General features: G+C 44.8%; 2 protein-coding genes across 4 annotated transcripts in view; one reads left to right on the forward strand and one right to left on the reverse strand.

Moving 5' to 3' along the window:
- The first annotated feature begins 3,533 nt into the window (after positions 1-3,533).
- Positions 3,534-36,237, forward strand: Gpt2 (glutamic--pyruvic transaminase 2). Of its 3 annotated transcripts, none has more exons than XM_027406303.2 (12): positions 3,534-3,665; positions 3,881-4,145; positions 13,373-13,462; positions 15,106-15,214; positions 18,963-19,093; positions 21,449-21,692; positions 25,804-25,883; positions 27,818-27,954; positions 29,051-29,225; positions 31,263-31,418; positions 32,131-32,243; positions 34,078-36,237. In XM_027406303.2, the coding sequence occupies exons 2-12, from the start codon at positions 3,903-3,905 to the stop codon at positions 34,166-34,168; spliced, it is 1,569 nt and encodes a 522-aa protein (XP_027262104.1). In that variant the 5' UTR covers positions 3,534-3,665; positions 3,881-3,902; the 3' UTR covers positions 34,169-36,237. The 3 variants fall into 3 exon arrangements, with proteins under 3 accessions (XP_027262104.1, XP_027262106.1, XP_027262103.2); XM_027406305.2 differs by lacking the exon at positions 3,534-3,665 and adding an exon at positions 3,721-3,737; XM_027406302.2 differs by lacking the exon at positions 3,534-3,665 and adding an exon at positions 3,729-3,750.
- Positions 36,238-50,208: 13,971 nt separating this feature from the next.
- Dnaja2 (DnaJ heat shock protein family (Hsp40) member A2) overlaps positions 50,209-71,054 on the reverse strand; it is a 22,054-nt gene continuing 1,208 nt past the window's right edge. The window contains exons 2-9 of the mRNA XM_035442571.1: positions 70,441-70,500; positions 69,528-69,751; positions 63,332-63,412; positions 63,008-63,141; positions 60,754-60,950; positions 52,219-52,363; positions 51,959-52,086; positions 50,209-51,370 (exon numbers count right to left, since the gene is read on the reverse strand). Of these exons, the coding sequence (XP_035298462.1) occupies positions 51,179-51,370; positions 51,959-52,086; positions 52,219-52,363; positions 60,754-60,950; positions 63,008-63,141; positions 63,332-63,412; positions 69,528-69,751; positions 70,441-70,500 (1,161 nt within the window). The 3' untranslated portion in view covers positions 50,209-51,178. The remainder of the gene's footprint in view (positions 51,371-51,958; positions 52,087-52,218; positions 52,364-60,753; positions 60,951-63,007; positions 63,142-63,331; positions 63,413-69,527; positions 69,752-70,440; positions 70,501-71,054) is intronic.

Genomic DNA, 71,054 nt, shown 5'->3' on the forward strand with positions numbered 1-71,054 from the left:
GATCTCTGAGTTTGAGGCAAGCCTGGACTACAAAGTGAGTTTGAGGACAACCAGGACTGTACACAGAGAAGCCCTGTCTCAAAAAAACAAAAAACAAAAACAAGAGGACAAAAAACAAAACAAAACAAAAACTAAAGAACCCCCACCAACGACCAACTATCAATACTGCTGTCCTTTGTCATTCTCAAAGCTCACAGGTCACTTAATCTGCTTAACTCTCACTCAGGCTTCTTTGCTCTCAGAGAATGCCATCCCTTTCTCTCCAGCAGTTACTACAGTTTGCAATCATATTTGGGTGTGGGATGAGCTGAATGGCATCTGCTTTTGTTAAGAAATGGTTCTCAACAGGGACAGTCTGCTTGAGTTATTCCTGTCTTGGAACCTAGCACAGTGATCTGATGGATCTTCAAAAAGACTTTGTTGAATTAAGGAATGAAGAAAAGTACCAGGGCTTCCAAACACATCACCAGCTGTGTGAGTAGAGACAGCATTCGCTGTATGTTTGGAACATTTATTTTGCTTTGGGGAAGGACATTTATGATCGTGTCAGCCAGGTTTTATTTTCAATATTTAGGCTCCTGTTCATACTGGTCCCCAGCTGGTAGAAAGAGCAAAATAAAAGCAAAGTTCATGGAATTGTCACCGCCTATGGCAAGTACCATGTAGAAACTTTTCAAAGCTTAGTGCATTGCAATCAACAGTTCAAAATTTCCAAATTCAGAGAGTTACACAAGACTGATCCTAGAGTCCCAGCAAATCAGAGGGGCAGGGGTGCATTGGTAATGGGGGGTGGGGGGTGACAGGGACTGGTTTTGAAGCATAGTGATATTCCATTTTCCTGGATGGCTGAACAAGTTGCTTCACCTGAGACTACAAAGTAGAAATAATACTGCTTGCCCTTTTGTGCTTTGTACACAGCTAAGGGTGGTTCACAAGAGAGGTAATTTGTTTTTTTGACAGTGCCCTCTCCTCCCTACCTCAGGACTGAACTCTTGACAGGCCATTTACCACTGAGTCACACCCCCAAGCCAGGGTGCTTTCTTATGCAATCTCAGAGACACAGTGGCACCGGACATGTGAGGGACATGAACTACTTGCGTTTTGCAATGATGATGTGGGAGCCAGTGTTCGGTGCACAACATGCTGGGTGTTGTTCTCTCAGCATACAAATGGCCTTGTGTTCACATCTGAGAGACCTCCTCCCAGATACCTTATGCCGACTGATTAGGGTAGAGATATCTGGGATGACAGAACAATGACTCAAAGGACAGTGCATAGGGCAAAGTTAAGTGTGCTTTGGAGATGGAGGGGTGTGTTTGTGTGACTCTTCAACTGGTCAGAGTGCATAATAGCAGGACATCGAAGGCAGTGAAGTACTCAGAGGTCTGATGCCACTGGGAGAATCTTCAGCCTGGAGACTGAATGCATGGGCACTGAGACAAAAGCCAGGAAGGAGACCTGCTGACAGAGGTGCTGGTCAATTAAAAGCCCAAACGTGGGACTGGAGAGACAGTCAGTGGTTAGGAGCACTGATTGCTATCCTGGAGGACTTGGGTTTGGTTCCCATCACTAACAGGGCCACTCACAATGGTCTGTAACTCCAATTTCAGGGGATCCAACACCCTCTTCTGATCTCCATGGGCACTGCACCCCCATGGTACACAGACACAGGTGGAGACAAAACACTTGCACACATACAATAAGATTTAAAAAAAAGAGAGTGAGCTCAAACAGCACCTCTTTCTTCTTGCCTTCTGGGAGTCAGGCCACAGATGGGCTGGCTCACCTCTGTGCTACTTTGCCTTAATAAACTATCTCTTTTCTTGTAAAAAAAAAAAAAAAAAAAAAGGAAGGAAGGAAGGAAGGAAGGAAGGAAGAAGACAATGATGCCGAAGCCGAAGGGGTAGAAGCAGCAGCAGCCTCCTGTGCCACCCGAACAACTCCTTTGCCAGGACTTGAGGGGTCAGGCCAGTCTGCTAAAGCGGGAGCACTCAGAGCTTTGGTTTCTGTGCTCCCAGACACATTCTTCTCTCATGAGTAATCAATTTGTTTGATCAAAGCATTTGGTATTCCCTTGAGGAGAGATCAACAAGAGTGGTGTACAACGTCAGGATTCACCAAGTTCCTTGGGAACTTTCTCCTCAGTTGCGCATGGAATGTGCCTGTTACCCCTATTTCACACATGGGGATGGTGATGTGCTTAGTCGGGGCACTCGGAAGTGATTGTAGGGGCTGGAGAGATGGCTAAGTGGTTAAGAGTACTGACTACTCTTCCAGAGGACCCTCGTTCGATTCCCAGCACCCACATAGCAGCTCACATCTGTCTATAGCTCCAGTTCCAAGGCATCTGGCACCTTTACACAGACGTACTTGTAGGAAAAACATCAATGCACACAATAAATAAAATAAAATAATAAAATAAAAAAGAAGTGGTTGTATGCAATTATTCTCAGCCCCTGATTTCCTGCTACTGTTTCCCCAGCCTTATGTGTTTGTTTGTTGGGGCTGTGCAAAGCCTAGGCTGTTCTGCCTGAAAACTTCCAGAATCACACAACTTCCAAGGCTACAAGGGAAAAGACAAGCCATTTAACCCAACTTATTTCGCAGATGGGGAGGGAGTCTGAGGCAGAGAGGAAGATGACTCAACCATGTCCTCTTTGTAGAAGTTTGTGGCTCAGCCTGCGTGACCCTACCTTTGCACCAATGGCACACCCAACCTAGTCTTGTCCCAAGCTCGCTCCGCACGTTCAAAGTGCACGTGCGGAGGTGCCTATTGACTGGATACTTTTGCCCAAAGTAATTGCTACCATGTCCTGTGCATTCATTGCGCAACGAGTATTTTACTAAGTGCCTATGTGCTAGAAATGTTGTGAAAACAGGCAAGAAAGACACTGTTCTTGCCCTATGCACGTGATAAGTATCTAAACGAGGTAATTTTAGATTCTGGGAAGAAGGGTAGAAAGAAAACAAAATGGAATTAATGTAGGTGAGGTGAGGCTTCAGATAAAGTGGTATTGAAAAACCTTACCACTCAAGGTGTGGTCCTTTCCGACGACCCTCCCGCCCCGCCCCGCTCTTTGCTGACAAATGAGAAGGAGCCAGGGTGGCATATCAAGTCGCAGTGTCCCTACTCCCTAACCAGCTGCCCCTGAGCGGCCAGTAGAACCATATGGCCAGGATGATGAAACTCAAGGCGAAGACTGCATCACCTCGCGGTCCATGTCCCCGTAGGTGTCGCGAGGTGAGGGTGGAGGGAGGCGGGGCGGGGTCTGTGTCTAGGGTGAAGCAGCCAAGCAGCAAATAACTAAATACCAAAAGCCTCTGGAAAGCACAGCTGCCTCCCTACAGTCGGGATTTTCTGTCCCCCAGAACCCGCCCAGACGATAGCTCCCCGCCCCCTGACCAGCCCGGTCCGGCCTGCGCCAGGCCCTAGAGGACTTGTAGTTTATCTGGCACAACACAGCAGCGTTGCTACGGCCCAGACAACTACAAGACCCAGAAGCCAGCGCGCAGGCCCGAGGCGGAGTCGGCGGCGGTGGGTGTGCGAATGAAGAGGGCCAGGAGGTGCGGGTGCCAGGCGCCAGGATGCGGTGGCCGGCCACTCAGTTTGGGAGCAGCCCAGGCGCTTATTGACTGGGGCGGTGCAGGCTGCCCTGCGGCGACAGGCACGTTGCATTCGCACATTAGGTGCAGCCCGGGCCACCAGAGGCACAGCGTCTCGGTGCTGCAGTGGCGCGGTGCGGGGTCCCGGTAACCAGAGGGTGGGAATCCTGCCCCGGAGCTTAGGCTGGTGCTGCTGGCCGAGAGCCTTGGGCTCTTGGGGGATTGGTGTCCACCTGGGGCTGTGCGCGATGACTTGCTCTTGTTCTTTCTGGGCCAGGGTTATCCTCGGCAGGTTCGCGATGCAGCGGGCGGCGGTGCTGGTGCGGCGGGGCTCCTGCCCCCGCGCCTCGGGCCCCTGGGGCCGTAGTCACAGCAGCGCTGCAGCCGAAGCCTCGGCGGCGCTCAAGGTGCGACCGGAGCGCAGCCCTCGAGACCGCATCCTCACTCTGGAGTCCATGAACCCTCAGGTGAAGGCGGTGGAGTACGCTGTGCGCGGACCCATAGTGCTCAAGGCCGGGGAGATCGAGATGGAGCTGCAGCGGGTGAGCGCGGGGCCTGCGGGGCGCGAGGCCAGGGGGCGCTCATGGCGGGAAGAACCTTGGCAAACCCCTCTGGGGTCCTCCAGCAGGACCTCCATCCCCAGCCTCCAGCTTTTTCATTGTGCCATTTTTGGCTGGAACGAGAGAACGCCCCCTCTTTCGCCCGTCACTCACCAGTGCCCGGCATCTGGCACAAAGTGAGGCCTTCCGGCGGTTCACTTGTTGAATTGTACCCAATTATTGAGTGGTCTATGCTGCCAGGCACTGCGTGTTCCCTTAGTGTCCTCGTGGAACCAAGATCCTTTGGAAGGAGAAAAACCAGTGAATATAGAAGTGAGATTTCAGATAGTGAATAAATACTTTGATTGAAGATGAAGGGGCCTGGGGGTGGTGAAAAGAAAACCCTGTCAGTTAGGAGCGGAGGGAGGAATGGGAGGTTGTGCTGCTAGTTTGTTCCTGAACCTTTTTTTTCGGGTTGAGGCCTGTTGGGCCTTTGCCAGCCACAGTTGCTTGACAAGAATGGGACTCTGCAGAAGAGAGGAGCAGAATTCCTTCTTTTGTACCTCGAGAACCGTGACTGCTATAGTCAGAGAGTTGGGGTCTTTTGGCATTAATAAGGCGACCCTGGAACTTCATCTTGGTGGTGCCAGGGATGTTGGCTTGAATTCATAGCTGTTGTAAAAATTGTGGGGTGATTTCCCTGCCCCAACCAGGGTGTATGTATGTGGCTTGGCTGTATGTATGTAGGACATGCCCTTGGATGAAAACAAGTTCTTTGTTCTGGGAACAAGGTCTGGCAGTGTAGCCCAGGTTGGCCTTGGACTCTATGTCCTCCTTCTCTACCTCTCATGTGTTGGGGACTTACAGGCACACACCACAGCGCCCTGCTTGGATACTGAGTGGAATTTGGAAGGCAGAGTCAAGAGTGAACATCAAAAGGAAAACACTCCTAAGATTAATAAGAAAAGTTAGAGGTGGGGGGGGTGGCACACACCTTTAGTCCTATCCCTCAGGAGGCAGAGGCAAGAGGATCTCTGTGAGTTCAAGGCCAGCCTGGTCTAAGAAAACAAAATAAAATGTTATCAGATAGTTCTGACCCAGAATGTGGACGGATAGGAAAGTTTCTTGATTCTGTTCCCAGAGTCACTAGATTCCAGTGTTTCTAGTATCTTTGAATAAGTGAGAGGAACTCTCCGTGGGAAGTTTGAAAAACTTCTGATACCTGATATCAGTGCCTGCTGATACCTCCTTAGGCACTCAGTTCTACTCAGAACAGTGAGTTAGGCAAAAGGGAGTTCAGTGTCTGTTGCTAACCCTTTGCAGGGTTAAGGTTTTTTTTTTAAAGATTTATTTTTATGGGTTGGAGAAATGGCTCAGTGCTTCCAGAGGACGGGGTTTAATTCCCAACACCCACATGGCAGCTCACACCTGTCTGTAACTCCAAGATCTGACACTATCACACAGACATATATTCAGGCAAAATACCAATGCAAATGAAATAAAAATAAATTTTAAAAAGATTTATTTTTATTATTTTTAAATATGTGTATATGTGCAGTTATGTGCATGTGAGTACAGGTGGCCATGGAGGCCAGAAGAGTTGGATCTGTGCTGGGTGGTGGTGGCCCTTTAATCCCAGCACTCAGGAGGCAGAAGCAGGCAGATATCTGAGTTCGAGGCCAGCTTGGTCTACAGAGCTAGTTCCAGGACAGCCAGGGCTACACAGAGAAATCCTGTCTCAAAAAACAAAGCAAAACAAGAGTTGGATCTTCTTGGAAGCTGAAGTGCTTGTGAGCTACCTGATGTGGGAACCGAACTAGAGTCTTCTGCAAGAGAAGAGTGTGCTATTAACCCCTGCACCATCTCTCCACCCCAGGTTGGCCCAGAGAAGGCTGGTTCCATTCTGAGCCTGCCTGACACACTGGAGAGCATAGAGCATGTGTTCTTGTTTTCCGAACTTTGGTTTCTGGAAGGCTGCAGCTGTCCCTCCTTGAGGCAACAGTCTCCTTGCTGAAACAAAGCTAGGATTAATGTGTTCCTTGTTTTATCGCGTCACAGCTGATTTCTCTGGTTCCAGAGATGGGAGAGGTTCCAGGAATTATCTCTACCTTTTACGAAATAGCAGCTTCCGTGTTGGCTCCATAAAGTAGAGGATGATGACCAAAAGGTCACTGAGCTTAGGTCCAGGCTGCCATATTGTTATTCCAGTCTTGTAGAGAGTATGTGAGAATGTTCCAAGAGCAGTCAGTGCTGTGATCAATGGCAGGGAAGTTGGGAAGTTCTAGGTTTGGGGGAGGGGTAGATGCACTAAGTAGAAGTCTGTGTGGCAGAGGGAGGCAGGGTGGATGAGATGGAGAAGATAGAAGCCATTTGGATGACTCGGGACTTTACCATGCAACTCCATGCGTCTCGGCTGGGCATGGGGAGCTAGGAAGGGTTTCCAGCAGTGGTATAGCTCAGGTAGATACTTGTCTTGGTTGTTGGGCCAGAAGCATCCTGACTTCCTAGACAGACATTCCACATACCCAAGTTTGTTCTCTTTCTATATTGACCAGGCTGTCCTGGAACTCACAGAGGTCTAAAGGTATGCACCACCACTCCCTCTTCTGGTCCTATCATTCAACTATGTCAACCATTGTCAGTCATTTCTTTTCTTTTTAGGACGATGTGGGTTGGTGCTAGGCACTTGAATTGAGGGCTTTACTAATGCTAGGCAAGCACTCTACCATTGACCTAGAGCTGTATTCTGAGTCCTGTTTATTTTTATTTATTTTTTGTTTGTGTTGGCTTTGCAAGATTTTTTTTCTGCCTCTGTTTTGAATTATAGCATCACAAATTGCTAAGGGGTTTTATCTGGTCAAGAGGTTTGTACCAAGACCTGGGGGCGCTGGGTGGTGGTGGTGCACGCCTTTGATCCCAGCACTCAGGAAGCACAGGCAGGCGAATCTCTGTGAATTCAAGACCAGCCTGTGGCCTCCAAAGCCACAGAGAAAGCCTGCTTCAAACACCCCCCCACCCCACCCTGGGGCAAATTCCATGTGTTCTCTGGGCATCAGTTTCCCTAGTCTATAAAGGACTCAAAGAACTTAGCTGGCCCACTTGCTCCTTTCTCTAAGCCTTGTCCTGGGGGACTTGAGGTGACCCCTGTGATAGGTCCTGGTGCCTTATGATGCTTATGGAACTGTTTCTATGAGTTCTTTACTGGTAGTGCAGGCTGGACACGTGGCTCTGGTGTTTGTCTTCAAGGTGGCTGGCAGGACTTTGATAAGATAGCCTGAAGGTAGAGGGGAAGAGGCTAAGGGTAATAGCCAGACCAGGGGGCTATTTCTCCCCAAGAGCTGCCCCAAGGGAGATCCCATCATACATTGGGAGCAGTGATTTAATAAACTGCAGTTAGGGGGTTGAGAGGATCTGACAGTTTCTTAAGCTTCTTTTTTTCTCTTGTTTGTTTAAGGGCAGGGATCAGGACTTGGCACAGCAGAATGAAGGAATGGCTTTACTTTTCCAATTGTAAACGTAAACACCAGCGGGTGGGGTGGTGGTGGTGCGGCTGTAAATCTAGCCACTTGGGAGTGTGAGACAGGGGGAACTTGAGTCAGGCATGGTGGCATGCACTTGTATCCCCAGTGCTGGGGAGGCACACAGGAGGATCCCTGGGGTTCCCTGGCCAGGAGGAACCTACTCAAGCCCACTAGAGACCCTGTCTCAAAACATGAGGTGGATGGCTCCTGAGGAACCACACCCAAGGTTGACCTTGCATGTGTGTTACATGCAAACATAGTATCCTAGCACCTGGCTGTCGTTAGCTGGATAAAATTCATAGCCTTGGGTGTGCTAAGCTCAAGTGGCTGAATCTCACTGGTCATTTTCAGAGTTTAGATTTTGCTTTAAAATGTGGAAAATTGCCAGGCGTGATGGCACACACCTTTGATGCCAGCACTGGGGAGGCCGAGGCAGGTAGATGTCATCTGAGGATTCCAGTCCAGCCTGGTCTACATAGTGAGTTCTAGGCCAGCCAAGCAGCCAAGGCTACAAAGTAAGACCCTGTCTCAAAAGAAAAGAAAAATTGAATAATAGAGAATAAAATTACAAGATTTTCTTGACAGGATGAATCAAGCACCCATCACCATGTCCTGGTCATGGACCAGCGTTCCAGGCTTTAAGGGCTGTGGCCCACAGGCAATTCATCCAGAGTGTGTTGGCCTCTATTCATTCTTCACAAAAGTGTTAGTGGCAACCCTTTAAACAGAAGCTAATTAAAATTGTTAAGAAGTCTTTGTTCTCAGGCCAGTGTGGTAAGACCTGCAGTCCCCACTACTCAGGTAACCGAGGCTGGAAGATCCCTTGAATTCAGGAGCTCCTGACCAATCGTGGGCAACACAGCAAGACCCTTCTTTGTTTTTAAACTGTTGTTTTTGTTTTGTTTTGGTTTTCTGAACAGGGTTTCTCTGTGTAGTTCTGGCTGTCCTGGAACTCACTCTGTAGACTAGGTTGACCTCGAACTGACAGAGATCTGCCTGCCTCTGCTCGAGAGTCCTGGGACTAAAGGTATATGCCACCACCACCCAGCTTTTTCTCAAACTATTACAAATTGCTTGAGTGTAAGAAGTATGGAAGATTGCTTCCTACCTCTGACTCTCTCGATGGAGAGCTTCCTGTGTCAGCTGTATAATTGGCTGTAATAATGATCCTGAATGGAAATCATTTAGCTTTTCATTCAAATTTTAGACTTACTTACTCTTAAAGTTTTATTATTTTATGTGTATGTGTGTGTTGTCTGTCCATATGTATGTACACCATGTGTGTGCCTGGTGCCTGTGAGGCCAGAAGAGGGTGTCAGATCCCCTGGAACTGGAGCTAGAGATAGTTGTGAGTGGCTATGTGGATGCTGCTCCCTGTAAATCTTGACTTCTCTGGTTGTCTGTGGAGTCAGGGCTTGTCTTGTGCTGGGTCTCAGTGTCTTCTGTGAAATGCTCCCGTTTCCAGACTTCTGCCTGCTCTAGTCTGATTAATTGTCCATTTGAATCTGGGAGCGAGGGGCCTTTCATACGAAGTGTCTGGGGTCTGGGAAGGCCTCTCTCCCACCCTGTTCCCAGCCCCTTTCCTGTACCTGCTTTTGGTAAAGATTTATTTTTGTGTGTGTGCTCATGTGTCGTGAGTAGACGTGCCCACAGAGGCCACAGGCGGGGAGCTGGAGATACAGGCAGTTGTAAGCTGCTGGCCATGCGTGCTGGGAACTGAGCTTAGGTCCTCTACCAGACAGTATAGCAAACGCTGACCTACGGAGCCGTCTTTGTAGCTCAGTGCACATCTTAGTCTTCACTTCCCATACTTGCTTTGGTTTTTCTCTCTGGTCCCGGCCAACCTTCTCTCACCCTTGTCCTCCTTATTTCCTCTATTGGGAATATTTCTTGAACAAAACAGAGACTTGTGCATAGGTCTCATGAAATGACTGGGCCATCCCTTGAAAAGGAAATTAACTTGCTCTTGTCCCTGCCTCCTCTCACCATTGGGGTGAGTGTAACTGGCAGTCATAAAGAGTGCATATGTATTTAAGATATTCAACACAGGGCTGGGGGTGGGGTGGGGCAGAGAGATAGCTCATTGGCTAAGAGCACTTGCTGTTCTTACGGGGTTCCAGATTTGATTACTTGAACCCATATTGGGAAGCTCACAGACACCTGTAACTTGAGCTCCAAGGGATCTGATGTCCTCTTCTAACCTCTGAGTATACCTGCACGTGCCTCCCAAGTCCTGGGATTAAAGGCATGTGCCACCATACCTGACTAGCTCTGTTTTTTCTTTTAAATGAAACAGCATTTTCCGTGTGTGTGTGTGTGTGTGTGTGTGTGTGTGTGTGTGTGTGTGTGTGTGTGTGTGTGCAGGTGCACACACATGTAGGGAACATGTAGAAGCCATAGGTCATTCTTGCATGCTGTACACCTTAGATTTTGAGACAGGGGCTCCCATTTGCCTGTAACTCATTGATTCATCTAGGCTGGTGAACCCTGGGAATTTACTTGTCTGTACTACCCAGCACTGAGATTATAAACATACACCATTGCATTTGAGGGGGTTTTGTTTTATGTGATTCTGGGGCTCTAACTCGGGTCATTGTACCTGCCTGAGCTATCTCCTCAGCCGTCCCTGTTTGTTGATTACTTCTTTTGTTTTTCCTTGTCCCGGTTTGACTTGGTGTCCTTCAGTGGTGCTGGACAGTGGGAAAGGTAATGGTAAATCTTTTTCCTTTTACCTCTGAAGAAATGTTTCGCCACTATTGTCCCCTGCATAAGTTCAAGTGGTAGGAAGCAAGCCTCCACCTCCCCTGGACCCGCTCGTAGTGGTGCATGGGATGCAGTTGTGTGCTGCATGGGATGCAGTAGTGTGTTGGACATGTGCCAGTGCATTAGACAGATGAACTCTAGAATGCTATGAGAGACATCCGAAACACAGCATGCTTGTTAGTTCTTCTGCCAAGTGCTGAGCTGGGGCAATGGCCCCTCTGAGTACTTTGAACTCCAAGGGCCTGGATAAGCACTTTGGGCCAGAATCTTTCTGGGGTACCTTCGTATTTCCAAACCCATGTGGGCCTTGTCTGCCCAGAACACCCTTCTGAGTGGTTGCTCTTGACTGTATAGAATGGTCTACTTGTCTATTCAAGGGAGCTGCTTTCCTGGCCCAAGCTCATCCATCATGCAAAGTGTCTATGGTCTGTAGGCACAAAGACCCAAAAAAGGGGGTGCTCAGTGTTCCCAGGCTTTGTGTCAGCAAGCCCTGAATTGGCTTAATAGTGCCAGGGGGAGGGCACAGGGAAGGGACAACCAGGGCTATATTCCAGACATTATTTTCTTTTATGTTGGGCTGGCCCAGGGCCCAGGCCTATAATTGTGTTGAGTGTTGGCCTTCTTGGCTGTGACAGATTTGTTTCTTACTGTTAGAATAGGCTCTGGCCATACCACAGAAGTTACCTATGTTCAGTAGCTGAAGACTTGAGAACTACAGTGATTTAAACGCTGATGGAGGGTTCCTCAGCAGGAATCCGGGCCGATGCTAGGGGTGTGGGCCTGCCTTTTGTCTGCTGTGACTCAGGTAGATGCCTCATAACCCCCTCAGCCTTCTAGGCTCCTACCTGTGGGGCGAGCCTTGCATCTACATTCCTATCTATCTCTCCTGCTCTCTCCCCTGACCCAGCCCGGTACAGCAAGTGCTGCCACCACCTGCCTTGGTCTGGAGATGTCTGAGTACCAGGGAAAAAGCTCCATAAATTGACCACCTCTGACTAGCTCAAAAGATGGGACACGAGGCACTTGAAGGGTCCCCTGTCTCCCAGACACACTTCTCAGAGACTTGGGCTCTGTTTGTGAAGCTCTGAGGCCCTTTCTATGCTTCTTTTCTGGCTTACTATGCCTTGTGACTTAGGGCTGTAAATAAGGCTCAGAAGAAAACTTAAGTGGCAGCTGCTTTTGCTTCTGGAGACTACTGCCTTTCTTCTTCTTCTTCTTCTTCTTCTTCTTCTTCTTCTTCTTCTTCTTCTTCTTCTTCTTCTTCTTCTTCTTCTGTTGAAGGGTACATTATTGATCATTTAAAAAAAAGAAAGAAAAGAAAAGGCATGGTGGGGAAGGGAAGATCCGTAAGAGTGCTCATTGTGTAAGCATGAGCCTGAGTTCAAATCCCCAGCTCCCAGGCAAAAAGCCAGACATGGTCCTACCTGTACCTGAAACCCCAGAGCTGGTGAGAGTGGAGACGGAAGGAGTGCCAAGGCTGGCTAACTGTTGGCCTGGCCAAAAAACAGCGAGCTCCAGGGGCAGTGAGACATCCTGTCTCAGAGCCACAAGATGGAGAGCAATGGAGAATAGCCAAAATTCTCTGGCCTGTACAGGCTTGCCCATGTGCAAGCACACACCTGAGCATGGTACGCACACATGCACACAGATGTGCAAACACACACATACACTTGTACATATACACACACACACTCAGAACAAACTTCACCAGTGTCAAAAACATAGAATTGTATCTTTATTGTATTTTGGAAAGCACAATTGGAAATGGGGCGGCAGCAAGGCCTTCCCACCCTTATCCCTTCTTCCTCCACAGTGATACTCAGGGCCTCCTTCCTGGACTAGCTGTGTAAGGTTATCTTCTCAGTCACCTGGGGAGGTCTTTAAACTTGTCTGGTCTATTCCTCCAGTAGCTAATTCTAGATTTATCAGGGAGCTGTGTAGACTCCTATGTTTCTACATCTTCATGATCCATTTTACCTTTGTGGCAGCTGAAGTGTCTTTCACTCACTCCCTAGTGACATCCAAATCTTCTCTCTCTCTCTCTCTCTCTCTCTCTCTCTCTCTCTCTCTCTGTCTCTCTCCAAGATAGGGTTTCTTTGTGTAGCCTTGGCTGTCCTGGAACCTGATTCTGTAGACCTGGGTGGCCTCAGACTCATAGAGACCCACCTGCCTCTGCCTCCCGAGAGCTGGGATTAAAGGGTGTGCCACCACCACCTGGCTCAGATCTCTGAGTTAATCCCTCTGTGATTCCTATTTAGTGCTCACTTCATTGTCTCTTACCCTTTCTGCTAAAAAAAGAAAGAAAAGGAAACCAGCCTTTCTGCAAAACCAAGGTTGCAAGAGAACAAGTTCAGGCCCTAACTGCCCAGGATGGATGTCCTCGGGAGGAGAACAGGAGCTTAGTGTCTCTAGCCCTTACTTATGGTTTCAAAGTGAAACTCTGCTTGGGCACAGGGAACAGGGACATGTAGGCTCTCCTTCCCTGACACTTGGCATATTTTGCCACTGGCATCACTGTTTCTCTACACCACTTTGGTCCCAGTGCTTTCTTTTATAAATCCTGGTGAAGTGACACCCTTTGGAGCTGCCTTAGGGTGCCCCAGCCACCTCACAGTTTGTCCAGTAAGTGGGGGGCAATAGAGCAGAGCATATTGCTAATGCTGTGTTTATCAATTGTGTGACACCGAGCAAGTCTGTTAGTCTTTTGGATCTCCAGTTTCCTCGTTTATGAAATGGGGTTGCTCCTGGTTCTTCCTCATGGAAATGGCTATGAAGATTAAATGGGCCCAGGCATGTAGCAGGTTTAGTTAGCACTACTTGACATTTGGTGAGGCTCAAAATAGGATTGCTTATTAATATCTTGTGGTAATTCTATTCTACAACTTGGCCTCAGAAATGTAGGGCTTAAGAGTCGTTAAATAACCACCTGCCACCTTCTCTCTGCAGGGCATCAAAAAACCATTCACAGAGGTAATCCGAGCCAACATTGGGGATGCCCATGCTATGGGCCAGCAGCCAATCACCTTCCTCCGTCAGGTGAGCCCGCCCTCTGAAGCAGGCCTCTCTAGCCCTAAACTAGAACCTGGGAGGGGCCAGTACAGCAATAGAATCCCTGAGGGATCTGCCACCAGTAGCAGCCCTTTTGGGCACGTGCCTGATGTCTCCTGTTTCTCTCAGCAATCCCCTTCCAAGGGTATCAAAAATGCCCTAACTCATCTGGGGTGGTCTGGGGTGGAAAGCTTCCAGGTAGACTCTTCTCTGTGTTAGGTCTGGGGTCCTCACAGAGAACTTCCGCTAGGGTATTCATGTATGTATGTGGGACAGAGAAGTGCAAGCCCAGCGGGGTGGGAGGAGGGATGCAGGGTGAAAATGCAGCCCAAAGGGAGCCCCTGGGTTTGAGTGCTGGCTGGCTTTGTGGAAATCATCAGGGTGCCTTGGAGGGCAGGAGGGAGGTCTTCTTCCAGCCCAGCAGAAAGTACAGGTTTTGGAGTACCTGTATGTGGTTAAGGTTCACAAGCAGGGTAATGAACTTTCAAAATGGCAGTCTCATTCCCTTTTCTCTACCCATGTTACCAACCTTCAGAAGTGGCACACAGTAGGGTTCTCTCACCTTGTCCTTTGGGTGCTAGAAGGCCCCAGCCACAGCCCCTGTGTTACAGACAAAGCATACAGCTGGTTCTGGTATGAGGAATACCCTGCAACCATTACTGTTGACCTTCAGAGGACCGTGGAGATGAGTGGATTGGGCCCAGATGCAGAAGTGGGGAAGCAAACAGTAGCTCTGTGAGAGGAGTAGAGGCAGGAGGAAGGCCCAGGTCCAGATATAGACCTAGTCTCAGGCTGTGTAGGTTACAGGCTGTCAAACTCATCCCCTAAGCCAACCCAGCCCTGGACCCCAGTTGTCCTAACTTGTCTTTCGTGGTATCGACCACTTGTAGCCTTCATCTGTCTCCTCTGGTCTTCATAATGCCCCTGGGCGAGGGGTCAGCTAGGTTATTGCTCTTTATCCAGAGAAAGAAAAGCCACAAAACTGGTCAGTCACCTGACTACTATCAGAGCTATGACCAGTGCCCCCCCCCCCCCAGTGAGCCTCAGCTGCCAGCTTTAGACAGGTGCACTGGGTTTTACTGGCATCTTGTCACCCATGGCCGTGGTTAATGCTCTCAGTTTGTGTGTTTAGGTGATTTTATGTTACAGGGAGGAAAAGCCTTTCCGGCTTTCAGATCTGAAGATTAGTCTAGAGGAAGGGCAGGGTGAGAAGGGCTTCAGGCTGTGTGTCTGCAGGGGTCTCACAGCCTTCTTGTCAGCACATTCTTGCTCCCCACTGAGGCCTGGCCCCTTACCCAGGAGACCCTCTAGCTCTTATGATCCTAAATGTTTGGGTCCAGTGTTCCTCACAGAGTGGAGTCCAGGGCTGAATAACACCCTCACACTCTGCCATAGCTGCTCCTTTGGCACCCCATTCTTGGGCCGAGCCTTGGGCATCAGAATCTCTCCTCCTGCAGAGAGCCAGCGTCTTCCTCTTTGCTACCCTGAGCTCCCACAGCCTCAGCTCTTGGGGAGAGGCATGCTGCATGCGGCATGGTGTTTGGAGTTGCCTTCTTCTCTCTGTACCTTGCCCAGTGTCCTCAGAGCTTGGGGTACCATCTTATAAGCTCAGCTGTACCCTCTTTCTTTAGGTGATGGCACTCTGCACCTACCCAAATCTGCTAAGCAGCCCCAGCTTCCCAGAAGATGCTAAGAAGCGAGCCCGGCGAATCCTGCAGGCTTGTGGTGGAAACAGCTTGGGTAAGGCCCAACTTGCAAAGTCCTCAGGGATGTGAAGTGAATGTGGTTCCAGGATGGAAAGGGCTATGAGGTGGCTGTGCTAAGTGTGTGGAAGGTGGCTGATGTGCGGGGTATGTGCAGATGCATACATACTCTTTCTCTCTCTAATTTACTAAGTCAGTGGTATACATGCCATCTTTCGGTGGGTCGCAAACTCAAGTACAGGTACCTCTGAGGATTCCTCTGGATTTGGGTGTGTTAGGCTCTCAAAGATTTGTTGGTTCAGTAAGCAGTTGGAGGCTGAATGAAAGGAGAGTTCCCAGCTTTGCTCAAACTTGTGTCTGTGGTATTGTCTGAGAAATGGCTGCTGCTTGCCGAGGACAGGAAGCATCCAGGTCCCCTCTGCCACGCTTTGTTTGGCTTACTTCAGTTGAATTGTCCCCATTACCTCCCCCCACCCCCCACTCCCCCATACTGTGTTTCATCCTTTCCATCCTCCCTCTGTTCCTTTTTGTGGAGAGTCCAGACCCAGCAGTCTGGCTCCTGATAGAGGCAGGCACCCTCTGGCTCCATGCAAGGAGGTCCTGAATTTGACCTCTGTAGATGTGAAAATGATATTCCTCCTCCCTCCCCTGCTTAGAATCCAACTCTTGGCCTCTAGCTCTTTGTTCTCATCTCATTTTCTTTCCTGTTTATTTCCCCTTTCCTTCCCCAGTGCCTGCACAGCGTATCTCAATCAAAAAGCCAGTTGTTCTCAAAGATTTCTTAGGATATGTGCCCTAATGTTCTGAGACCCAGAGCCAAGAGTTAGACAGATATTTCTCTGAATTGCTCAGTCAGGGAACAGTCTCTTTTCCCCTGCCTCCCTCCATGCTCCCCTCCCCCACTTTCTGCTCTGTCTCTTGTGGGCTCTGTGCTTACCTGGCCATGGTGACTCTGTCAACACTCTTAGGAACAGGCCAGTGCCTCTGCTTCTCTGCCTGCCAGCCTGAGGTCTAAATCTTGTGGTGGAGGTATTTCTTTTCATGTACCCTCTGCCCAGCACAGAGGACAAATGTATTTCTCAAAGCCCCATGGCCCTGAGAGCTTCAGAAGTTCTACTGGAGAGGCAGGAGAAGGGGGGGGGGGAGTTTGCTTTCTGTGTGTCTAATGTGGGGGGTGGGTTAGGGAGTGGACCTTTGTTCCACCCACTAAACCTCATCATTGATTTTTGTCCTTCTTTGTCAGCTTGAGCTGACAAAGGGGGTAGGTGAGAGGCTGTATCTATGGAAGGATTGTCTTGGGGTGTTACAGGAGGAGGCCAGTAGACCATAAGGGTTTTGTGGACTACACTAGGCTCTGTCCCAGGAACTCTCATGAATACAGATGAGGGAAATGCATTTTGAGCCTTCCTCTTATCTTTAAACTAGGAAGTGTCTTGTCTCCTCCTTCTGGACTTGTAAGAAAGGCTGGTGTATCTGCAAGGAACAGTTCGTGTGGTCCTTGTAATGAATGCCAATGTTGAGGTGCCACTGTCAGCTGAGCCCTCAGCAGCCTTAACTGTTTCCTGCGATGGAAGTAAAAGGAAGTGGAATGTGGCAGTGTTTTCTAGGACCATACTGACCAGAGTATGGTCAGAATATGTATATGAAAGTTTTTTTAAATTTTAAACATTTTTATTTTATGTATATGGGTGTTTTTGCCTGCATGTATATCTCTACACCGCTTGAGAGCCTTGTGTCTGTGGAGGCCAGGAAAGGGCATTGGATCTCCTGGAATTTGGAATTATAGATGGTTGTGAGCCACCATGTGGGTGCTGGGAGTTGAGCCCAGGTCCTCTGGAAGAGCAGTCAGTGTTCTTTAACTACTGAGCCATCTCTCCATTCACTTTTAAATGTTTTTTAAAATGGATGTACATGCTTATGCCTGCTTTTCTGTATGTGTGTCATGCCCATGGCCAGAAGACGTGTTGAATCCTCTGGAGCTGCAGCTCCAGGAGACAGTGAGCCATCACATGGGTGCTGAGGGTTGAATCTGGGTCCTCTGCAAGGACAGCCCATCCTCATCACTGCTGAGATGTCTTTCTAAGCCCCGTGTATGAAGTCTTAAAGTCCACACATGTTTTTCTCATGGCTCTTAAAATCACTTTTTAATTGGTAGGGCATGGTGACATGCCCTGAGGCACAGGCAAGCAGATCTTATGAATTTGAGTCTAGCCAGAGCTACATAGAGACTCAATCTTAAGGAAAAAAAAGTTTCTTACTAGTGCTTCCTTTTTTGTCCATCTGACTAGCAGTTTAGTCCTTAGGTTGTGTCCTGGATACTAAATGTCCAGGAGGAGTTGGGAGCTGTGAGCTTTGTCTGGCCTGACTCTGGGCACGTAGCGTGCACCAGGTGCTGTTCCCCATACTGAGGGACACAAGTGGTTGAGGTGAATAGTCTCTGCTTGTGGAGTGTACGACCACTTTTGAGAGGAGCAAACACTGACAGTACTCACAGTCAGTACTCAGGGGCTGGAGAGACGGCTTAGCCGTTAGGAGCATGTGCTGCTTTTTTTTTTTTTTTTTTTTTTTTTTTTGAGACAGGGTTTCTCTGTGTAGCTTTGGAACTCATTCCGTAAACCAGGCTGGCCTTGAACTCACAGAGATCTGCCTGCCTCTGCCTCCTGGGTACTGGGATTAAGGGTGAGCGCCACCAATGCCCAGTGCATGTGCTGCTTTTGCAGAGGACTGGAGTTCAGTTCCCAGCAACCATGTCAGGCCAGGCTGTTCACAACGGCTTTTAACTCTTGCTCTGGGTGTTGGGGGTGGGGTGTGGGGTGTGTCCAGTGCTTTTGGCTTCTGCAAGCATCTGCACTCATGTGCATATATATTTTATATATGTGTGTCATTCCCAGCTTTCATAACTAAGTGGATAAGGGGCAGAAATCTATAGGATTACATCAAGGGGTCCTAATATAGAGGGAAAGTTTAGGAAAACAGATTGGGGCTTGGCGTGACGATGTACACCTTTAATCTCAATGCTCAGAAGGCAGAGGCAGACAGATCTCTGTAAGTTTGAGGCCAGTGTGGTTTATGTAGAGACTGGATTGTATGTAGAGACCCTGTCTCAAAAAACAAGACAAAAGAACAGAAGAGGAGGCCGAGCAAAAGAGAGCTTGCAGATGCATTCCAAATCTGTAGTCTCAAGTAAAGACCTTGAGATTCAGGGTGGTGTGATCCGGTGAAAGGGACTAGGTTATCCAGGGTGGCGATGGGATTTGGCGATGGTGATGGGCCAGTTTGTAAACTGGGAATCAGATGTGCATTCACTCAGGAAGTGACTTCTAAGTAGAGGTGTAGTATGGTGGGGCAGGTGGTGGCTAGGTACTCCAGGGTCAGTCTCCAGGATCTGTGTTGGTGCCACTTAGAACCCTGAGCTATTTTGGAGTACTAGTGTCAACTCATTCTCTCAAGTTCTGTTGAACCACGAGTAAGCACCTACCTAAAGCATAGAAACCCCAGATCTAATGGGTACAGTTGTCATAAAACATGTCTGTATCTTGACACATTAGAAACCAGCCCTTAACATATCATAGGTGCTCAGTAAACACTGTGTGGCAAGATGGGTGGGTGGGCCCAAATGAGTAGGTAAGCAACTTGCCATAGTTCCAGAGCCCAGAGCAGTGGAAAGGAGGTCCACCTTAGTGTCAGCAGCCGTCTTTACCCCCAGTTAATTCTGTGGATGGCACACTCACTTTGTTGAACCAGACATCTTGCCTCTAATCATTATCTTGCTTGTTGTTTCGCAGGATCTTACAGTGCCAGCCAGGGTGTTAACTGTATCCGTGAGGATGTGGCAGCCTTTATCACCAGGAGAGATGGTGTGCCTGCAGACCCAGACAACATTTACCTGACCACTGGAGCTAGCGACGGTATTTCTGTATGTGCAAAGATGGCCCGTTCTTAGCCCAGTGTTCATTCTCGTGAAGAACAGCCTTGCAAGTTAGGGCTAGATGTTTGAACCAGCTGGCCAGGAGACAGGCTTGGTGAGCAGAGTGGGCCACCCAAGCTCTGATGCCATGCAACAGAGCTTGGATGGAGGGGTTTTTACTGGGGAAAAGTGAATGGGAAAGGGGGAGAGGGGAGACCTCTGGGGACAGGAGTAGCAGAAGAGAAGGGGGGGACAGAGAGACAGAGAGAGAGAGAGAGAGAGAGAGAGAGAGAGAGAGAGATGGAAGGTGGGCAGGGCCCTTTTAAAAGGAAATGTAGTGAATGTACACAGGGGGTGCTCTTAGTGGCTACAACTGAGGGCATACTCTGTCAGAACCCCAAGGGCAGGCCAGTACAGATGTCTGAATACTAACAGTACCTCTGTCCCAGTAGCTTCTAGTCCCTGGATACAACCGCAGCTTCAGTTTCCCTCCGGGAGGATCCACCGATCCACTGGCGGGGAGCTGTAGGATGCTTGAGGGTCCCCCTTGGCCTCTGTTGTCAGCACATACTGACGCTCCACCTTGGCCAGGCATCGTGCTTGGTGCTGGGGAGACCTTGGGGAACCAGGGCCATCACTTGGCCTCTGCCTATATGCCAATGTTATGACAGTCTAGCATTAACACCACAGACATAGAGGTCACCTCACGAGTTTTCAGTTTCTGTCCTGTAGTGAAGAAAAAGACCAAGTGCTGTAATGGTCGCAGCAGGAGCTGTACAAGGCTCCTCTGAAAAAAGACTAAAAGATGCAGGAATGGATGGGCAATGTGGGAGAGGGAGTGTTTTCTAAGTGGAAGATCGGAGTCTGAAAAGATCTTGATCTTAGTAACTTAGTGTTTTGGAAATGAATTCAAAGTGGGTGAGCTCACACAATGATGTGAGCTCAGAAATAGGACCAGGGAAGCAAGTCACGGCTAAGTTCTGTAGGGCCCTGGAAGCCATGCTGAGCATGCTAGAAGTCATCCTAAGAAGAATAGAGAGAGAGAACCATTGGCACTTCAGTAAAGGGAGAGAGGCCACATGTCAATCAGTATTCTGTTCAACATGGACCTGGCCAGAAAGAGCCAAGTAACATGAAGTCAAGGAGCACTTAGAAGTGAGGGCCAGGCGGGCTCAGGCTGGGCATCAGTATGCAATGGCATAGGTTATGTGGATTGGTCAGGGTTACCTGGCTGAAGTCTGAAATCCAGGTTTGGGGAAAGGGTTCGTGGCCTCCTGGATTTTGTTTGTTGGCTTGTTTTGTTTTTTCTTCAGTGCTGAGGATCAAACCTGGCCCTCAGTATGCTAGGCAAGTTCTGTGCCACTTCCTTAGCTGCACACACCCTGGCCCTCCGTTCACTTTGGGCATGTTTCTCTCTGGCTCTGGTTCTGTACTAAGTGCTGTTAAGTCATGCATTCTTCCTACTGGAGCAGCTATCGTTATCCTTTCCATCTTATTGAGGCTCTTTGTCTCCTGACCTTACACAGGCTCTTGTTTTGATGTTGAGTGTTTGTTTCCCAAGGCCTTTCATTCAAATAAATCCACTGATCTCCAACTTGAGCCCATGAGAAAGTAGGCCCAGAGTCGGTAAGTGGTCATCATGCAGTCTGGTGGGATTCCTGCAGCAAGGAATGGAGCCTGAGATAGACTCTATGTGTAAGGTGGAAGGTCTTCCTGCATCCTTGGCGTACTAATTCAGGGAACTGTTGTCACTTCCACCAGCACCTCAGCAGATTCCCATATTTTCTCAAGAAATCTATAAATGTGTACTCTGCTTAGCTTGCAAATAGGTGAAAGCACCACCTGGTAGCTGGTGATACCATTTCACTGGCCTACTATTTAGAAGTCCATCCGGTCATGTGTAGGCAACTGATGATTATTGATAAGTAAAGTTTGAGAGAGATTATCAGAGTAAGGGCAGGACCAACCCAGATACTGTTTAGAAAGTGATTGGTTGGTTGGTTGGTCTTTTGGAGACAGGATCTCACAGCATAGCCCAGGCTGGCCTCAAACTCGTGATGGTAGTGCCTCAGCCACCCAAGTGCTGAGATTACGCATGTGTTGCTCCACATCTGTGAAGTGTCCAGTCTTTACTATGTGTCATACATAGGTCAAGAACTTTAAGCCATTTAATGTTTTGTACTGCCTACAGCACCCCTTAGGTTCCAGCTAAGGAAACAGGGAAGTGAAGCAAACTTGATGGGGTTACACTAGAAGCAACAGCAGGGCCTCCCATGGAGAGCTGGGCCTGGGCCTCCTCAGGCTTGTCTGCTCATTGCTTCTTGAAGGCAGCAGGGACCCTGTAGATGTTACTTTTCGTTGCAGACGATCCTGAAGCTCCTGGTCTCCGGGGGTGGCAAGTCACGGACAGGGGTGATGATCCCCATCCCACAGTACCCTCTGTACTCCGCGGTCATCTCTGAGCTTGACGCTGTCCAGGTGAACTACTACCTAGATGAGGAGAACTGCTGGGCCTTGAATGTGGACGAGCTCCGGCGGGCAGTGCGGCAAGCCAAAGACCACTGTGACCCCAAAGTTCTCTGCATTATCAACCCTGGGAACCCCACAGGTCTGCAATTTACTCTCTTACCACTTTCCTAGGGGCTAGGAGGGGTATGAGGATGCTTGACTACTAAAGAATTAAATGACACAAGGTCCCCTCTGTCCCAGTTTCCCAATTCATTCCACATTTGCTAACAGCTGTGAAACTCGCCTCAGGCCACCTCAGGAGATGAGAAACAGGCAATTGTTTTTGAGTTATATTGCCAACAGGACCTGTTCTTTTTCATATTTTACCTCCATTTGCAAAGACTCAGGTTGTTCACACCCCTTGAGGTTATTCACACAAACTGTCACCATTCAGCGTGGGGTGCGTTACATTCACTTCCTCCTGTTTTTTTTCAGCTGGTTTCAGAATGCTGGTGTGTGGAGTTTGGCTGTTTCTTTGAGAAGAAAGTGCCATATTAAAAACAAACAAAAGAAAAAAAAGCCTGTTTCTAGAAGTTGAAAAGCATCCCAAATTTTGCATGTTTTTCTTAGAAAAAAAAGGATACAGTCCTGCCTGTTTTGACCCCACAGGCTGCTGGTTCAAGTGTCTCCAGGGCTATTTGGATGAGGGAACAGGAACTCCCTTCTCTTTTGTTGAGCTAAGTTGAATTGGGGCCAAAATATATCCGAGGTAATTGTGGAATCTGCTTCTCCGAAACATGAAATGATGCTTCAATCAGCTGAAAACCACTTTAATTCCTGAATGTCGCAGAGGAGCACCTGGTGCAAACACTAGTTTGCGTGCTCAGTGCCTTGTAGGAGGGATGAAGATGCTATTCTGCCCATGATGCAGTTAAGGGAAATGACAGAGAACTCTGCTCTCTCTTAGGCTGTAGATCAGTATCACAAAGGCAGCTTTAAAACCTCCCAGGCCCGTCCGGAGGTCAGTGTTCTTAGTGCTGAGAACTTCTTTAGGACACTGGTTCCTAAACTCTTAGCTTGTTAAAGTACAGGATGTGGACTCCGCCCACCAGTGTTTTAATGACTGGGTAGGGCTGAAGACCTGGCAGGCCTACCCAGTCCAAGATGACACTTCTGCTGATCCCAGGGCCACACTTGGAACAGCAAGTCCTGCAGCATTTGTATGCTGAGTCGGCTGTTGAGTCAGTTCTTTTTTGTCGGTGTCTTTGGAGACAGTGCATTCCTCTCTGGCCTAGTACTTGCTGTGCCATCCAGGCAGACCTCAGAGTCGTAGCTGTCCTCCTCCTTGAGCCTTTTAGTGCTGGGATTACAGGCATATGCCACTGGCCTGTCTTTTGAGTCAGGATTTTCTGCTTGGGTATTTATGTAAATCTTTTTATCTCCCTGTCTGGGAGAACATACCACTGCTAAAGATTTGCCTGTTGTAAGTAAGGGACCCTGTGAATGTGTATTATTATAAGTAACTCTCTCTCTTTTCTCTCTCTCTGTCTCTTTCTGTCTCTCTCTCTCTCTCCCTCCCCCCCTTCATTTGTTTGTTTGTTTGTTTGAGACAGGGTGTCACTATACAGCCATTCCTAGAGCTTGCTTTGTAGACCAGGCTGGCCTCAAACTCACAGAAATCAGCCTGCCTCTAGCTCCCAAATTCTGGGATTAACTGCGTGTGCCACCATACCCAGGAGGCACCATCCACCCTTGTTTTCTGGGGTCTTAATGTTTGGGAATCAGTCAGCTGTTAGAAGAGGGGTGGTAGGAGATGGAAACTTCCCAACCACGAACCATAACCAGTTGGCTAAAAGATGTTAAAGCAGTTTGGGAGGTTCAGCCAGGGTGCTTCAGTTTTCAAGAGCTTAACCCAGCTCAAAACAAAAGGCTGCATGGTGGAACTGAAGTCTGGGTCATAAAACAGTAACCTGAATCAATATTATTGTGGGAAGGACCTCAGTTCGAGTCTCAGCTCTGCTGTCTTCTGAGTTGGATTCCTTCTTAGAATCTGTCCTTGGAGGGCCTTCAGCACCTCCATCCCTTGCGTATCAGATGAAACCCAAGAGTGCATCTTTTCCTGTGATTTCACTGGGAGTTCTAGGGCATGTGCTTACCGACCCTTCTTGGAACAAGTCAGTTCACTAGGACTTTGATAGGCAGCTCTTTTATTTATTCACTCAGAAGTCCTTGACAGGCTGGCCTTGAACTCACAATCCTCCAGCTTCAGCATACCAACCAAGTGCTTGGATTAGTGGTGTGTGTGTGTGTCTAGGTCAGGGCCATTTCTCTTACCTCCTGCTGGGGTTCTTCACAAGGCAGCTGTGGTATGCTGCAGAAGCGAGGAGGTAAAATTACAGATGTTCCTCTCAGTTTGTAAGAAATTTCTTAGGCCCATCTTCTGGTGTGGTGCAATCAGGGACCAGCTTTTTGGACTTGTATCAAGGCTGCATCTTGTGTCTCCCCAAGCTGAGCATAGCCTGGCCTCTATAAAAAGTCATATAAGACTTTCTCTCACTCTCCACAACTCTGTCTCTTCAGTGTTTTCATGGCTGGGCCCTAAGTGACTGTTGAATCCCAGGCCCAGGGTACGTTTTCTTTCTTTCTTTTTTTTTTTTTTTTTGAGACAGGGTTTCTCTGTGTAGCTTTGGAGCCTATCCTGGTACTTGCTCTGGAGACCAGGCTGGCCTCGAACTCACAGAGATCTGCCTGCCTCTCTACCTCCCCAGTGCTGGGATTAAAGGCGTGTGCCACCAACTCCCAGCCAGGCCCAGGGTAAACATAAGCTTGTCTTTATATTCAGGTGTGCATCGTGTGTTATCAGTGAAATTTTTGCGTCCATTCGACCTCATTTCCTCCACCAGGCTGAAGCCTTTTCAAGGCCTTTCAGTCTTTCTTTGTGTTCCCCTCATCATTCAGTGAACATGTTTTTGTGTATTCTCTGCTTATATTCCAATTGTATGTAGTTAGGACATCACAAGACCCACAAAGAGTTTGCAGGCGGGCTCTACCCGCAAAGAGGCCAGCCTTTGTCTGTGAGAGCAATGCTGCTTCCATATAGAAACCAGGACCTGCCACTCTGCTGGAGTCCCAGAGCCCTGAACTTCCTTCTTATGAAGCCTGGCTGGCACTCGATGGCCAAAGAAAAGTCAGTCCCTTACTAAAGAGATTGGCTCATTGCTTAAGAAGTGGAAGGTAGAAATCCTGGCTGAATTCTGAATAAGATACATTTCTGTTTTTATAGATGTCTATAGACATTTGTTTTCTTTTTAGCCAAAAGGTAACACTCTACATGCTTTCCTGCATTAGGATGTCTATGCATGCAGAAATAATACATCAATATATGTTCATATTTGTGCATATATGTATAACACAACATAGATATGCTGTACAGTAAAGAAATCAGCACGCCTGATTGAGCACACCAGAAATCCCTGGTGTCACACTCAAAGCAGAGAAAGAATACTGGGGGAGCTCCACTTCCACCTCTCACCCTTTGCTCTCTGCTCCTGTGGTGTGCCTGTAGGCTGCTGACTTACCCGTTAGGCTGTTTGCACCCATTCTCTGACATGAGTGGTGGTTGTCTTCCCTGATGGCCTTGAGGCAGGTCCTGAAGGAAGCCAAGGAGAACTGCAGTGTGCTCTCTCAAAAACCCTAATGGTGCCAGTTCTCTCTGGAGTAGCAGCTGACAGGGGGCACCAGCCCAGCTCATTCATTTGGTATTCTGCAAGTATTGATTTGAACACTTGCCAGCTCTGAGGGTAGATGATGAGCTGGGATGAGCCTGTCGCTTCCTTGTGGGCGTGTGCACCTGCCTTTCTGGGAAGACACCCACAGTTGTTCTTCAGTAACTCCAGCTCAGTTACCATATCAACCAGGGCAATTTTCTGCATTGCTTGCTGCTGGTGCATAGTAGAGGATTGGCGGTAGTGGGGGGAGCTGATGAAATTAACTCCTTCAGTTTTATTTTCTGGCACACCCCGGTCATAGGAATAACAAAAAAGTTAGGTGTGGAATACTATTCCTTGCCCATGCCTGACTTCATTGACTTAGGCAGGAGTGGAGCCTGTAGGCATGACCCGGGTTTCACTGCTATGAGGAGCAACTAGGAGGGTGGTCTCCTGGGATCTTTAGGAACTTAGGACACCCAGGTGATTTGGATGGGAGTGTTACTTGGGGACAACTTCAGTAGCATTACAATCTACATTTTGGTTTTTTTGGGGATTTTGTAGGCCAGGTACAAAGCAGAAAGTGCATAGAAGATGTGATTCACTTTGCCTGGGAAGAGAAGCTTTTCCTCCTGGCTGATGAGGTAAGAGCAGTCCCAGAGATGGGTGGGCAAGCTCAGAGAGGGAGGGGGTAAGCCTTCTCTTATAGGGGAGGGATCCAGGGCTGATTATTCTATAGCCAGAGAGAACTTTCTAGGCATAGTGATTCTGGGCAAAGGTGAGGATGTTCATTCTTAACCTATGAATTTGGTACACAAATTATCTCTCTGTTGGCTTGGACTCTAGTTCTATTGCACACACACACACACACACACACACACACACACACACACACACACACACACACGAACGTGTGTTCGCGAGCATATGTTCCTACATTCTCCGTATCTATGGAGAAAGGGAGAGGGAGACTGAGAGGAGTTGTCTGTGGATCCCAGGCTACCCTAGAACTCATTGTATTAGCCCAGGCTGGCTTTAGACTTACAGCAACCCTCCTGCTTTTCTCCTGGTGTTGAGGCCACAGGTGTCAACTTTAAACTTGCTTTAAACTTGGAGATAATGATGATGTTGATGATGATGATAGGGTCAGAGGTATATGGTTGGACCCTGAACTCAAACTATGTCTTCTAAATACTCCTTTCATCTCTGAACGTCGGTCTCTAGAGGGCAGCTTTTCAGTCTTGTAGTTTCAGCAAGTTTACGCCTGATTGGTTCAACTTGAGCCATGGATTATTGAACCTATCACTGTAGCCTGTGGTTGTAATATGCAGATTGGCCAGGCCCAGGCAAGGTACAAAATGTCTTCCCTGCCCTTCCCTGATGGAATTCCACCTGGGAAGCTACAGAGGGCCATCCCTGAGGGAAATCCATGGCTACCAAGAATGAGGTGTAGCTGCCCTGTGGCAGAAATGGCGGATGTCACTCCTGTGCCTCTAGGTAGTTCTCATCTTCTATCTCATTTCCTCTCCAGCCGTCTGCGAGCCTGTGAGGGTCTCGGGTCTGTATCTAGCTTCTTGAATCCCAGTCACCAATCATGAGGCGTAGGTGTGCCCATTCTTTGTCTGCTTTGGAAGAAACCGAGCAGCACTCATCATGTTCCATTCACCTTCATTGCTGTGTGGTTTCCGGTTGGCCGTAGTTTCTAGAATACTACTTTCTTTTCTCCTTAAGCACTCTGCTCTATCACCACATTTAAATTGCCATAACTAATCATGGATATAAAAGCCTTCATTTCTAAAAGGAAAAAAAAGGCAGCAGAGAGACCTGGGGATTCCTTATGACAGTGTACTAACTACCCCACTGGTCTGGGAGGAGGGCAGGAGCTCCACCATTGCCGTTGAAGGTGGAGCTTGTCTGACTTTCCCACTGGTCCAGAAAGCCAATTTCCCTGATTGCAGAACAGGCAGGGTGGTACTTGTAGGCTGTGAGTGCTAGATCTAGAGATGGAAGAACAAAACATGCGTGGGTTCTGCTCTGGCAGAAAGAGCAGAGGCAAAGACAAATGATTCCAAATCTGGTAAGTGACATAAAGGACTCCTGACAGAGTTCACCCTTAAAACTGAGAAAGCAGAGGACAGGAGGCTGTTGACCCTGTTTCTGTCACTAGAAGAGTGAACAGTGCTTTAGGAGAAAATTTTGCTTGGGAAGATTGGAGTCTCTGGTGTCATTGCTGGCCCAATGTGTTAGACAGGCTGGCTAGAGATTGGGTGGGGAAGGGAAATGTAGATGTCGGGGAAGCTCCTAAACGGTCGTAAGCTGAAGCATCCAGTCTGAGGCTGTTCCCTTGCTTGCTCTGAAAGGTTCCCTCAGGTGCATTCTGGCTTATCTGTGGAAACAGCATTGGAATCTGGGCTGGCTGTTTTGTTCAAGGCTGGACTTTGTGACCTGCACCAGATGACAGGTTCACGCTGTACCTATGTACCTCTCTTGGGTGTGGACCCTTGGCTACTCTCAGCCACGGCCTGTGTTTGTTCAGCCTTCCAGGAGGACTCACTGCAACCGTGCTGTTCTCATGCAGGTCTATCAGGACAATGTGTACTCTCCTGACTGCAGATTCCACTCCTTTAAGAAAGTCCTTTACCAGATGGGGCCTGAGTACTCCAGCAATGTGGAGCTTGCATCCTTCCACTCTACCTCCAAGGGCTACATGGGCGAGTATGTTGACCTCTGCTCTTCTTCTGCTTCTGGCGGTCTGCTTTCCCAGCACTGCTCCCTCTCTTCTGCCTGCTCCTCTGCTTGGCCCTGTGGTCCACATGGTGGGAAAGTAAGCCCCCTCATCCTTTGCTGCTGCTGTGAGAACCAGGAGCCAGGCTGCATCTCCCTGGAAAATCTAAGTACCAGAACTCTCCTTGTGCAGGGGCTCAAGTGAAATGCAGCATGTTCAAAAGAAACCGGATAAGTGATGGAAATGAAAACAGGTTCCCATAGCAGCTCTAAGCCTGCTCTAAGCTTTAACATTGACTGAAGTCTGAGGGCCCATGAAGGAGAGGAGTTGAGTGGACAGGTACCAAGCTCTGTGGCCAAGGCTGCCTTAGCATGGAGGGATTATAAGGCCAAAGGGCTAGTCTGGAGCCCATCTTTGTTTATTTGACTAGTAGTTACTGAGTACCTGAGTTTTTAGCACTGAGGACCCTGTCACACATAGCCAATATGTTACCGAGAAGTGAAGAACTAGGCAAGGAGCAAAGTCACGTGGCAGGGAAGAACTGAGGTCACAGAGGAAATGCCGGAAGGTGGGACTGGAGTTGGACGAAGGGAGACATTTGGGAGAAGAGCATTCTAGGTGGAAGAAATGGCATACGAAGTTTGAAGAAATATGTTGCCTTGGTCAAGGGAGCTGTCTCCTTAGATTGTTCTTGGCTTCATTTGATGTAGACTAGTATATGAATTGGGTTTCAGGGTAAACAGCTACGACAAAATGGCCTAAAATATAGAGGCTCCAAAAGGGTGAAAATGTATCTATTTTTGGCATGCTGATTCAAAGACGCCAGGGAGAGGAGGCTGCTCCTTGAGGCCTGCCTTCTCTAGGATGAGGACTATCTCCACCTCCTCAGAAACAGGAAGGGAAAAGAAGGCAAGAACTAGCTTTTCCTTGTAGGAAAATGTCTTTGTCCTACCGTTTGTTTACCTGCCCCTGGCAAGAACTCAGCCACAGGTGCCTGCTTGGTACTCGGGTATATCTGGTGTCCAAACTGCATTTGTGAGACCTTCCTATAACTGATGGGTGTGCTCCCTCTGCTCAACTCTCCAGGTGTGGCTACAGAGGGGGCTACATGGAGGTGATTAATTTGCACCCTGAGATCAAAGGCCAGCTGGTAAAGCTACTCTCAGTTCGTCTCTGCCCGCCAGTGTCTGGACAAGCTGCTATGGATATTGTTGTGAATCCTCCTGTCCCAGGCGAGGAGTCTTTTGAGCAGTTTAGCAGGGTGAGTGAGTCTGCTTGACCTAGCCACCTCACTGCATTGCCAGGGTTACAGTAGACGAGAGGCACCACTCCAGTGTGTGTGTGTGTGTGTCTGTGTTCATCTGCATCCATCCTCAAGGGGTGCCCATGATGTCTCTTGGTGGCTGAACCACCCTCATGAGTTAAGTCCAAAGATTCAACAGGGAGTGTGTTTAGAAGTGGGAGGACCCTGTGTGATGAATGGACTCCTCTTTCTCATCTGTGGGCATCTTAAGTGGGTAGGATCCCAGAAGGAGAGCCCCATGTCTGGCAGACATTTTTGTTACTAACCTAAAAAGAAGGGGAGATAAGATAGGCATAGCAGCATCAGTTTAAAAACAGCAACAAAACCATTTTAGGTTGTAGAATCTAAAAGCCAGTCCTAGATGGTATAACTCTCTCTCTCTCTCTCTCTCTCTCTCTCTCTCTCTCTCTCTCTCTCTCTCCCAATCTTGCTCTTGCTCTTGTTCTCAGTCTCTCAGGAAATTGTAGGGGGAAGATTTGCTTGTTTGTTTTTTGGACACAGGGTTTAATAGCCCTAACTGTTTTTGAATTCAAGATCCTATTGCCTCAAGCTCCTAAAGGCTAGGATTAGAGGCATATATATACCGTCACACTCCCTATCCCTCTTCTCCTTCCCACTTCCTCCTTTCTTTTTTTTATAGTAAAATACAAATAACTAAACTTTTGCTCTTTTTTTTTTAAAGATTTATTTATTTATTTAATATGCATATAACATTCTGCTTCCATGTATATCTGCACACCAGAAGAGGGCACCAGATCTCATAACAGATGGTTGTGAGCACCATGTGGTTGCTGGGAAATGAACTCAGGACCTCTGGAAGAGCAGTCAGTGCTCTTAACCTCTGAGCCATCTCTCCAGCCCCGAACTTTTGTTCTTTTTTTTTTTTTTTTTTAAAGATTTTATTTTATTTATTATGCATATAACATTCTGCTTCCATGTATATCTGCACATCAGAAGAGGGCACCAGATCTCATAAAGAATGGTTGTGAGCCTTCATGTGGTTGCTGGGACTTGAACTTGGGACCTTTGGAAGAGCAGTCAGTGCTCTTAACCTCCAAGCCATCTCTCCAGCCCATTTTTTTTTCCCTTTTGTTCTTTTTAAATACAAGATTCTAGCCTGCTGTAGTGAATGCCTTTAATCCCATCACTTGGGAGACAGAAGCTGGAGGACCTCTGTGAGTCCAGGCTGGTTTACATAGTGAGTTCCAGGACAGCCAGAGCTACACAGAGAGACCCTGTCAAACAAACAGTTCAGTTTCATTAAAGAAAGATTGTTGTGCAGCTGTTTCTCCTCCATCTCAAGAACTTTTCTAGCCTCCCCAATTGAAGTGTCAGACTTAGTAAGTACATAGCTTCCCACGCTCCCATTTCCCCGGTTCCTGGAAGCCAGCATTAATCCCCCTAACATATATATGCAGAGGTGGAATTATACAATGTTTGCTTTTCTGTGCCTGACTTAATCCACTTGGCACAGTGTCCCAGAAGAATAGAGGTCTCTTGGGGTTTGAGGACTGGGTTCTATGTCATTGCATGGATATGCCATCTTTTGTTTATCTGCTCATCTTCAGGCCTCACCTTGTCAATCCTCTTGAACAATAATAGCACTTGCAGAAAGCCTGACTGGTTCTGTTACAGCTTTGAACGCTTTTCCAGCCCTGCTGACTCTGTTTTGTCTGGGTCTGTGACCATGTACACTGCACTGATAGAGACTGCAAAGGGATGGTCCCTAGATTACAGGATGGGGCTGGTCTCTCAGAGAAGTGTTTCTAGGGTATTCCATCCAGGATCCAGGCCATTCAGATTGATGAATGAAATAAAAAATATCCCTGCAGAAAGACCTGTCTATCTGTTCGTGTCCTTCCCCTGGCTCTGTTTACAGTGCTGTGCACACATAATTCATCTTCTGTCTGTGTTCTATTGCCTATGTGTTGAAAAAACAGCCTTCCATAGCCTTTTCTAGGATAATTGATACCTGTGCTTTCTGTCTGTCATCAGGAAAAAGAATTTGTTCTTGGTAATCTGGCCCAAAAAGCAAAGCTGACTGAAGATCTGTTTAACCAAGTCCCAGGGATTCACTGCAACCCCTTGCAAGGAGCTATGTATGCCTTTCCCCGGATTCTCATTCCTGCCAAGGCTGTGGAGGCGGCTCAGGTCAGTGGAGGGTTGGCTGTCTTCCTGGATCCACTTGAGCTGTCTAGGTGTTGGTTGGCATTTTGCTTTGGTGAGCAGTGGCGCTGGCCTTAGGGGTTCTGAATTCTGTAGGTCTCTTGGACAGATGTAGTTTACTGTGTGGTAGCTTTTTAGAGTCCCATCTGCAACAGAGTATGGTGGTAATAGGGTAAGCGTGAGGCCAACCCCAAGTGAGAGTCCAGTGTGGACCAGTGGTGCTGTTCTGCAGTGGAAGCATGGCTCAGCTGTTAAGACACTTGCTGCTTGCAAAAGATCTGGGTCTGGCTTCCAGCACCTACATGGTGGCTCATAGCCATCCATAACTCCAGTTTCTAGGGGAGCCAACACCCTCTTCTGATGTCTGAGGATACCAGGTATGTTGTGTATAGTACATAGTCATACGTTCGGATAAAACACTCATACACATAAATAAATTTTAAAAATATTAAAACAACAAGACATGCTACCTCTGAAGGGTAGGATCCAAGTGGGGTGTGATAGTGATGGTGGAGATGAAATGAGAGTCCCCACCTCCCCTAGCCATTGCTTCTTACGGCAGTGATTCCTAAGCCTCAATATTCAGAGTAGATACCTTGGGTTTTGGGAAAGAGCCACTTCTGGTTTTCTGAGACTTCAAGGAGTTGAGAGCCTACACTTCCAGCCACGAATCTCAAGTTCTGCTTCCCCCTCACAGTCCCATAAGATGGCCCCAGACATGTTTTACTGCATGAAGCTCCTGGAGGAGACTGGCATCTGTGTTGTGCCGGGAAGTGGCTTTGGGCAGCGAGAAGGCACCTACCACTTCAGGTAAAGTATTTTCCGTGGGGGTAGGTGGCTTTTCTGGAGAAACTTGGGTTCCTACTTTAGAGACTGAAGGGTGTAAGCCTCTGTTTTCCTTGGGTGGATCTCACCTTGGCAAGCTCAGATCCCGTCAGAAGAAGAGGAAAACTGGGACGCTTCACAGCCATCTCCTCTAAGTACTCCTGGACTGTTCTGTCCTTCGACTGCCTCCTGTCCCTTTCATGCTCCATGCTTCTGGATGCACAGGACAAAGCCTGTGCCTTTGTTAGATTTCTGTTACTATCATAAGCACCATGACAAAAAAGCAACTTGGGGAGGAAGGTGTTTATTTGGCTTACAGGTTACGGTCAGTGATCAGGGAAAGCCAATGCTGGGACCTGGGGGCAGGACCTGAAACTGAGACTACAGAGCTTGCTTTTTTATATAATCCAGGACCTCTGCCCAGGGATGGTACCACCCATGGCCAGCTGGGCCCTTCCACATCAATCATCAGTCAAGAAAGGTCCCCACAGATTTGCCTACAGGCCAAAGGAATGGAGTTATTTTCTCAAGTGAAGCTCTTCTCAAATAATGTTAGCTTGTATCAAATTGACAGAAAAACCAACCAGGACAGCCTGGTGCAGGACAGGTGCCCAGCCTGGTGCAGCGTGGACCATGACACTACACTGACACAGACCTATCTCTGTATAGATGTGAACCTGGATTCCCAGCAAGTGTTCCTCACCAAGGCCAGTTCTGTTCAGAATATGATCATTTCTTCATAGCTCCTGTGGCAGTGTCTCTTGTAGCAGATGCTATAAAAAAAAAAAAAAAAGAAATGTTAAGAGTTGCTGGCATCTGGAGCCAAGTCTTTGCTTAGTCAAAGATACGGGCTGTGTCCTAAGAGGGGCAAACTGCCTACCTGGCCCTTTTACCCTTGGTCGAGTTCTCTGCTTTGATTTATAATCCATCCAATCCAACACACACACACACACACACAAAGAATAAAAAAAAGAATCAGAGTCATGCTCTAGGGTTAGAATGTAGTCAGCCATTTACCTAGCATCCATGAAACCCTGAATCCAATCCCTAGCTCCACAAAACGGGGGGGAAAAGGTTATGTTCTAGAAAGTTCTCTATATTAATCAGAATGTGGTGCTAGAGCCAGATGTGGTGGTGCGTGCCTGTGATGCAAGCACTTTAAGACACTGAGGCAGGAGGATTACTGCAACCTCAAGGCCAGCCTGAGAAACAGAGAGAATTCCAGAATAGCCAAGTGCCACATGAAAGCCCGTTTTATAAAGGAGAAAGAAAGAAAGAGGAGTGTAAAAAAATAGAGGTAAAGGCAACTAGATCTCTGAGTTCAAAGCAAGTCTGGTCTACATAGCATGTTCTAAGGACAGCTGGGGCTACATAGGGAGATCTGTCTTAAAACAAATATACAAACAAATAACAACAAAACCCAACAAACAAGGCCGTGGTGCCAGCTTTCTGCAGTAACAAAAAATACATTTTGGTGAGTCAATACAGTTTATTGCTTTAGCAGACTGGTCTCGCCGTAGTAGAAATGCCTGTATATAAACCACTGTGGCGGTTTGTGTCTGTTCCCAGCTTCCTGGAGGAGGCAAGAGGGGTGCTCAGGCTCAGGGCTTCATGGCTTGTCTGGGCAACGTGATAATGGAAGGAAGGACTAGGTAGAGGAGACAGTAGTTTCACTCTCTCCAAATCAGACAAGGTAGGGCCATGTGTCCACACAGGGACCTTGTCACCCTCCTGACCTTGTGTCCACTCAGCAGTGCAAGGAGTATTGTTGGATTCATCCTGTGAACAGCCAGGCTGATGCTTTTCTCTTTCCTGACAGAATGACAATTCTCCCTCCCGTGGAGAAACTGAAGACAGTGCTCCATAAGGTGAAAGATTTTCACCTCAAGTTCCTGGAGAAATACGCATGAGGATGCCTCAGGTGCCAGAGGGTCTTGGTTCCAAGGCCCAGGCCTTCCTCATGGACTCTGCCTCAGACCTCACACAGGTGGCCAGCCCAGTTCATCATAATTTTTTCCAGGAGACTTCTCTCTTTGTGCCTTGATGTTGAGAGTTCTCTTCTGAGCAAACAGTGATTTTGCAATGTCTTGAAGGCCCTGTTTTTTCTTTTGTTGTTGTTTTGTTTTTATTTAAATGCAACCAAAGTAGAGTCAGCTTACTCAGCAGATGTGGCTGAAATTCTCTGAATCAACTATTGTTGTTTTCAGAAAGTTCCTTTGGGTTTTGAACAGCCAGGGTGCATTGAGATGAGATAGTTCAGATCTGCAGAAACAAGCAGGTGTTTGGAAAGTGTGACCTAACGTGGTAAGGACAGGTCACCCAGAATCAGCAGTGAGATCCCTTGCAGCATGGCAAATCTACAGATCCAGCGAGGTCATTCTGGGCTGGAGATAGGCAGCACATCACAGACCAGAATACTGGAGTCACATCAGACACCAGGCTAGAGTGTACTGAACACGGGGTTGACAGGGGACGTGGCCTAGACCTGAGCTGCCCAGCAGGTGACGACTCAGCACACAGAGCTTTGAACATGCTTTTGCCGAGACCTTGGTATTCAGGGACACCAGGGAGAGCCCGGAAATACCTTGGTGACTGTGGATGGATCCATCCCACCGGTTACCTAGGGAGTTTTTTCCCAGGGGCTTGTCTGCACCTTTGCACTTATTGCCCTCTGCTGGTAGCAGCAGAGATAAGCACAGGCTGAAAATGCCCTAAATTAGGAGGAGGTGATGACCCTTTAAAAAAAAAAAATGTCAAGCGCCTGCAGATTTTTTAATTGTTTCAAACTAAATTTGGTTCATTTTGCAACTTTAGTTGGTCACAGTGCCTGGTACACTGACTGCCAGGAAGGAGTGCACAATCTGAGTCAGTGTATTTCTCTCCACTTGAGTTTCCTGCCTCCCTTCCTGATCTGTCTGTGTCATGCCTACATCAGCCGCCATCCCTCCATGTACCAGAGTAGCAGCCACCAAGCAAGTCTATTTCTTGAATTAGCGCACCTGGGTGGAGCCAGAGATGGGTGCTATAGGGAGCTGCAGGCCAGGGTTTCCTTCCCAACAGAAGCCAGGGAAGCTATGGCCAGCTCATGAGCCTGGGGACCCAGTGAGTCTGGGGAGTGCAAGGCTAGAGAGAGCAATGTGGAGGGCTGTGAGGTAAGGCCAGGAACCTATCTCCTGTGCTGTGATTCCATACTAGGTCTATGTAGGGGGTTCGTTTTTAATACTCACGAGCATTACATTACTGTGAAGGAAGCAGCCACTTTCTTAACAAAATGGAATGTTCTGGAACTTTTCTTTAAAAAGTTGAAAAGGTAGCATGTGTGCTTGCTAGGCATATAAACCAGATGTGCTCCAATGTTCTGAGATTCCTCAATGAAAGGTAAACTAGAAGCTAGTATATTTTTTATATTTTTGTAACAATTGCTTTTTTCATGGGGGGGGTGGAAGGGTTAGTATTTATAGTCCTAACAAGTCCAATAATTTTTATAAATCTCTTCAGATTATAAATAATCCTCCAAATTTTGCAATGTTTACATGTTTTTTTTAAAAAGACGATAATTATGCTAGGTTTGCTTTTTAAATAAAAGCTTAGGTGTGCTAAGAGATTAATAACTTCAAATAGGAATACTGGTTATGGTAGTTCGGATTTTCTATAGATTCTATCCCTATGCCTTTTCTGTTTCAGCATCACTCAACACAGTTGTTTGTCATTTGGGTTTCCCTTAAGAGTCTACACCTGTAAGGTTTCTGTTCCTCCAGAGATGCTTGTGGGTGATGCTGAGGAAGCCTGGGCCAGGCTGGACCTGGGACAGTCACACCCCAAAGACATTGTTTCCATTGGATGTAAGAGCAAGTGAAGACCTGCCTGTCCTCTGCTGTTCCCCATCATCAGGTCTTCAGGACTCCCTGATGGAGGTCCTTGTAATAGCTGTGCTGGGGAGATCTGAACAATAAAATATGTGCCCAGAGTGGTGACTGTTTAACTGTGTCGATTAAATCTAAAGGTTAAGTGGGGATGAGTGTGGTGCATGCACTTTAATCCCAGCATGGGGAGGCAGAGGTAAGCTGGTTGTTTGAGTCCTAACTGGTCTACTTAGTAAGACCCTGTCTCAAAACAAAATAAAAAACAAACAAAATAGAAAATGAATAGGTGAGTGGATGTCATTAATATTTGTCCTGAACAGCAAATCTGTCTAAACAACCCAAACTCCAACCAGCAGCTCTGGTTAGGGTTTGACCCTAAAGCCAGGGAGATGCTTCATACATCTTTCTTGTGTTTTTGCTTTGAATCAGGGTCTTGCTCTCTGGCTGCCTGGCATAATACTACTTGCTGTGTACTCTAGGCTGACTTCAAACTTACTGTAGGCTAAGGATGACCTTGAACTCCTGATGCACTTTCTAAGTGCTGGGATCATAGGCTTGTACCACCATTCCCTGCTCTAGCCAGACATTAAAACAAATATGGACTTTGACTTCTGCTGGCCCTGAAATGATAAGTGATAGAACCTGGCAGTGGTGTCACACGTCTTTAATCCCAACACTCAGAAGGCAGTCACAGGCAGATCTCTCTGAGTTTGAAGCCAGCCTGGTCTGCAGAGTGAGTACCAGAACAGGCGGGCCACACAGAGAAACCCTGTCTCAAACAATAACAAGAAAAAGAATCTTCACGGGGCAGGGGAGGTGGGGCGGAGCTGGAGAAGCCAGCAGAACAAGCGTCTCTAAACAAGACATTGTGTTGGTTTTGCCTGGTTTCACATTCCCATTCCACATCAATTTTGAAGCATGGCTTTCAATTTTAAAAATTCTCCAAAACTAAGCTTTCTACATCTTTATTAAAATTCAGAAAGTACACGCACACACAAAATTATGGCTGTTACTTGGAATCATTAGGACCCCACTTAGTTTAAGCAGAGAAATTGACGATCCTATGTAAGTAGTAGGGAAACTGGCTCCATTTCTACTGTTTACTCTGGTAACTGTAGACTGCTTTGCCCCATTGCACTTATAAAAATCACATGGTCCCAGCCAGGCAGTGGTACCTTTAATTCCAGCATTTTAGGCAGAGGCAGCCAGATTTCTGTTAGTTCGAGGCTACTCCCCCCATAGAAAAGGGGTTGGAACAGTGCTATGCCAATAAACCTCATTTGCCACAAGGCCTCTGTAGTGTGGGGATGGAGGCCTTGTGTTCGAGAGATGGGAGTCACAGCTAGTTGATAGCTACATGGACAGGAAAACGTTCTGTTTCCACTCATCACAGGAAGCCACATAGGAACACACACCAACTATCTAGGGGGTAAACTAGTTCATTGTTCAGTGAGTATGTTAAATACAGATCAGAAACTGCAGCTCTCATTTTAGATGTGTGGCAGAGGGTAGTGTTGAGACAGGGTCTCACTGAGCAGCCCTGGCTGTCCTGGAACTCTGTGTATACCAGGCTGGCTTTGAACTCAGAGATCAAGCCAGGGGGTAGGGATGCGAACCTTTAATCTAAGAAGCAAGTGATTTCTGTGAGTTTGAGGCCAGTCTGATCTACTGAGTGAGTTCTAGGACAGCCAGAGATACACAGAAATCGTCTTGAAAGTGACACACACACACACACACACACACACACACACACACACACACACACACACACACACACACACAGAGGTCACTTCATATCTCTCATGTCTGGTTTTAAAAAGTAGACTTTTTTCTTCCAGACTACTTAGAAGTAAATCTTAGGCACTATTGACTATTATCCCTAGATAACTCAGTGTGTATCTTTTTTCCTACCTCCCCCCCACCCCCCGCTTCTGTTTTGTTGAGGTAGTGTGTAGTCAGGCTCACCTTGAATATTTTTATTCATGATATTGAATACTGGCTGCTTCAGTGTCACTAGGATTATTGCCATGTACCGTGACACTAAATTCAGTGTTCATCCTTTAAAAGGACATTGCTTATTTGTTTGAGAAGGGCTTTGTTATGTGGCCTGGCTGGTTTGGGACACCCTCTATAGACAGTGATCTGCCTCCCAAGTACTAAGATTACTACCTCACCCTTTGCTGATGTGTAGGATTCTTTTCTGCTTGTTGTTTTGGTTTACCTTGGTTGTTTTGTTTTGTTTTGAGACAGTCTCAGTATGTAGTCCTGGCTGTCTTGGAACTCACTTTGTAGACCAGGCTGGCCTCAAACTCACAGAGATGTGCCTGCCTCTGCTTCCTGAGTGCTGGGATTAAAGTTGTGTTTGCCTGACTTTCATGCCATTATCATATCTAACAAAATTAACAGACTATATTGTGTACAATTCAGGTTATATTCACATATCCATGAGTGATTTCTTTTCACTTTTTTGTGTGTGCATGCATATCTCACACATGGGGACAGCTTACGGGAGAGAGTTGGTTCTCTTCTTTCTCCAGGGATGGAGCTCAGACCATCAGGTGTGGCAGCAAGCCATCCTTGCTGGCCCCTTTACTACCTACCATTAATTAAACAACCTGCACCAGCTTCATTACTGCTCTGACAAAAGGACTATTGCAACTGTAGACACTCGTCTCCCTCCCAGTCCTCTTAACTGAAAAATTAAGATCAAAGACAAATATTCACAGACCATTTTTTTCATGTGTATGCTAAGACTATTTGACTGAAAACAATAGAAACTTAACTAATATAAACAACAGCAAAGAAGACTTCATTGGCTCTTAAAATCCAAGAAATGAAGAGCATGCCTGGTGGCATAGTCCTGCCCTCAGGAAGGTGAGGCAGGAGGATTGACATGACCTATATAGTGAGACCCAGTCTTAATTTTTTAATAACTAAAGAGGGACAAGAGAGATGGTTTGGCAGAAAAAAGCTTGTACTGCCCTACAGAGAATCAGCTTCAGTTCCCAGCACCCACAATGCTGGCTCACAGCTCCTCCAGCTCCAGCTCCAAGGCGCGTGATGCCTCCTCTTCTGTGTAATCATGTGCATAGACCCATACACACACATATACACAATTTTTAAAACTGAACTTTAAAAAGTCATATTGAATGCACTGATAAATTATTACATAACATCATGGCATAAAACACCACATTCTCTAGTAATATACTATATACTGATAGGTATAACAAAAAACCATCATGTGGGGGGTGCTCAGGGTACTTTCAGTTTCATACAACTTTAAGCAGTATTTCTACAGTTTCCAAATTATTTACACTAAATAAATAGAATAAAAAGAATTCCCTAAAATCAAAAGAATTCCTAGGTGGGAAAACTGTTTAGGCACCGGGGGTGTTTGCCATACACACAGTACTCACAGGCAGGGGTAGGGGTAGATATAACAGAGCAAACTCCTTTTTTTCTAACTTAGTTTCCCTTTGCATGACTGAAATGCAAAGCACTCACAATGGCTTCTTATTGATGCCGGACACCCAGGAATGCTAAACGGGTACCCTCGTCTTTGAACCCTTGCCTGCCCTACACACATTCTTTACTATGGAAATTGTTATTTCTCCTACACGCCCCATACCTTTCTAGTTAAAGAGCTGCCACACTTGCCTGATTTGTACTACTGAGCCCTGGATCTGGACCCTTGAGCATGCCTCCTAAGCCCTTGCTATGTTCACACGCTGGCGGCACTACTGCCAAGTCCTGCCGTTTAGGAGAAAATGGCTCTTCCTCAAGGTTCCTGGCTGGACATATGATTGGGTGTGGCCAATCAACATACCCTGGTACACTGACCACAGTGATTAGCTCAGGATGACATGTAACCCACACCAGATCAGTGAGAGCCCCAGTCAAGATTTATCTTGGAAGTATAGAGAGTTGCTGTTCTCCTGGAGTTGCTGATAGGCCCTTTGGATCATGTTGAAATACAGGGCCTTTGGAGTTTGGACTCCAACTGGAATTTCCTCTTCACCATTGACAAAATAGCCTTTTGGACCTACCTTTCTTTCCTTTTCCTTTTCCTTTTCCTTTTTAAACATCTATTTTATATACACATGTTCACCTATGCGTATATTAAGTGTATCAGATGTATGCAGTGCCTGCAGCATCCAGAAGAAGGCGTCAGATCTCCTGGAACTGGAGTTACAGATGTTGGTGAACCACCATGTGGGTGCTGGGAACTGAATCCAGGTCCTCTACAAGAGCAGCCAGTCATCTTAACTGCTGAGCCACCTCTCCAGCCCCCTTTTGGGATGTGGCTTCCTTGCTTATGAATTGGGACAATCAAAATCCTTACCTTTAGGTTGTTGTTATTTTTAGATGAAATAACACATATAAACATTACTGTTAACATGGTCTACACCAGCCTCATAACCCACAGCACTATGAAGCTCTTATGTATTTACCTTTCACTGTCAATGCATGTACAAATGAAGTGTCGGGGAGGGGGGACGTAGCCTGGGGTTTTATCAGAAAAACTTTCAGACATTTGATCCCATGGACAGAAAATACAACTGCCACTGGGTACAGGGTATAATCCTCCTATCTCTGGTGCAGATGGACCTGAGCTATTGTGCAGCCATGCATGTGAGGCCTTGCAAAGAGAAAAGGTGGTTTGTGCTAGGCCTGCCTTCTGTCAGGCAGGACGAGGCTGTTTGCCAAGGGATGGAAAGCCTAGCCAGTCAATTACAGGATAGCCCTAATTCTTTGGACTGGAGATTAGTAAGGCTGTGGTCCCTATTAACAGAAGTAGGCAGACTTTTTCCTGTATGAATCAAGATAGTAAATAGTCTTTGTAGAACATAGGGTGATAGATGATTTTGGTCTCAAATGTCCCTCCAAAATGTCATGCATTCAAGCTTGGTCACCAGCCTATGGCACTATTTAGAGAGTGGAACTTTTAGGTGATGGCATCTAATGGAAGAAAGGTGTGTAGGTGCACCTTGAGAGGGCTCTCAGCCCCCCAGTGTCTCTCCCCACCATGGCGTCCTGCATTAGCAGAGCCCCAGAACAAGATAACAAGCCTTTAAATCCCACCAGATTCCAGCTCTTAAGACACGGGCAGGATCACGAGCAGAATATTTACCAGAATATGATATGAATGGCTCCACCCTTGATCCTCATTGGATCCTGCTCCCCTCTGGGACACCTCATGAACCAGGCCTCTGATGGTCCTCATTTCTCAGTGTTATTCTCCAGGCCCCCACAGGCATGGCCCATTAAACTCTGCTTGAAGTATCCAAAGGCTTTTCTAGCCCCAAGTTCCAAACTCTTCCATTGTTGTCCAACAAACCAGTTCTGAAGAGCCAAGAACTACACAGTTGGGTTAATCACGGCAATAGCCCCACTTCTCAACCTTTTTTGGTACTATTTTCCTGGTTGCTATGATAAAGCACCCCCAAAAAGGAATCTTCTGGAAGAGGTTTATTTGGGCTCACAGTTTGAGGGCACAGCCCATGGGAGTAGGGGGCAGCTGGCCATACTGGTGAATGTCTGTGTTGAGCCTGCTTTCTCCTTTTTATTCATTATGAGATGCAAACCATGGAAATGTATTCCCCATATTCAGGGTGGGTCTTCCTCCTTCAATTAGCCTAATACAGATGAATAGTCACAGATACGACCAGATACTTGTTTCCATGGTGATTCTAAATCCCACCAAATTGTCAATCAAGATTAACCACAGCACTGAGTGTGAGGAGTGTGAGCTTGCACTCCTGAGTCTTCTATTTCTCCCTTCCTGATGTTGGGGTGACAGGGTGCACCACCATACCCAGCTCCAGACCCTTGGATTTGGAATGACTCAAGATAATGTACATCAGATGGGTTCCACAGTGTTTTTGTGCATGATGTGTTTTTAGTTACTGGGCTTATAAGATGTCTGAGATGTGTGTATGGATTAATGTCAACAAAATATTAATTGCTTGTGCGTGGTATTCTCATGCTTTAGAATGTCTTGGTCAGATAAAAATATGTAACATTGGGAGCTGTCCAGATGACTTGGACAGTGAAGGAGATTGTTGTCAAGCCTGACTTGTGGGTTTGGTTCCTTGAACCTATATGGTAGAAACAAAACCGACTCCTACAGATTGCCTTCTGAGTTCCCCATGCATACCCCAGCACCACCCGTGCATGTGTGAGTACACACACTAATATAGGGCCACGTGGTGGTGTACACCTTTAATCTCAGCGCTCAGAAAACAGAGGCACGCACATCTCTGAATCTGAAGCCAACAGGGTCTACTTGTGAGTTCCAGGCCAGTCAATGCTACATACTGAGACTCTGTTTTAAAAGTAACAGTAACTAGTTGGTGATGGCACACACCTTTAATCCTAGCACTTAGGAGATAGACAAGCAGCTCTCTAAATTTGAGACCAGTATGGTCTACAAAGCAAGTTCCAGGACAGCCAGGGCTATACTGAGAAACCCTGTCTCTAAAACAAAACAAAAAAAAGTAATACAAAAAACGTAAATGCCAACCATAACAGGGCACTGGAGAGATGGTTCAGCAGTTAAGAGGACTTGTTGCTCTTGCAGAGGACCCAGAGCGCCCAGGTTTGGTTACCATCACCTACATGGTAGCTCACAACCATCCATAATTCTAGTTCCATGATCTTTCAGGGTCCTGGGCAGCATATGGTACACATACATACAGGCAGAAATCAAATACACATAAAAATTAATAAATTATTAAAAATAAAAAAGAAACATGTAACATTAGCAAAGGCATTCTGAGTTCCTGATGACCCATATTAGTTTGAGGAAGGTTGTATTCAACAAACGTAGGTAGTGGTTTTCCATTAGTGAATATAAAAAATAAGGAAACCGTGAGTGTGTTTGAGACAGAAGTCCTTCTAAAAATAAGCACTCGGGGCTGGAGAGATGGCTCAGTGGTTAAGAGCACTGACTGCTCTTCAAGAGGTCCTGAGTTCAATTCCCGCAACCACATGGTGGCTCACAACCACCTAGAATGAGATCTGGTGCCCTCTGCTGGCATGCAGGCAGAAGACTGTATACATAATGAATAAATAAAATCTTGAAGAAAAAAAAAGAGGAATCAAAGGCCTATGAAGAAATGACAGGAACATATACCAATAGAGTATGTTTCTTTGTCCTGGAAAGCCTTGGATTTGCCTTAGTGACCACAGACCTGGATGATAGTTGAATCTCCTTCCTTCTATGGACAAAGTGAAGCCTTCAAGTTTCTGCAGTGGGGCTCTCATAGTGGATTGTTTCAGACATTCTTCTTCCTGGATGATGACTCAGATTCTGATTGGTGTCCAGTAGAGCCAGCTGTCTTAGTCACTTCTCTGTTGCTGTGATAAAAAAACCATCACCAAAGTGACTGGTAGAAGGGTTTATTTGGAGCTTACGGTTCTAGAGGAATGAGATTCCATGATGACTGGGCAATGTGGCAGCAACTGGCAGGCATCCTGGTTGGTGCTGCAGCTGAAAGCACACATTTCTAACCACAAACAGGAAGCAGAGAGAGCAAACTCGAAATAGGGAAGAGTCTTTTGAGCCTCTTTTGAGTCCACTCCCGGTGATAACACTTCCTCCAGCAAGGCGACACCTCCTAACCCTCCCCAGTTAGCTACCAAATTGCAGCCAAGAATTAAAATCTCCAAGACTTAAGGGAGAGATCTCACTCAACTACACCTGGGGGCCTAGAATGCGAAGCTTCAGCTAGAAATCTGCATCTTTCCTGACCAATGCTGAGAAAAGAATGGGACGGGACTATTACTATATTGTCCTTGCATGCCATATGCATCCAGATTAACAGTTGTCTGGAGACCCCAGGAATCTAGATTTGGGAACAGGGGCCAGCTCTCCCTTTAGAAGGAATAGCTGTTCCCCTGATGAACTCTGTAGAATTAATCTTTAGATGCCATGAAAAGTCCACAATTTAAAGATCCCAGTCCTGCTACAATCAGTGGCCCACAGAGGAGCTCACCTCCTGGTGGTATCAGGATTGACACACAAACTTGGTACTGGGCTTTTAGGTATCCATCTCACTAAATAAGTACCTATCATTTCTTAGCTATCTACACAGCATTCTACTTGACTGGATGAATCCTGTAAATCGCCCCCCACCCCCGCCCAGGCTCACAATTTATTGTACTAGTTGAGTATCACATAATGATTTAACATCAGCTTCTTCAGGAGTGTGACAACAGATGAGGTATGATATTTTAGAATTATGTTGCTTTCATAATTGGAGATTTTCTAAGTCTTAGCTTGGAGTCTAGAATCAACAAAGCAGTGTCTCTCTGTGTGGCCATTACACAATTCACTCTACCCACAAGAAAAGAGTATAAGAGTCGAAGAGGAGGGAGGAGGAACTGGGGTTGATATGAAAAAAAAAAAAAGTCATTTTTTTTTAAATACCAGAGATCTGGAATTGACAATTAGTTTCTCCACCTTCCATGACTTTCTTCAGTCTTTGTCCAAGTCATAAATTCTGCAGTATCCTCATGGTCCTCTTAAGTAGACATTGTTACAGACTCCCATTGTAAGGGTTTGGTTAAATTATGAATGGAGTCACAGTTTTCTATATTTAAAATTGTACTTAAGTACCAATGCAAATAATCATTACTTGTTTGAGAAGCCAAGTATTTCAGCACGAGAGCCTGGATACTTAAGAAAAGAAAGTTTACAAAAAAATTGCTGGAGTCCAGCACTGCAGAATTACATTCATTTAAATGTATTTGAGCAACTAGTTCCAGGGGGAATTGGAGGAATCACTTGGGGATCTATCAGTGGGGGCAACACAGCAAAACACCATCTGGAAAAAAAAAATCCAAACCTGAAATCCAAAATCGTAGCACTAGGAAAGCAAAGGCAGGGGATATCTTTGTAAATTCAAAACCAGCATGGGAGCTGGGCAGTGGTGGCTCACGCCTTTAATCCCAGCATGCAGCGGCAGGAGAATCTCTGGGTCCAAGGCCAGCCTGGTCTACAGAGTGAGTTCCAGGACCTCCAGGACTGTTTCACAGAGAAACCCTGTCTCAAAAACAAACAAAAACTAAATAAACAAAAAATAAACAAAACCAGCATGGGCTACGTCTAGAGTTCCAAGGCAGCCATAGCACAGAAAAAGAAGAAACATGGTTTGTTTAGTCTACAATCCTCCTCTAATAAAGGGCTAGACTGTTTTTCTAGAATTTGTTTTCAGGTTATTATTTCAGATCCTCTATATCTAAGATTTAGTTTAAAAAGAGCATAGAGTACTTTCATCCGTAAATATTTATTTAGATTCTACTTTGCACCAATGTTCTCTGCACTAAAAATTTTTGTGTTTGGTGCTGCAGATCCAATTCAGTGCCTTATGCATACAAGGCCAGGTGCTCTGCCACTGAGTTCCACCTCCAGTCCTAGAAACTTTACAGTCTGGCTCACAACCCTCTGTAACTCCAGTTCCAGGGGAACTGACACCCTCTTCCGACTTCTGTACAGGCACCAGGCACAGACAGAGAACACAGCATATATGCAGCAGAAACACTGCTCCCCCCAACCCCAACACACACAAAATAAAACAATGGTTCAAAAAAATAAGGAAGAGCTAGTTCTCTTTCCCATCTTGTAAGATGGCAAGTGAGAAAGCTGGGAAGCTATACACTGGGGACTGGAAACTTGGAGCCACAGCTGGTACACACGGTGTGGTTAAACAGAGTAACACTTCTCTCTACAGTGGAGAAGCCAAAGAACAGAATCCATCAGCATCCTCTACAGGAAAAGAATGGATAGCATGCTCGTAATTGTGTTAGATTGGCTTTTATGATAGGAACTGAAGAGGGCCAAGAACACAGTAGCTCCTCAGTGCAGAAAGATGGCTACTACAGGGGCTGGGGAGATGGCTCAGTGGTCAAGAGCCGTGGCTGCTCTTCAAGAGGACCGGGGTTCTATTCCCAGCACCCACATGGCAGCTCACACCTGTCTGTAACTCTAGTTCCAGGGGGATCTGGTATCCTTGCACCAATGCACATAAAGTTAAATAAAGTACTTAAAAAAAAATAAGATGGCTACTACAGCAGTACCAGTCTGGCACTGAAGGCCTGCAGGACTACCCTGCACATCTGAGTTCAGACTGAAGCTGGATTTGGATGTCACCTAAAGATGGTTGACAGCCAGGTCAGCAATGGGACAGACACACAAATGCAGGGGCTAGAGAGATGGCTCAGTGGTTAAGAGCACTCACTGCTTGTTCTTCCAAAGGTCCTGAGTTCAATTCCCAACAACCACATGGTGGCTCACAACCATCTGTAATGAGATCTGGTGCCCTCTTCTGGCCTGCAGGCAACATGCAGACAGAACATTGTACACATAATAAATCATAATAAATAAATCTTAAAAAAAAATGCAGGTAGACAAGCAACACTGGTTTTTTTGGGCCACTTTACATGTGGGCCAGCTGTCAGAGGGTGCTGCCTACTCTGAGGAAAAGGTTTCTTCCCTGATCCCTTCCAGAAATGCCCACAGACTTGCCTGCTCTAAAACTTGCTTCTTAGTTGTTTAAGATACCATCACAATGAGGAGGTTCACTGGAGGGCACTGCTTTGGTTACATGAATAGAACGTGCAGATACTCCCCCCCATGCCATGCTTTTGAGAGGCTCTGCACTAGAGTACTCAGCTGCTAACTTCAAAGTTGAAAATTAACTTGTTCTTGCTACTATCACAAAACCAGCTGGTGGTGGCTAGGGTTAAGTCTTAGGAACTATTATCCTAAGATGCATCAAGGAAGGGTTGAGCCGTGGCAAAAATCCCTTTAGTCAGTCTGAGGAAGCTGTACCCTAGCATCGTTATGGAACTTGGTAGTTACAACTTGTCCCAAGTCAGGTCTGGCCACTCATTCTCTATAAGCCAACAAAAAGAGCCAAATTAATAATTAAGTGGAAAGCAAAAAAAAAAAAAAAAAAAAAAAAAATCATCTATTTATTCAATGTGGCCACACTGGGAAGTGGGGCTGTTTAATCCCACAGGATGAGATAAGATCACTACCACAGTTTAAAGGTCAAATTTGAAGCAAGCGTTAATTAAATACTAGCCAGATGATGGACTCTCTGGCTAGGTCCATCTGTTTTCCCAGTAAGTGGCACCAACTCACATTTTGCAGGGGCTTAAAAAGGCAAAAACCCCACGGGTTTTAGGGACAAACAGACAGCCTGCCTGCATACCTCCTGCCTACATCCAATCAGGGCCAAGTGTACATTCTGGCATATCCACATGTGATCAAGCCCTCATCCAGTGTAGATGGGCCAAACTAACTTGTTTAGGGGAGTGAAAATATACGGTTTGTTTGTGAACTCCCATAAACAACAGCCTCCAGCATTTCAGGAACTATCTGTCCTTGGGCAAGGGGCTTACAGACCATAGGCATGTTTCATAGACCTCTTAGGCATATTAATTAAAACTTAAGAATGTGCTGGGTGTTGGTGGCGCACGCCTTTAATCCCAGCATTCGAGAGGCAAGAGGCAGAGGATCTCTGTGAGTTCGAAGACTAGCCTGGTCTACAAGAGCTAGTTCCAGGACAGCCTCCAAAGCCACAGGGAAACCCTGTCTTGAAAAAACAAAACAAAACAAAACAAAAACAACAAAACAAAACAAAACTTAGAACGTATTTTTGGCTCTCTCACAGGACAAGAGATTCAGCAAACCCCTCAAGTCCATCCTCAGGGTCCTCAAGTGAAATCAAATTTTAAATAGAACATCAAGGATACTGCACATCTAAGCAGTCCCAGTCAAGGAGTGGTCCCATCCACCACTGACCCAAGGTTGTCTGGGCTTCAGTCAGTCTCACCCTGTCAGGGAGACTGACAGGTTGTTAGAACTGTGAAAATCCCTTTCCTGGAAACAAGTTCAAACAAGTTCCTGGTCTGCCCGGCAACCCTTTCTTCCCCCAACATGAAACTCCTGGGAAAATTCCCATTCTTTTGGGAGAGATCGAGAGACCAAATGGGTTACAGCACCATCTTGAGACCATCAGAGAACCCAGAGAGTAGTTTTCTAAAGCAGCTGAGCAGTGACTTGCTACCAGTGCATGGACCTCATTCCTCTACAAAGTTCCTCTTTGTAGAACGAACCAGAATTTTATCACCATCACAAATCCTTAGATACACTGATTCCTACACTTCACAAAGGGGCTGTAGAAACCATGACAGGAAGGTGAGCTCTTTTCTAGAAGGGCCTGAGCTGGAGCCATCTAACAGACCTAGCTATAGTACACACATAAACAACAATCTAACTTAAGGGAGTAGGGGAAAGTGCTGGCCCAAGGAGACACTTCAACAGGAATTGCTGTACATCTTTAATCCGGTACTTGGGAGGCTGAGGCAGAACTGCCCTGAATTCTTCAAGGGCAGGTTAGGATACAACATCAAAACCTTGTCTCAAAACAAATACTCCTCAAAAGTGTCTACAGCCCTCAAAAACAAGGTGTTACAACAGTCAGAGCAAACAGGAGCCTATACAGGTGACTACACAGTATTCTGAAACATGAAAAGGGGCAGAGACAAAAATACTTCTTCATCAAAGGCCAATTAAGCACATGGAGGATTCTCGAACATTAGTCATCAGGGAAATAAAAATCAAAACCAAAGTTACCTGCTACCAAGTTGGTTGTGGGGATGTAGGTCACTCTGCACACCCTACCTGCCCTGCTGGTAGGACAAGAAGGTACAGATCCTCAGATGGTTAGTTACCACAACCCAAATTCACGCCGATTATGCATCTAAATGAATTTACCTCACACAAAACTTACATGTATCCATAGTTGCAGTTTGAGTAGTATACTCCAAATGTCCACTAGAAATTGAATAAAATGTATGACATATTCATACTGAATACTACTTGGTTTAAAAAAAAGTAATGCTATATGCTGGGTAAGAAAAAACTCATTGCAGTGCAATATTTAGAAACAATATTAGTGAATTCATAAAGGGTGGAAACAATGAAATGGGACTAAAAGGACTCGGTGTGTTTGTTTTGCTACACAAATCTTGACCTATGGGAAATCACTGAAATGGGCATTTTCTTAAAGATAAAACTTTACGGCATGGAAACCAGCAAGTAAAGCAGCTGGAGGCACTTAAAGGTCAAACACAGCTTCCTTACTTGCAAATTTTCTTTGTTCTAGTAAACAATGTGGGTAGCTGGGGATTGCTCAATTGGGGGAAACAGCTGCTTAGCACATACATGGGCCTGAGTTCAGTCCCCAGCACCACACACAGACAGACACACACCCACACCCTAAGCGGAAGAATTGAAGACTGCTGAGTTAACTGTTTTATAAACCTTTATTGGAAAGGCTACAAAGTTTATATTATCACTGCATTGCTTAGGCTTAAAGTGTTGTGGGGGAAATAACCTCAAATACAAAACTATTATGCTGCTGAATCTTGCCCAGGCTTGTTGCAAAATATTTTTGTACAATGGAGGTAGAGTGAATAGGGCAAAAATTTAACCCTCATAGGTCTTGATTAGCTTGGGGACATTTTTTTTCCATCCAGGTTCTAATATCTCTAGAAATGTACTCAAGTGCTATTAGACTCAGAGATGGTATAATACACTGGAGGAAAAAAAATCTAAATTTACATTTTTTGTCCTGTTGTTTCTTTGACAAATGTAAAATGTGTGTGTATACCTGGTGTCACTTGGACTCAAAATAGCATGTTTAAAAAAACAAACAAACAAAAAAAACAAATACTGGCCGGGCGTTGGTGGCGCACACCTTTAATCCCAGCACTCAGGAGGCAGAGGCAGGCAGATCTGTGAGTTCGAGGCCAGCCTGGTCTCCAGAGCCAGTGCCAGGATAGGCTCCAAAGCCACACAGGGAAACCCTGTCTCGAAAAAACAAAAAACATAAAAAAGGTAATCACCAGAGGAATAGAAACACACCCTTTCATTCCATTAGGATGGTTGTAATTAGAGTTAGATGCAGACCAGGACACGGATCAAACCCTCCTTACCAATGGCTCAGCCACTTTGTGACTATTAGTCAAAGCCTCCCCAAATTCAGATATTCAACTTAATGAGACAGAGCAATTTTTCATAATATTTAATTAAAACAGCGTTAACAGGTTTGTGTAAACATGGTTCTACTATTCATCTGCTAGTATCTTATTTTCAAAAAGTGGGGTACAAAGGATAACAGAGGCCTGGGCTTGTCCCAATTTTCAGGGAAACCTGGGAGTTAGATAACTTGGATGTTCTTGATGCTACAGAGTATCAACTGAAGTCAATAAAGCCTGTTTCAACCAATCTTAGTGTTTGTAAACTATAAAATGGGCAGGTACCTGAAGCATAAGCTTCAAGCCAATGGATTTTTAAGGGCTGTTTAAAAACCAGAACCAACGATTCACTCCTTACTTTTTAACAGTTCAAAATATGTTCTTCTTTCTAAAAATGTGACACAGAATAATTTACACCAACTGCTTTTTATTATCAAGTTTCAGAAACCTTTCACAAAATGGTTTAAAAAAAAAAAAAAGCAAAAAAACTTTACAACCATGGCTAATGTAATTTGTTTCTACTGTTCCCAGTCAGCTTCAAACCCATTGTGTGCAAAGCCCATTTTTCCATGCATCTAAATGATAGATACAGGCTATGAATTCTTTATTCTATTTGTAGCAGCTTATGCAGGTGCAGCCAAACACAAAGCTTTAGGACAAATTGTACAAACTTTACAATGCTGGATTTGAGTTTAAAATATGAAACATAAAATCTACACAAAACTGATAAAAATCAAGCAGATACCAGGACTGAAACTTATAACCCACATGTGAAAGGGAGTCTTATTCCAAGTGCTTTACTCTGCTACAGAACAGTCGAAATGAAGATGTAAAGCTTTGTGGTTAGTTTAAATTATACACTCTGTGGATACTATACCAATTTTAGAAGTTACACATAGATCAACAGATGTCCATCAGTTCATCTGGACTCATCAGGTACTCCAGCAGCTGGCAAATCCGGCAAATGTGGAAAGAAAATCCACCTGTGCAGCTGCCTGCCGTTTACTGATGGGCACACTGCACTCCAGGTCCATGGTGGCTGCTGCTCTCTTCATCAGAGCTATCATTATAGGCCTCGCGCCTCTGACCACCTCCTGAGCCCCGCGTACTATCAAATTCCTGAAGCTCTACTTCTTCTGTCTCTCCAATTACATTAGGAACTTCTGGTCTAGATGGCAGAAGATCTTCTAATTCCTTCATGAAACAAAGAACAGGAGATGTGTCTCATTATGTAGCTGACACTGACACAAAATAAACATCCATATTCAAACACTAGAAAACTGCCCGGCAAGAATGTTCCACGGTACTTCTAAACAGAATGCCAAATGAGGGATGTGCTCTATAGAGTTCAGACTCTCATCAGCACCTCATACCCAGCCTGCTTGGCCCCCATAAACAGTTATATTAGCCAACCTCATTTTTAGAATGACCAGAAAAAACATCAACCATGCAAACATAAAAAAAAAAAAAAAAAAAAAAAAAAAAAAAAAAAAAAAAAAAAAAAGCCAGCATGAAGACACAGTCTCAAAAGAGCTGGGAGTCGCTGGTCACATCTACAATCCTAGTAATCAAAAGACTGAGACAGAAGAATTGCCATAAGTTCTAGGCCAGCCCAGGGTGCAGGTGGAGACCCTATACACAAAACAAAGAGAAAGAAAACACACACACACACACACACACACACACACACACACACACACACACAGAGGAAACAAGGAGGAATGGGGGGAAGCAGAAGGGACAGCCACATTATCTGCGTGAGGAACTGTAAGGACAGCTTACAGAAAGCTTGTCTGGGTTGATCCAGTTGTTTTCAGGAAACTGCACATCGAACTTTATGTAAAGATCACCCTTTTCAAAGGGGTTACGGTACTGCGGCATTCCTTCACCTCGAACAACACGAACACATCCTATTATTTAAAAAAAGTAAATTAGATAAGAATTTTAACTAAGAAAGGTATTCAATAATATTCTCTTGTTACCCACCATAAATACAAATTTTAACAATATATGGACAACTTGGATCAGATGAAGTCATTTACCTGGTTCAATTACTTTGCCAGGGGGGTATTTCACCACAATCTGACGAGCATCAAGATGCTTAAATGTGAACTGAAATCCACATAAAGCTTCAACAAGTCCTATCTTATATGTCATATGCAAATCATTCCCATCTCTCTGGAACACCTATAGACAAAGCATACACAAGCATAGTTTATAAGATTATGAACCCACATCATCCCATTGCACATTTCTTAAGTGCATTCCTTCAGAATCTTAATTCTATCACCCACTGCAAGAGCAAAAATGCCACTGTCCCTAATTTCCAAAATGTTTATTAGCGAAGCTAGATATTCTCGACTCTTCCTTCCTGTTCCGCAGACCTGATCCATAACAAGAGCCCTCATCAAGTGGCTGATGGAAGCAGAGACAGACATCCACAGATATGCACTCTAGGGGGACCCTGGTAGTGGATTAGTATTTTTCCCTGGTGTAAGAAGGGACTTTGAGAGCCCATCCCACGTGAAGGGATACACTCTGGCCCTGGACACATGGAGAAGGGCCCAGGTCCAGCCCAGGAAGATTTGGTGGACATTGCAGAGCCCCCATTGAGGGCACTACCCTGCCTGGGGAGTAGAGAGTGGATGGGGTGGGGGGTAGGTCGGGGGTGGGGGAGGAGTGATGGGGGTGAGGAGAGGGAGAGGGAGAAGGGATTTACGTGTGAAACAAGCTTGTTCCCAACTTGAACTAATAATAATAATAATAATAATAATAATAATAATAATAATAATAATAAAAGCTAGATATTCTCAAGGAGTATGCCAGAAACTTCTATTAGGAAGGCCGGGCTATTAAAAAAATATGTAAGACACAGCTGAAGCTCCAAAAGTCAGTACTGCTGCAATTACATTTCATGTCCTAAATCTAACACCAAATAGGTCATATGGCTTCATAGGAACAGATTCAACCTGCAATATACCCCAGACATGATCCCAACGAGGGAAGAAGGGAGTCCAAGTTCAATGTTAAAAAAAAAAAAAACTCAACCAATAAGGCTCAGCCATGGAAATTATAGGTTAAATTCTGCACTACATACATGTACAATGAAGTTTTATCTCACTTAAAATTCAAACTTGGGGATGAAGAAATAGTGTTAAGACTACTTGCTGCTCTTGCAGAGGTTTGGTTCCCAGCACCCACATGGTGGCTCACCACTATCCATATTCCAGTTAAGGATTCAAGGGCCTCTTCTGACCTCCAGTGGGCACCAGGCACATATGTAGTACCCATGCATACATACATACATAGAGAGAAAACATGCATAAACATAAATTAAAAACCAAAAAAAGGGGGAGGGGGTGGGTTGGAGAGATGGCTCAATGGTTAAGAACACTGGTCTTCCAGAGGTTCTGAGTTCAATTCCCAGCAATCACATGATGGCTCACAACCATCTGCAATGAGACCCGGTACCTGTAGGCATACATGCAGACAGAATATTGTATACATAATAAATAAATAAATCTAAACAAAACCACAAACAAACAAAAACAAAAAAACACTCCAAAAAAAAATTAGGACAGGTATAGTGAATGGTGCAAGCACTTGGGAGGCAGAGGCAGGTGCATCTCTGAGTTTGAGGCCAGCCTGGTCTACAGAGTGAATTCCAGAACAGTGAGGGCTACTACACAGAGAAACCCTGTCTCAGAAAAAACCAAAACAAAAACCTTAAAAAAAAAAAAAAAAAAAAAAGGAAATTATACAGCAAATGCTAAAGTTAGCTTATTCCACTTTACAGTATCGGCTTATAGACTACATACTGCTATGACCCAGTTTCCAGAAAGAAGCTGCATAAAACCAACACTGCAGGTCCAGAGTATGATGACAATTGACTTGGGGCTATCTTTAGTCCCCCAAATTAGCCATTTGCCCACTGCTGTGTCAGACCTAACATCCTGTGACTTAACAGATAAAACATTTTGGAATGCATTAACAACAAAACTGTAGTTTCAAAAACACAAAACAATCCAAAACTGTAGTTTCTACCAAGCCAAAGCTAGGAGCCGACAGATAAGCCACTGAAGCTTATGGCTGAGCTTACTGTACTTTTGCCTACTTTCCTCTGACACATTTAAATAGTGCCTTGATTTGTGATTTTCTTTGTTCTATTACTGCTCCCATGTTGGAACATGAATTTTGCTATAACCTGAATCCATGTTACAGGTTATGCTCACTCATTATAGCTTCGGAATAAACTCTCTTGTCCCTTGGAGGTGAGAGCTCTGTTTTCTGCACCAACGTTGCAAAGGTTACTGAGTAAGTGCTGAGAATGTCCTAAGCTTTGATGCTTAGAGAAAAAAAAAAAAAAAATCAATTTCAAGATATTCAACTTGTAATTTTTACTTAAACTCGCCAAATCTACACTTAAAATTTGAAATTTAAGTTGAAATAAAATTATCTGTAGTGAAAAGGTCACCTAGATTTGTTCACTAGAAAGTGTTGTGGAACAGGAGTAGTAGGTAGCACACATCTTTAATTGCAGCACTTGGGAGACAGGAAGACCTCTGAGCTCAAGGCCAGCCTGATTCACACAGTGAGTTCCAGAACAGACAGGGCAACAGAGACCCTCTCTCAAAAACAAAAACATAACAACAAAGTCTTGGTTATCCTAAGTAATAAGTGAGCCAGCTTAATTTCTACCCAAGCTAATTTCTGATGTCTATAGGCAATAAAATAAACTAAATAATAATAATAATTCTAAAAGAAACTGGCTGGACCAAAGACAGCCACCAAAATGAATGCCAAACCATCTTTGATTTCATTTTAATCCCATTTGTATACTAACTGACCCTGCAATGTCAAAAGAGACAAGACAACCACTAGAAAGAACCATGAAAAGAATTAACACCTAAATTTCTGGGAAGTCTTTTCCCAGTCCTAGAAACACATGAGTATTTCTTCCATTTATTAGCCTCCCCCATTCTCTTCAGATGGGCTCTCTCTCCTGTGAATGTGGTTTATGCCAATGTATATGCATAGAAGCTTGGACAGGTATCTGCTTCATCACCCTCACTGAACCTAGACTTAGGCTGGTGGCCATATTAAGACCCAACAATCCTCCTGTCTATGTCATCCACAAGTCAGAGGGGCATACGAGGTCATGCAAACACTTTATGTGGGTGCTGGAATCCAAACTCAGGTCCTCATGTTAGCTCAGCCAGTGCTCTTATCCACCGAGTCAGCCCTTCAGCATGATCTCCCATGTCTTTACTAACCTCTAGCTCTCTAGGGCTTATGAGGTGGATTTACAAGTTCATTTCATACTTCTATTTTGGCAAAGACAGAAATTCCCTCCACTAGTCAATCGGTGCTCTCTCTTACTAGCTTCACAAATCTGAGGTGCAAGCCCCAGTAATATCTCTGAAGAACAATCTTGGCTGGTTCATAAGACACCTGAAAAATGTGTTCTTTTCCTAAACGATTCTCCCAAATCTACCCATGAAATAAACTATCCTAAGCATGAACAGCTTTAGAACATCAGCTTCAACACTAATGGAAGCATGTTAGAAATGACGTTTTGGCCCAGCAACCCAGTAGATTTAGTAAGCCCTCCAAAGGATTCCAGCTCCAAGCTGAGAACCAAAGAATGTAGATTAGTTAGTTATGCACATTTACTCAGGATCCCCTCACAACAGGGTCATCAGACTTTAAAAAAGCAGACTGCATCAATGCTACTAAAAAAATGCTAGCTGGGCTGTGGTGGTGCATGTCTTTAATCCCAGCACTTAAAGACAGGCAGATTTCTGTGAATTTGAGGCCAGCCTTGCCTACAGAGTGAGTTCCACGACAGTCAGGGTTACACAGAGAAACCCTGTCTCAAAACAAACAAACAAACAAACAAACAAACAAAAGCCCATAAAATGCCTCTGTTTTCAGGATACCAACAGTCCAATAATTTTTTTTTTTTGAGACAGGGTTTCTCTGTGTAGCTTTGGAGCCTATCTTGGCACTCGCTCTGGAGACCAGGCTGGCCTCGAACTCATAGAGATCCACCTGCCTCTGCCTCCTGAATGCTGGGATTAAAGGTGTGCGCCACCAATGCCCAGCCCAAGAATAATTTTTACCAAATACCTATAGAAGGAGCAAGAAGTAACAACACATTCTTGTATAGAAGCATTCAATCAAAGTAACAACTAAAAAAAAAAAAAAGGAGTTGCTGTCCTTTGGGGGGATGGATGACTTGATAATTTGATGCGAACATTTAAACAGATAAATGCGTAACTTCTCCCCTTTTCTGTTGCCAGAGAACATTTGAAAAGATTAATGAAGGACTACCAAGCACCACATAATAAAACATTCAGAAGTTGCAATGATTTCTGAAGCAGTTATTGAGGAACTAACACAACCAAAGCCCTGTGCTATGCTGTACAAATAAATGGACATGGGCACTCACAGAAGAGCAGCACAGCAGGATGAATGTACAAAGCACAACAGCCCCAATGCTCACTAACTCTTACCTCATTTGTACAGTTTCAGCCACTGCACCCACAGAACCTAATTATGGTCTTAATTTTTTCAGGTAGCTATTTGGAATGAGAGGAGAAAGGCCCAACACAACCAATGATTTTCTCCAATATTTAGCAAGCCGTATGTTCTAATTTACACTATAGCACATTTGTTTATTGATTTTTTTTCTTCCAAGTGAGATGAATTAAGCTGTCTAAACCTTACCCTTGACTGACACTGACTGTCCTGGTCACAATAAAGCCAGAACTGACACTCTGCCCTTTACTACTTCCTAGCCTAGGCAATCAATTCCATGCAATCCTACCACTGTCGACAACTCTAATCCTTAGCACTGTGATTAAAGGTACGTGCAACACTCATAATCCCTAGTGGTATCTGTTCCATAAAACTGCTTAATCTACACTACCAACTTTCAATGATGTGGTTATTCCTTTAGCTTTCTACCTCTTATGTCTTACAGGTATTATGAATACTAATATTGAATAAATGAGGAAGTAGCTAAAATGCCATTAAATAAAATTTGAATAACAAAATTTAGGGCTTGGAGATGTGGCTCAGAGACAGAGCATTTTCTAATACATAAAAAACCTAGGCTTCATCAAAACATAGTCACGAGTATCTTATCATTTTATGACCTTAAAGCAGAATTCTAGAAACTGTTCTTATTTTCCAGCCAGCTAAAGGATCCTTGCCATCTTAAATATTCAATATTGAAGAAAAGTCAAAAATAACCAGTAACATAACACTCTTCATAAGATCATAAAGGGCAGTCCAGGGAGCAAGTTAAAATTTTGTGAGAAATCAAATTCTACAATGTTCTTTTCAATATGGCCTTGTTCTCTACTGAAATGTCTAAGTGGTTTTACTTTTAAAATGGCAGCTTCTACCTGGGAGGGGGGGAGAGAGAGAATGGACCAAATGGTGAATGAACCAAGGCTTGGGAGGCCACAGTCACTACAAGAGGATTCATCCCTGTTCTGGTATCCACTACTGAGGTTGTGGAACACATGGAGGCAAAGCCTAAGACAAGGAGTGGATCCCTGTAACCAAGCTGGACTGCCTATCAAGGACACGAAGATCAAGCCCCAGAGACCTACTTGTCCTTTCTGTTCATCAAAGAATCCTATTGATTTTTACCTAGCAATCATCTCTATTTATGCTATGTTAATTGTGATGACTATTCTTGGTTGTCAACTTGACTACCTAAAACCCAAATGGCTGGGAACACCTGTGAGGAATTTTCTATTAATTAAATCATTTGAAATGGGAAGACCCACTTTCTAATCCAGATCTCTGAGATGGGAAGATACACCTTTAATTTGGTCAGATCTTTTGAGGTGAGAAGACCCACTTCTAGTCTAGGCCATATTTTGCTAGCAGCCTATATAAAGGACATGGAAGAAGAAAGCTTGCTCTCTCTGCTTTCTTGTTCTCACTCTTGACAGCAAGTCCTTTCCTTCACTGGCATTAGAGCCCACTTCTTTGGGATTCCAGTGTATACTGAAGACCAGCTGAGACATCAAGCCTCACGGACCAAATTACTAGATTCTTGGAACTTGGAACAGCCACTGTTGGACTAGCTGGAGCACAGCCTATAAGCCATTTTAATAAATCTTCTTTGTAACACATGATATATTATACGCATTCTGTAAATTTTGCTCCTTTAGAGAATCCTAATTAATTTGTGTATGTGCATCACATACAGGGATCAAAGAGGGAATCTGATCTTCTGGAAATAGTAAAGAAGACTGTGAGCCACTGGGCGATGGTCAAGCACACCTTTAGTCCCAGCACTCGGGAGGCAGAGGCAGGCGGATCTCTGAGTCTGAGACCAGCCCTGGTCTATAGAGTGAGTTCCAGGACAGACTTCAAAGCTACAGAGAAACCCTGTCTCGAGAAACAACAACAAAAAAAGTTGTGAGCCACCATGTGGATGCTGGGAATTGAACCAGGTTCCTCTACAGAAGCAAGTGCTCTTAACCACTGGGTTTTCTCTCCAGTCCCCAGAAATCATCTCTTAAGAATGAGGTTTTAAAAGATCACACCAGTGCAAAAGCACACTTGGCCTGGCAAGTAGACCAAAATCAAGGGGGATGAAGATTAGAAATCCCTACTCTATGCAAGGTGATGGGCCCTGTGGCTCTGTGCTGGTGTACCTCATCTCTGCCCCCAGAAGCAATGGCATTGTCTCTCTCTGCTCCTGTGTCCAAGAAGCTGCTGCTTACAGCTGGGACTGCACTGCCAAGGGTGACTTTGCCAAGGCCACCTCTGATGCCTTCTTCAAGACCTTCTTCTGAACTCTGACCTCTGGAAGGAGTCCATGTTCTCCAGGTCTATCAGGAATTCACCACCAGTCTTCAGCAAGTACATTCTTGTTTTTTGTTTTTCAAAACAGGGTTTCTTTGTGTTAACAGCCCTGGTTGTCCTGGATCTCACTCTGTAGACCAGGCAGCCCTCAAACTCACAGAGATCAGCCTGTCTCTGCCTCTGAGCACTGGGAGTAAAGGTGTAGACAACTACTGCCCAGCTTTATGAGTTTTTTTTTTTTTGAGGGGGGGCATGCTGTTTTAATTTTATGTGCACTGGTGTGTATCTGTATGAGGGTGTCAGATCCCTTGGAACTGGAGTTACAGACAGTTGTGAACTGCCAGGTGAGTGCTGGGACTTGAACCCCAATCCTCTAGAAGAGCAGCAAGTACTCTTATCCACTGAACCATCTCTCCAGCCCTGTAATAGGGTCTGTATATTAGAAAAATAAAGTGAATCAAGTCTGTAAACTAAATAAAAAGTAAATACAATCTTTTGGACAACTCTTAAATAAGCCCCAAGTACAAACCAGAACCCTGCCCAATGTTTTCATATGTAAGGACTATGTGCTTCTCGGAACAGCTCTTTTATAAACCAACAGCTGCAGACACATTCTTTAGGACAGAAGTAGACAGGATATATGTAGGCCATTAATTTTGTTTGAAGAAGAATCTCCCTATATAGTCCTGTCTTGGCCTCCAAAGTACTGGGATCATAGACACGGGCCATCAGGATTACAAATTATAGGTAAGCCAAGCAAGGCAGTATAGGACAGAGAAAGGAGGATGGCAAGTTGGAGGTCAGCCTAGTGATAAAATAGAAAGGGGCGTAAGGGGAGTGATATAAAAAAAAAAAAAAATTCAGCTGGGCAGTGGTGGCACACACCTTTAATCCCAGCACTTAGAGGAGGCAGAGGCAGGCAGATCTCTGTGAGTTGGAGACCAGCCTGGTCTACAAGAGCTAGTTCCAGGACAGCCTCCAAAGCCACAGAGAAACCCTGCCTCAAAAATATAAACAAACAAAAATATTCAGTGGTATGATCAAAACAAAAACAGCACACAATGAACTTCATTGCTAGACAAGTTCATGTTGCTTCAAACATAATAGATATAGCCAACACACATTCAATCAGAAACTAATAAAAATTTTTAAATTGAATTTGACCCCCAGAGCCCACTGTGGAAGAACTGACTCCAGAAAGTTGTCCTCTGATACATACTGTAACATGAACAAGCCCCCTGCTACCATCACACCATTAAAAAGGATTACATTAAGAAACACATTCCCAACCTCAGAAAACTTAGCTGCCTATTCAATAAGTACAGTAAAATTGATCAATGGAGAAGTGCTGAGGAGTGAAGACTCTTACCCACCCACCATGCAGCCAAAGAGTTCTCTAGTAAAACTATGTTTCCTAACACTATCTAGTCCAATGGCTTTATTTTACATAAAGGAAAATGAGGTACAGAGACAATAGGATTATTTAAGGGCAGAGTGCTGAGCTACAGTTATGACAGGGCAAAGACTTTTGACTACACCCATCTTAATGGTTTTGTTTACAGGAGTCAACTTCTGTAAGTAAGCCACACACTCACTGTAAACTAAAATTTAACTTAGCCACGCTTCCCTAACAACTTCATTTGTTTCCGGTTTCACTCCAAGGCATCTATCCTACTTCTCACAAGCAAGATCAATTTTGAATAAAACAAAAAGGGGAAAAAGTGAATAAATCAAAAGGAAATTACCTCATGTTCTTTTTCCTGTAGCAAAAGAACAATATCTCCAGGTTCCACTCCTGGGGCCTGGTCTGCTTCCCCAGTGAATGTAATTCTCTGTCCATGTTTCATGCCTTTGTCTACATGAACTTCAAGAATCTTGACTTCTTTAATCACCTTCTTCCCTTCACATTTTTTACAGCGGTCTTTTTCATTAATAACCTCTCCTGCAAAGAGAGGTCATTCAAGCTTCCAGTAAGAAAAATTACCCCAGTCTTAAGCAGAGTCTTGACAGTGCCCTTGATTCAAAGATACATTTTGGGCACCAATGGTTACAGTTACTGTGAATGACAAAACTTCTATCTTATTAGAGGTCACCCAAAGGGTCCAGCTACCCAAGATTACAGTGTAAAACATCTTGACATTTCCTCAGTTCCTGGCTCTACTCCCTAAAACTAATGAACATGGAAATGTTTGGGCAGTTAGATGCTGGAGATTCCACAAAGACTTCTGCAAATTTTCAGTTCTAATTCCAAGTAGGTTACCATCAGGCAGAGGCAATCCAAGTCAAACTTCAATTTTTCTTTCCAGGAGGGGTTACTGAATCTAATAGCTTACTACTGATCTATATTCAATCCTTAAATATCCTTGGTGGCCCATTACTGAACTGTATAGTTGGTACTGGGTTCCCCTCACCCCCAAGACTAAATTTTGCTCAGATAGTAGCTGGGGACTAGCCCCAGATTTTTGCACAGGCTCTACCACTGGGCTGTCCTCCCACCCCCCAATCCTGCTTTTATGTAGTTTGACTACTACTGAAAATTCTCAAAACCGGAGATGTCTGAGTGTTTAGCTGGCACTGAATACTTCTGTACCAAGTTTAGGTTAACAGATTTTCTTTTGTAGGTATTCTCTTCTAATATGTGCTTATGGTACAATGAATGAAAACTCCAGATGTATCTAAGTGTGGGGGAAAGGCAAAGTTTTCTAATCACTGAGCACCAGTGCACTTGCTTTTAAAAAAGGGTCTTGTAATACTGAACGGTAGGCCTGAAACTCACTCTCCTCCTGCTCTGCTTGCTTCCCGATGTGAGATTTCAGCTAACTCTGGTTTCTTGATAGTGAAGCTAGCAATTTTAACAAGGTAAAATGCAGAGATGCCTCAGGGGTATAAAACATGCAGCTGGGGAGGGTGACACCTAGGTGTCATCCCATTTTCTATAACAGAATCTTTCACTGACCTAGGTCTAGTAGTTAGGCTGCCTGGTCAGTGAGCACTTGGGATCAACTTCTCTCCTGAGCATGGGGATTTTAAGGGTGCACTACTGGGACTCTACCCATGGCTAGGTCCTCATGCCAGCAAGGCAGGCACTTTATCCACTAAGGAATCACCCCAGCCCAGTATATACTTTCTTAAAATGATCACTTTTAAGAACAATTTGGGAAAGGAAGTTCTGCAACTATACGAACTAGCCAAAGGGAAGGCTGGAAGTGTGGCTCAATAGTAAGAACTGTAGGTTGAATTCCCCATACAAGGGCAGGGTAGACACAGGTAGTATAATTTAGTCAGAATAAGGGCTGGTGGGTATAGTTCAATACTTGCCAAGCACACTCATGGACTTGGGTCCATGGACCTCTCTCCTGTGCTGCTCAGAAAAAATTCTAGCACATAAATTAATTTAATTAAAAACTTAAATTTTGGGGGCTGAAGAGATGGCTTAGTGGTTAAAAACACTAGGTAGTGTTCCAGAGGTCCTGAGTTCAATTCCCAGCAACCACATGATGACTCACAACCATCTGTAATGAGATCTGGTGCCCTCTTCTGGCCTGCAGTCATATATGCAGGCAGAACACTATACATAATAAAATAAATCTTAATACTAGACACATCACTCCTTTCCTTGACTAAAGCTACTTCATTTAACAGCTAAACTATTAAAAATAGATTTAGAACTTGATTTAGGACTTTTTAGAATGCCCCCAAAGTCCTAAAAGTTAGGCAATAAAGATTAATTTTTAGCTGGATTGGTAAGATATCTCAACACTTCAGAGGTAGAGGCAGATTAAGAATTCAAGATCATCCTTGAATACACAGTTCAAGGTCAGTCTAGGTTAGAGGCACTACACCCAAACAGCAACGGTATTATAATTTCCAATCTTCTGTTAGATCTCATTTATAGACTAAAATAAATATAAGCATATTTAGAAAAACTGTAAATGTTCCCAACATCTATGTTCCCAACATATTCTAATATAAAAGCAATAAAAATATTGGTGCATTTACCTTCTCCATTGCAATCAGAGCACACAGACTGCATCTGCTGCACCATTCCTGGAGCCAGCTGCCTGATCATAATGCGCACACCTCGACCCCGACAAGCACTACATTTCTGAACAGCTCCAGACTTCCCACCTTGGCTAAAGCAAAAATATGAGTTACACTTTTGTTTACAAGCCGTCAGTAATAAACTGTGCTTTTCACTCCGCAGTATAGCTACTTTAATGGTCTTCAGAAACACCAGAAAATATCTGGCTGCTTGTTAAGCTTGAAATCAAGACAATGTTTGAGTTGAGCACGCCACTCAAAAGCAGACAGAGATACACTTACCCACTGCATGCACTACAGAGCACATTTTTGCTAAGTTGTAGTTTGGTTGTCTTGCCATTATACAGGTCTTCTAAAGATACTCTGCAGAAAAAAAGAACAACATTCAACCAAATTTGCCAATATTATTAAAAAAGATATATAGCTTCACAGATTTTTTTGTGTGCTTTATTTGGTTACAGTTCGGTAGTTATTTTTTTTTGTTTTGTTTTGTTTTTGAGACAGGGTTTCTCTGTATAGCTTTGGAGCCTATCCTGGCACTCGCTCTGGAGATCAGGCTGGCCTCGAACTCATAGACATCCGCCTGCCTCTGCCTCCCTAGTGCTGGGATTAAAGGCGTGCGCCACCAGCGCTCGGCTAAAATATATATGTGTGTGTGTGTGTGTGTGTGTGTGTGTGTGTATATATATATATATATATATATATATATATATATATATATATATAACTTGCAGAGCAAATTCGCTCTGACTTTATAGAAAAAACTTTATGAATATGGACAATACACATGGTAATACTGTTTAGAGGACAAGGGTTTCCCAACCCCACACTGGAACCACCTGTAACTATACCTCTAGGGGACCCAATGTCTCTGGTTTTCTCAGGCACTTGCATATAAATGCACATACCCATACACAGACAGGCAGGTATACATACATACATACATACATACATACATACATACATACATACACACACACACACACACACACACACACACACACACACACACACACACACACACAGTTCCCCCCACCCCCAAGACAGGGAATACATGTGTGGCTGCCCTAGAACTTGCTCCATAGATCATGCTGGCCTCAAATTCAGAGATCTGCCTGTCCTTGCCTCCCAAGTGCTGGGATTAAAGGTGTGTGCCACCACCACCCAGCAAAATAATCAATTCTTGAACCTACAGTGTTGAGCCATGACTTGCTGCAATTCATGCACTGATGACTCCAAGTCATAAATAACACTCTAAAGACAGAATTTTATGGTTCACATTGGCTTCAAACTCTAAAATACAGCCAAAAATTACCTTGAACTTATGGATATCCATGCCTCTACTTCCCAAGCGCTAGGATTAAAGGTATATACCATCCTGTCCAGTTTTATATGGTACAGAGAGAACCCAGGGACTCCTTTGGACCAGACAAGCACTCAAGCAACTAAGCTATATTCCTAGTTACTAATAGTAATTATTATCCAATTTTATGTGATTAAGCTGAAGAAGTTAATTACCTTAACCAAGGTCACAGCTTTATTGTTGGGGAGGCAAGCTATAGATATTAGATTACAAATGTATATTATAGTTTAAGATAGGCACTAAGGGAACTGTGTTAAGAGCACTGCTGCTCTTCCAGAGGACCTGAGTTCAAGTCCCACCAACACAGTGAGGATCACAACTAACTGTCTCTAGTTCCAGGAGACCTGACCCTGCTTGCCTCCACAGGCACAAGACATATACGGTACAGACATACATGCGAACAAATACACATATAATTTCTAAAAATTGGAAAAAGGCACTTAGTTGTATATGTTTAAAAAGTCACATACTCTTGCATTAGATGGGAAGAACATAGCTTCAAGAGAGAAATTTTCAACCTTTTCAATTTCTAAAGACCCCACCAAATCATAATAAATACTGTGTATCTGAAAAACTTTTCTTTTGGTCTCTAAACCATTTATTTCCCCTGGTTGGGAGGTGGATGTTACTATAGGTAGATGAACACAGAATCCTGCATGCAGCAAGTCAGGACAGTACGTAAGTGAAGATGGAAGCATTCCAGACCTGGCTGGGCAAGTTCAAGTCAGAGTTGATGCAGATCTGGTCTGGGCTGATGCACAGGCAATCAGGCTACTAGGTCATATAGCAGCTTGCTGTAGGAGTGACCAAAAGTACTGTGATGTACTGGGTCAGCTTGCTGGTGGCCTGTACCAGTTGCTAGGTGAGCTAAGAGAGGAGGCCTTCTGACATGGAGGCATGGGCACCTTGGTGTTCATGATAAACACTGGCATAGTGGCCCTGAACATCTTTTAACATATCTTCAAAGTATCTAATTCAAAAGGTAAAAGATTGAATAAAAAGTACCAGTTGTAGGGCTGGAGAGATGGCTTAGAGGTTAAAAGCACTGGTTACTCTTCCAGAGGTCCTGAGTTCAATTCCCAGCAACCACATGGTAGCTCACAACCATCTATAATGAGATCTGGTACCCTCTTCTGTCGTGCAGACACACATGCAGGCAGAACACTGTGTACATAATAAATAAACAAATCTTAAAAAAAAAAGTACCAGTCCTTTGTATATATCAAAAGTATACAGTTTTTTTTTTTTTTTCCTCTTTATTGCTTTGGAGGCTGTCCTGGAACTCATTCTGTAGACCAGGGTGACCTCGAACTCACAGAGATCTGTCTGCCTCTGCCTCCTGAGTGCTGGGATCAAAGACATGCACCACCAATGCCTGACAAAAGTATACAGTATTTTACATATTCAGCATACCTCAAAAAAGTGGTACAGAAAAAAAAGGGCTATTTAAAAATATACATGGAAGCTAGAAAGAGGACTTAGCAGTTACTTGCTGTTCTTGCAGAGGACCTGGGTTCAGTACCAAGCACCCACATGGGGGCTAACTCCAATTCCAGATGATTCAACACCCTTTCTGGCCTCCATGGGCACTCACCACACATGGTACACATACATGCAGGCAAAACATCCATAACACATTTTTAAAAAAGTATTAAATGGGCACTGGAAAGATGGCTTGGCAGTTAAGAACACTGGCCACTCTTCAAGAGGACTTGGGTTCAATTCTGAACACTCACATGGCACCTCACAACTGTAATTCAGTTTCAGGGGATTGGACACCTTCACACCAATGCACGTTAAATAAACTATCTCAATACTGAGACAGGAAGACTGCTAATGTTCAAAGCCTGCCCTTTCTACATAACAAGTTCTTGACCAGACAAGGTTAAATAGGAAGACCCAGTCTTAAGCAAACAAACTATGTTATGTATGTGTATATGTACATATGTAAATCATAAACCAAAACTCAATTTAATTCATATATAGCATACTTCAATTTCCAAACTAATCTCAAAAAACAAAACAGTCCCACCCCTCCCTGAGGATCTGTAGTTAATGGTTGCTGAGGGAGGGAACTCATATTCTCAATGATGTTTCCAATGGTTAAGTTATGCTTGTTCAAGGAAATAACCCTACCATTCCTGTTCATGCAGGAAACTATAATTAAATACAAAGGACCGAGAGAGGAACAGACAAGAAGAAAGTAGGAGCGGCCTGTTGGGAAGAAAGAGGGGTCCAGGTGGAAGGGAAAGCATAAGAAAAGGTAATCATTTGTATATTAAATTGTGAAAGAATGAAATTCCAAAAATTACTCACCAACAATTCATTTATATTATAGATTTATTAATACTCTTGTGCTTTTTTTATTTATTTGTTTGGTTTTTTTTATACAGAGTTTCACTATGTAACTATGGCTGTGTAGACCAGGCTGGCCTCACACTCTAGAGATCCGCTTTTTTCTTTGTTCCTTTGTCCCTAGTGCTGAGATTAAAGGTGTGAGCCATCATGCCTGGCTATTCTTGTGTTTTGAAATCTTTATGGTACTGAGGGTGAACCCAAGACTTCACACATGCTCAGCAGGCAGGTGCTCTGCCACAGAGCTATGTACACCCAGTCTTTAAGCCTTCCCTACTACTTAAATCCCTTGAATTTAGGTAAAGGGACAAAGAAATAGTTCAAAGTCCTTCTCCAAGGCACCTACACTATTTTGTGGTGTTCAACATTTCACAAAATTGTTACTTTAAGCTTAAGCTCTCCTATATTGCAAGCAGTATAAAAGCAACATTTACAGGTGCTTGAGATGGCTCAGCACTTGCTGGTGACCTAAGTTCGATCATGGTGGAAGAGAATCAACTCCCACAAGTTGTCCCCTAACCATCATACCCCCTCCCTGGTTCTTGTGTCTGTGTGCCCAGAGTAAATACTTTAAGACCTACTTACGGATGAAAAAATATCAACAACATACCATCACACCCAATTTAATGATATACTGATCTACATCTTGAGTCTTACAAAACAAGGAAACGAAAACTGTAAGTAATGAACTGATAATATTGGTACTCTCCAGTGAGGCTTAAAGTGGGAAAATTCCTCTATAAAGCCAATTAGCTGTTTTTGTTTTTTTTAAATCAGCTTCAAAACACGGATGTCAAGTCAGGAATGGTGCCTCACACCTGTACTGCTGTGAAGTAAACAGCAGCCTTGGCCAATGTTTTACTCTACACCTCAAAAAAGAAATAAAGCTTGGCTGGGAATCTGCCAAAGAGAGATAAAATTGTACACAAAGAAGTGCACAGCAACAATATCTATTATAGGCCCCTGCCCATAAAAGATTAGTGATTAATCATTTGAAATGAAATTAAAAAGCCACTCAAAAGAATATGTTAGTGCCAGGTATGATGGTAACCCTGTAACCTAACATTCAGGAAAAGAGATAGGATCACTGTGTTGGAGGCCAGCTTGGATTACTTAACAAGCTCCAATTAAGGGGTGGGGTGGGGAGGGGGCACAGATCTGAAGACAGATCAGTTGGTAATATGCCTGCAATACAAGCATTAGATTTCGGTTCAATCCCCAGCACTTGTGTAAAAAGTCAGACACAATGGGGCTGGAGAGCTTATTCTTGCAGAGGACTTGGGTTCAATTCCTAGCGCCCACCTGGCAGCTCACAATCCCCTGTAACTAGCTCTAGGAGACCTGACACTCTCTTCTGACCTCCCTGGGCACCAGGCACTCATGTAGTGCACAAACATACATATACACAGGCAAGCAAAACACTTCAAAATCAAATAGATAAATGTAAACAAACAACAACAAAATATCTCAACTGGTGAGATAGATGCCTGTGGATAAAGGTACTTTATCACCAAGCCTGCTCCCTGAGTTCAATCCCTGAAACTCACACAGTGAAGGAAAGAACCAACTCAATCAATTACAGTTTGTCCAGACCTTCATGTGTCCACTGTAGCAAGCACATGCCTCCCCATAGTAACAACAAAAACCATAATTGAAATATTTTAAATAAACAACAGAGAGCCAGCCATGATCATACACCCCAGTAATCCCTGAACTTCTGAGGTGGAGGCAGGGTACCAGAAACCATAAACAGCCTGGGCTACAGGAGGCCTTATTTCAAGCAGGAGCCTCTGCCCCACATTTCCTCCCCCCTCCTCCCTCCCTCTCTCATTTGTTACTAAAACCATTATTCATGAAAAAAATTTACAAAATAAAGTAAAAGTGCAAAGTGAAATGGCTATTTTCAGATTGTGGAGTCTTAGTCCAAAATCAAGGTCCACACCATTTGTATGTTGGCAGGTTAATGCCAGGCTGGAAGCCAGTAAGCTCCATGGAAACCAACTCAGGAGAGTTAGGATCAAGGATCAAGTAACAGAGGACTATATCATGTAAATAATCTAAGCAAACAACCATTTTTTTTAAAGCCTGGATTTACATACTTCAAAGAATATAATCTTCACACTTGAAATTTACAATCATTAACAAACAACCTCAACAACATGAAAAACAAATCCCAGTAAACATCAACTATTCTTTATGATCTAGGTTGTTCTGTTGAAACAAGCTTACATGTATCTAGGTTGTCCCCAAACTAGATATTCAGCTGAGCATATATGACCTTGAACTCCTAATCCTCTTGTCTCTACCTCCCCAGTGCTGTAATTACAGGTAAAAACCCAACAAACCTGGTTTATTACTGTGTCCAGAATCAAATCCAGAATTTTCTGTGAGTTAAGCACTTTACCAACTGACCTACATTTCTAGAGCACCCCCTCCACCCTTTAAGCTCTGAAGCAAAAACACATTCAATTAACAAATTTATTTACTCAATGAGAACACAGTAAACATTTTCAAATAAATGAAATATTTTTTTTTCTTTCTCGAGATGGGTTTCCTCTGTGTGTAGCCCTGGCTGTCCTGGAACTCTATCTGTATACCAGGCTGGCCTTGAACTTACAGAGATTCCCCTGCCTCTGACTCCCAAATGCTGAGATTAAAGGCATGGACCACCACTTCCTGGCTAAATCAATGAAATATTCTATAGCAATTGTGCTGTAAGTATCACCACTTGGAAACGCATTCAATTAAAAAAAGACTCACTTCAGGGGATGCATCATGTCTTCGCCCCTTCTTCTGCCATTTCGACTTCTACTTTGATTGCCCATGAAGCCAAACAATCCTCCACCAAAAATGTGAGAAAAAATGTCATCCATGCCACCTCCTCCGCCGCTGCCTTCCCGTAGACCTTGCTCTCCATATCTGTCATACAGCTCCCGCTTCTCTGGATTTGACAATACTTCATACGCAAAACTTATTTCTTTAAACTATAAGGAAAAAGCAAAAATGAAAATTGGGCTTTTAAGTGCAAGGACATAAGAAAGACTTCAGAAACCCAGAATCCATTTAATTCTAATAAAAAGCTTCAAGTTACCTTTGGTTTCATTTTGATCCTCTTTATCACTTACTGCTCAAAAGCTTAGTATTCTCATTATAAAACTAAAATATTCTTCTAAAAGTTATCATTATTATTGTAAATGAATGATTCGAGTATGGGAGCACTTGTGGAGGCTGAAGGACAGCGTTCTTCCACTGTGGATCAAACTCAGGCTGTTCTGGTCACATGGCAAGGACCTGTAAGGTCGAGCTATCTTAATAGCTATAATTTCTCTCTCTCTTTGAGACAGGGTTTCTCTGTACAGCCCATAGCTATACTGGAACTTGCTCTGACCAACCAGCCTCAAACTCACGCCTGCCTCTGCATGTGGACTGCTAAGATTAAGGGTGTGTGCTAACACTATCACTGCCTGGCTAATTTTTCATATTTTTAAAGAATATTATAAGCATTAAGTTTCATCATGGCATTTTCAAGTAAGTTAAAATAATAAAGTTTTTCTCTGTAGGCACACATGGATTCTCCCCCACCCCCCACCACATTCCTTGTTTCTGGAGGGTGATTTATTTTAAATTTCCATTTAAAACTAAAACTGCAAGAACAAAAATTCAAATGACTTACTTTGTCTCCGGCATTTGGATTTTTATCAGGATGGTATTCTTTGGCTAACTTTCTGTATGCCTTCAAAAAAAAAAAAAGATTTTGAAAAAGAGTTATACACAACAATTTAAGAAATTCATTTTCCCAAAATAAATGAAGCGGCTCGGTGGTGGCACACGCCTTTAATCCCAGCACTTGGGAGGCAGAGGCAGGCAGATCTCTGTGAGTTTGAGACCAGCCTGGTCTACAAGAGCTAGTTCCAGAACAGTCTCCAAAGCCACAGAGAAACCCTGTCTCGAAAAGAAATTCATTTTTCTTTTTGGTTTTTGGAGACAGAGTTCCTTTGGAGCCTGTACTGGCACTCCATCTGTAGACCAGGCTGGCCTCGAACTCACAGAGATCCGCCTGCCTTTGTCTCCCGAGCACTGGGATTAAAGGTGTGCAACAGCAACACCCGGCAGAAATTCACTTTTGTGAGATGCAATGTTCTGAAGTTACAGCCTTCCAAAAATGCCACTTACTGTCAGGACTATTTGACTTTTCCATCTCAATATTGCTTACTTGCTAATAATGTACCAAAACAAAGTTATTTTTGAAAAAGTGTATACTGAAAATGTAAATAAAACATTACAAAG

The sequence above is a fragment of the Cricetulus griseus genome, chromosome 3 (genome assembly GCF_003668045.3).
Source record: "Cricetulus griseus strain 17A/GY chromosome 3, alternate assembly CriGri-PICRH-1.0, whole genome shotgun sequence".
Classification (NCBI taxonomy): Eukaryota; Metazoa; Chordata; class Mammalia; order Rodentia; family Cricetidae; genus Cricetulus; species Cricetulus griseus.

What these genes read in the sequence shown, in the direction of transcription:
- Gpt2 (XM_027406303.2), top strand. Translation starts at nt 3,903, where the DNA reads ATGCAGCGGGCGGCGGTGCTGGTGCGGCGGGGCTCCTGCCCCCGCGCC. An exon ending in CAACCCTGGGAACCCCACAG is followed by an intron (nt 21,693 to 25,803) that starts GTCTGCAATTTA and finishes GGGATTTTGTAG; the next exon opens with GCCAGGTACAAAGCAGAAAG. An exon ending in AGGCTGTGGAGGCGGCTCAG is followed by an intron (nt 31,419 to 32,130) that starts GTCAGTGGAGGG and finishes TCCCCCTCACAG; the next exon opens with TCCCATAAGATGGCCCCAGA.